Source organism: Acinonyx jubatus, chromosome X (assembly GCF_027475565.1).
Source record: "Acinonyx jubatus isolate Ajub_Pintada_27869175 chromosome X, VMU_Ajub_asm_v1.0, whole genome shotgun sequence".
NCBI classification, from domain to species: domain Eukaryota; kingdom Metazoa; phylum Chordata; class Mammalia; order Carnivora; family Felidae; genus Acinonyx; species Acinonyx jubatus.
This window is the reverse complement of record NC_069389.1, coordinates 60,604,942-60,677,030: the sequence shown is the minus strand read 5'-3', so window position 1 is coordinate 60,677,030 and position 72,089 is coordinate 60,604,942. Positions and strand designations below refer to the sequence as shown.

At 38.6% G+C, this 72,089-nt stretch overlaps 2 pseudogenes; one reads left to right on the top strand and one right to left on the bottom strand.

Annotated features, from left to right (window-relative positions):
• The first annotated feature begins 15,586 nt into the window (after positions 1–15,586).
• LOC106980105 (nascent polypeptide-associated complex subunit alpha-like) lies at positions 15,587–33,416 on the top strand (annotated as a pseudogene).
• Positions 33,417–36,446: 3,030 nt separating this feature from the next.
• LOC106980156 (protein LLP homolog) lies at positions 36,447–37,276 on the bottom strand (annotated as a pseudogene).
• Positions 37,277–72,089: the final 34,813 nt, after the last annotated feature.

The following is a 72,089-nucleotide window of genomic DNA, read 5'->3' as shown; positions in this document are numbered from 1 at the left end:
ATACCTTTATTTCTTTTTGTTGTGTGATTGCTGAGGCTAGTATTTCCAATACTCTGCTAAATAACAATGGTAAGAGTGGACATCCCTGTCTTGTTCCTGGCCATAGAGGAAAAGCTCTCAGTTTTTCCCAATTTAGGATAATACTATATGTGGGTCTTTCACTTATGGCGTTTGTGATATTGAGGTATGTTGCATCTGTTCCTACTTTGTTGAGGGATTTTTTTTTTTATCAAGAATGGATGCTATATTTTGTCTTAAAGACTTTTTCTGAATTCTTGAGAAGATCATGTTTCTTATCCTTTCTTTTGTTAATGTGGTGTATCATGTTGATTGATTTGTCAATATTGAACCACCATTGCAACCCAGAAATAAATCCTGTTTTATTGTGGTTAATAATTGTTTTAGTGTACTATTGGATTTGATTTGGTAGTATTTTGTTGAGAATTTTTGCCTCCATGTTCATCAGGGATATTGTCCTGTAGCTCTCCTTTTTAGTGGGGTCTTTATATGGTTTAGGAATTGTGGTAATGCTGTAAGAAGGCACTACCTTAGTCTAACAATCTTCTATTATCCTCTTTATTGTCAGCCCTTAACATCATATTTAAAGCATCTTCTGTGTTGCTACACAGTGTTCATAATTATCCTTTCTAATGGTTGCATAATAACTCACTGAGCTTTCAGTACTGCTTATATTTTCTTTGTAAGGTTATGGATTAGTATCCATTCTTGCAGTGTAGAGAGCAATAGGTTTTATATCCAGAGCACCTGGCCTTAGACTTGTGGTTCTCAAAGTGTGGTCCCCAGATAAGCAGCATCAGCATCACCTGGGAAATGTTGGCAATGCAGATTCTCAGGCCCACACCAGACATACTGAATCAATAACTCTGGGGAGAAATCTGTGTTTATTAAATATTCATTAAAGTCCTTCACATGATTCTGATGTATACTCAGATTTGGGAATCACTGGGCTTACTAGAGGATTAAACCCACTAATAATGCATTTATACCAGCTCAAAGCATATTATAGAAACAGCTAAAAAGAGTCAGAGGACGTATACTCAAATTACAGCATCTTCTGATCTCAGCTGAGAAACAGTTTACCTTTTGAGTCTCCATTTTTTCATCTGTTAAAAGGGACTAATGGGGAGTGCCTGGGTAGCTCAGTCAGTTAAGCATGCAACTTTGGCTCAGGTCATGATCTCACGGTTTGTGGGTTCGAGCCCTGAGTCGGGTTCTGTTCTGACAGCTCAGAGCCTGGATCCTACTTTGGATTCTGTGTCTCCCTCTCTCTCTGCCCCTCCCCTGCTTGGACTTTGTATCTCTCTCTCAAAAGATAAATAAACGTTTTAAAAAATTTAAAAAAGGACTAATGTTATTACTACCTCATAGGGCTATTGTGATGATTAGATGAGACAATGTATGTGAATGCTGTATGTAGATTACATAGTAGACTATACAAATAGTTTATTTTTCTCAACTTTAGGCCTAGTACCTCTATGAAGTTAATCTCAACCCAGAGTGACCTTGCTTTTATAGAATAAGAGTGGCTCATACCACTTCTTAGAGTCTCTAACACCTCTTCAGAAATCTGGAAAAAATCTAGTTGCTGTGGAAGCAGCAGAAAAAGAAAGACTGGTGTGGGTTGAAAGCAATGATTTGTCCTTTGAAATATCTTTGGTGGTAGCCATCTTGAGCCTAAGCCATTATTCATGAAGGCTGGTCTTCACTGCTGGGCCTCGCCTTCAGAGAATTTATTTTACTTTTGCTGTTTAGAGAAGAATGAGAAGAATGAGAAGAATGAGAAGAAGGATTGGGAAGAAAACCAGATAGCTCTATGGACTCTAATATATATGTAGAAGGGGAAGATTAATCATGGGAGTCTGAGAGGCACTGGGTCACAACGTACAGATGTTTCAGAGAAGAAATACTGTGTGGCAATAAGTAGAGATGTTCTCCCTATACCTGTATGCAATAAAGTGTGATTTTGGTGCCCTAAGAACTCTAGAGAATCCAGAAATGCTTTGGGAAAAAGAAAGTTTACAGCTTTGGAGTACCTGCAAGAAACCTCACCTCCCTACAGTGACAGTGGGGAGGTGCTACTTGCAAATAGCTTTAAGAGCTGTGGGCATTGCTTGTGGGTAGGGACATTTACAAATCTTTAGGGACTCTAGAGTTTGAAGTTTCCACTAATTATCATATCAAACATAATAAAATGCATCCATAGTACACATGAAATACAATTTTTTTGCAATAAAAATTAGAAAATTTTTTTAAATGTTGCTTTTGGAATTATTTGGCTGCAACAAACTCCTTTAATTTACAATTGGCTATGATTTGTAAGTAATCATCATGCATACTTGGGAATTCTTGTGAAGTGAGAAAATAAAACCCACAAATTGTTTTCAAATGTAGTGCAACTTTTTATGAACATTGAAAGTAATGGTGATTGAAGTTTGCATATACATTAAGCATTTATTTCCACATTGCAGGGTTTTTTTTTCCGTATTTTGGAGCCAGAAAGGATAAAATGACTCTAATTATGGAATTTGATACTAAACCTTGTGAGCACTGGTGGTGAACACATGTGAGATACCCCCAAGGACTCCCAGAAATGCTTATGAGAAGTTTTCAAGGGCTTGAAGTCTTCCATTATGCAGGTATGAACCAGAGCTAATGAAACATTGGTTATTAGTTTCAGATGACCCCTGTCAGTGCCTGTAAACAGGTGACACTTAGAGAAAAGTTATAGACCTAAAAATTGTGACAATGGATTGTCCTATGTGTACGCAGTTACTAAGCAGCTCAAAAAGAACCCAGATAGTGAAAAAGCAAAATAAAACAAATAAGAAATATTGTGGGCTCTTATTGAGGACTATGGAGAATGCTTGCTCTTTCTCTTGGTCAGATTTGTTGCTTCAGGGGGTGGGGATTCTGGGCTAAAGTTACCCAAACCAGAAACCTGGGAGTCATCCTTGATCCCTTCCTCTTCCCTTAATCTCTATGTCTAATCCTTCTTTAAGTTTTTTGGATTTTACCTGTAAAATGCTGAACCCATTGACTTTTTTTGGCCTTCACTGCCAGTACTCTGGTCCAAGATACCATAATTTCATCTCCTGAACTATTGCAACAGCTTCATAAACTGTATCCTTGCTTCTACACTTACTTTACTACTTATATTTGCATACAGAAATCCATATACATTGTAGCTACTATCCATTGTATCTACTATCCATCTTATACATAGTATCCACAGTTATCTTTTTAAAATGTAAGCCAGGTCATGTTATTTTTTTCTTAAAAGCCTCCAGTGTCTTCCCATCCTCTTGGAATAAAGTCAAAAGATCCCCTATGTAATCTGGCCCCTGCCTATCTCACTAGCTTCATGCCTTACCACTCTCCTTGGGACCCACTATGCTCCAGCCACATTGGCCTTATCTCAAACCATCAAGCTACTTTCTACCACAAAGCCTTAGCACATGAGTTTCTCTCTGCCTGGACTAGTCAACATTCCACCTTACCCATGCCTGAATCAATCTATCTTTCTTTCTTTCTTTCTTTCTTTCTTTCTTTCTTTCTTTCTTTTTCTCTTCTTTTTTACTTTTTAAAAAATGTTTATTATTGAGAGAGAGACAGAAGCAGAGTGTGAATGGCGGAGGGGCAGAGTGAGAGAGGGAGACACAGCATCCAAAGCAGAGTCCAGGCTCCGAGCTGTCAGCACACAGCCAGACAGAGGGCTTGAACCCACCAACTGTGAGATCATAACCTGAGCTGAAGTCGGACACTTAACCGACTGGGCCACCCAGGAGCCCATGAATCTTCCTTATACTTTGAGTCTCAGTACAATTATCACCTCCCTCAGAGTCTTTCTCTGGTTACACTCTAATGTAGCTCCCATATTATTCTCTTGGTTAGTCACTGAAGCAAACTACACAATGGGAACTATGATTTTCTTGCTCACATTTGATCACATTCTAGGTGCTCATAAATACCTGTTGAATGAGTTAATACAACATATATTGAGCTTGTTTACTAGTTGTTTACATGTGTATGCCTTAGTTCCATCCAATGAACTAGAATTCAATCAGCACAAATTGATCCAGGCAATGTGTGAGATATTAATAAAGGAATGAGACCTCCTGGGAAGCCAATTTCCTTGTAGATGGAGTGTATGCGTAGGGCCCCATCAGCTGGCTCAGTGAATAGCCCACAGAGGGCCTAATTTTCACCTGATTATTCAGCAATATTTGAGAAATTAGGCTGCAGAGATGGGAGAAAAATGGAAAAATTTCAGGTATCAAACAGGGTATCACATCCATGGGAAGATTTGACATCTACTTATACACGCATCTTGGGAAATGGAGGCTCACTCACCCCATTTCATTGTTCACAAACTCATTCTGTTTTGAACTTCCAGCTTGTATTTGACTTTGTCTGGTTTGGAAATAGAAAATTAACATGTGCAACAGTGCAAGAGGGTTTCCTTTTTCCACATCTTCACCAATATCTACTGTTTATTTGTTTCCTGACAGGTGTGAGATATCTCATTGCAGTTTTGATTTGTATTTTGCTAATGATAATTGATGATGAGTATCTTTTCATGTGTCTGTTGACTATCTGTTATTTCTTCTTTGGAGAAATGTCTGTTCATGTTTTCTTCCCAGTTTTAATTGGATTATTTGTTTTTTGGGGGTGTTGTTGAGTTGTATCAGTTTTTTCATATAGTTTTGATGCTAACCTTTTATCAGATATGTCATTTGCAAACATCATCTCTTATTCCATGTGTTGCCTTTTAGTTTTGTTGGCTGTTTCCTTTGCTGCGCAGAAACTTTTTATATTAATTTAGTCCCATTCATTTATTTTTGCTTTTGTTTCCCTTGCCTCAGTGGATGTATCTAGAAATAAGTTGCTGTGCAGTGTCAGAGAAGTCACTGTCTGTGCTCTCTTCAAGGATTTTTATGGTTTTAGTTCTCACATTTAGGTCTTCCATAGATTTTGAATTTATTTTTGTTTATAATGAATTAAAGTGGTCCAGTTTCAGTGTGCTTGGGTGGCTCAGTCGGTTAAACCTCCAACTTGTGATTTCATCTCAGACCATGAACTCACTATTTGTGAGAACTACCCCTGCATCAGGCTTGCACTGAAAGCAGGGAGACTGCTTGGAATGTTTTCTTTCCTTTCTCTCCCAGTCAAAATTGCACCAACATTCTTCTCAAAGCTAAAACAAGCAATCCTAAAATTTGTATGGAACCACAAAAGACCCTGAATAGCCAAAGTAATATTGAAGAAGAAAACCCAAGCAGGAGGCATCACAATCCTAGATTTTAGCCCCTACTACAGAGCTGTAATCATCAAGACACATCATGGCATTGGCACAAAAACAGACACATAGACCAATGGAAGAGAATAGAGACTCCAGAATTGGACCCACAAAGGTATGGCCAAATAATCTTTGACAAAGCAGGAAATAATATCCAATGGAAAAAAGACAATCTCTTTCACAAATGGTGCTGGGAGAACTGGACAGAAACATGCAGAAGGATGAAACTAGACCACTTTCTTACACCATTTACAAAAATAAACTCAAAATGGATGAAGGACCTGAATGTGAGACAGGAAACCATCAAAACCCTAGGGGAGAAAGCAGGAAAAAAACCTCTCTGACCTAAGCCGTAGCAATTTCTTACTTGACACATCCCCAAAGGCAAGGGAATTAAAAGCAAAAATGAACTATTGTGACCTCATGAAGATAAAAAGCTTATGCACTGAAAAGGAAACAATCAAACTAAAAGGCAACCAATGGAATGGGAAAAGATATTTGTAAATGACATATCAGATAAAGGGCTAGTGTCCAAAATCTATAAAGAACTCACCCAACTCCACACCTGAAAAACAAATAATCGAGTGAAGAAATGGGCAGAAAACGTGAATAGACACTTCTCTAAAGAAGACATCCCGATGGCCAACAGGCACATGAAAAGATGCTCAACATCACTCCTCATCAGGAAAATACAAATCAAAACCACAGTTAGATACCACCTCATGCCGGTCTTCCTTAAATGTTTGGTAGAATTTGTGAAGCCATCTGGTCCAGGAATTATCTTGGGAGTGTTTTGATTACTGCTTAAGTTTATTTGCTGCTTATTGGTCTTTTCAAATTTCCTATTTCTTCCTGACTCAGTTTTGTTAGTTTATATGTTTCTAGGAATTTATCCATTTCTTGTAGGTTGTCCCATTTGTTGGCATACAGTTTTTTATTATATTCTCTTATAAATTTGTGTATTTCTGTAGTGTTGGTTGTCATTTCTCCTCTTTGTGATTTTATTTTTTGAGTCATTCTCTCTCTCTCTCTCTCTCTCTCTCTCTCTCTCTCTCTCTCTCTCTTTTGATAAATCTGGCTAGAGGTTTATCAATTTTATTGATTTTTTCAAACAACCCATTCCTGGTTTCCTTGATCTCTTCTATATTTTTTGTTTGTTTTTTTTTTTACTTCAATGTGATTTATATCTGTTCCAGTCTTTATTATTTACTTCATTCTGCTGTTTTTAGGTTTTGTTTGTTGTTCTTTTAACTCTTTTAGATGCAAGGTTAGGTTGTTCATTTCAGATAGTTCTTGCTACTTTGAAGTAGGCCTGTATTACTATAAACTTTCTCTTAAATCCGTTTGTGCTACATCGCAAAGGTTTTGGATCATTTTGTTTTCATTTTCATTTGTTTCCATGTCCTTTTTTATTTCTTCATTTCTTTTCTTTTTTTTTCCAGTATATGAACTTTATTGTCAAAATGGTTTCCATACAACACCCAGTGCTCATCCCAAAAGGTGTCCTCCTCAATACCCATCACCCACCCTCCCCTCCTTCCCACCCCCCATCAACCCTCAGTTTGTTCTCAGTTTTTAAGAGTCTCTTATGCTTTGGCTCTCTCCCACTCTAACCTCCTTTTTTGACCTTACCCTCCCCCATGGGTTTCTGTTAACTTTCTCAGGATCCACATAAGAGTGAAACCATATGGTATCTGTCTTTCTCTGTATGGCTTATTTCACTTAGCATAACACACTCCAGTTCCATCCATGTTGCTACAAAAGGCCATATTTCATTCTTTCTCATTGCCACGTAGTACTCCATTGTGTATATAAACCACAATTTTTTTCATCCATTCATCAGTTGCTGGAAATTTAGGCTGTTTCCATAATTTGGTTATTGTTGAGAGTGCTGCTATAAACATTGGGGTACAAGTGCCCCTATGCATCAGTACTCCTGTATCCCTTGGGTAAATTCCTAGCAGTGCTATTGCTGGGTTATAGGGTAGATCTATTTTTACTTTTTTGAGGAACCTCCACACTGTTTTCCAGAGTGGTTGCACCAATTTGCATTCCCACCAACAGTGCAAGAGGGTTCCCGTTTCTCCACATCCTCTCCAGCATCTATAGTCTCCTGATTTGTTCATTTTGGCCACTCTGACTGGCGTGACGTGATATCTGAGTGTAGTTTTGATTTGTATTTCCCTGATGAGGAGCGAGGTTGAGCATCTCTTCATGTGCCTGTTGGCCATCCGGATGTCTTCTTTAGAGGAGTGTCTATTCATGTTTTCTGCCCATTTCTTCACTGGGTTATTCGTTTTTTGGGTGTGGAGTTTGGTGAGCTCTTTATAGATTTTGGATACTAACCCTTTGTCTGATATATCATTTGCAAATATCTTTTCCTATTCTGTTGGTTGCCTTTTAGTTTTGTTGGTTGTTTCCTTTGCTGTGCAGAAGCTTTTAATCTTCATAAGGTCCCAGTACTTCATTTTTACTTTTAATTCCCTTGCCTTTGGGGATGTGACAAGTAAGAAATTCCTGCGGCTGAGGTCAGAGAGGTCTTTTCCTGCTTTCTCCTCTAGGGTTTTGATGGTTTCCTGTCTCACATTCAGGTCTTTTATCCATTTTGATAAATATCCATTTATTTTTTGTAAATATCCATTTTTTGTAATATCCATTTTATTTTTTGATAAATATCCATTTATTTTTGTCAATGGTGTGAGAAAGTGGTTTAGTTCCAATCTTCTGCATGTTGCTGTCCAGGTCTCCCAGCACCATTTGTTAAAGAGACTGTCTTTTTTCCATTGGATAGTCTTTCTTGCTTTGTCAAAGATTGGTTGGCCATACGTTTGTGGGTCTAGTTCTGGGGTTTCTATTCTATTCCATTGGTCTATGTGTCTGTTTTTTTGCCAATACCATGCTGTCTTGATGATGACAGCTTTGTAGTAGAGGCTAAAGTCAGGGATTGTGATGCCACCTGTTTTGGTCTTCTTCTTCAAAATTACTTTGGCTATTCGGGGACTTTTGTGGTTCCATATGAATTTTGGGAATGCTTGTTCTAGCTATGATAAGAATGCTGGTGCAATTTTGACTGGGATTGCATTGAATGTGTAGATAGCTTTGGGTAGTATTGACATTTTGACAATATTTATTCTTCCAATCCATGAGCACGGCATGTTTTTCCATTTCTTTATATCTTCTTCAATTTCCTTCATAAGCTTTCTATAGTTTTCAGCATACAGATCTTGTACATCTTTAGTTACGTTTATTCCTAGGTATTTTATGCTTCTTGGTGCAATTGTGAATGGGATCAGTTACTTTATTTGTCTTTCTGTTGCTTCATTATTAGTGTATAAGAATGCAACTGATTTCTGTACATTGATTTTGTATCCTGCGACTTTGCTGAATTCATGTATCGGTTCTAGCAGACTTCTGGTGGAGTCTATCTGATTTTTCATGTATAATATCATGTCGTCTGCAAAAAGTGAAAGCTTAACTTAATCTTTGCCAATATTGATGCCTTTAATTTCCTTTTGTTGTCTGATTGCTGATGCTGGAACTTCCAACACTATGTTAAACAACAGCGGTGAGAGTGGGCATCCCTGTCGTGTTCCTGATGTCAGGGGGAAAGCTCTCAATTTTTCCCCATTGAGGATGATATTCGCTGTGGGCTTTTCATAAATGGCTTTTATGATCTTTAAGTATGTTCCTTCTATCCCAACTTTCTCGAGGGTTTTTATTAAGAAACGTTGCTGAATTTTGTCAAAGGCCTTTTATGCATCAATTGACAGGATCATATGGTTCTTATCTTTTCTTTTATTAATGGGATCTGTCACGTTGATTGATTTGCGAATGTTGAACCAGCCCTGCAGCCCAGGAATGAATCCCACTTGATCATGGTGAATAATTCTTTTTATATGCTGTTGAATTCGATTTGTTAGTATCTTATTGAGAATTTTTGCATCCATATTCATCCGGGATATTGGCCTGTAGTTCTCTTTTTTTACTGGGTCTCTGTCTGGTTTAGGAATCAAATGAATACTGGCTTCATAGAATGAGTCTGGAAGTTTTCCTTCCCTTTCTATTTCTTGGAATAGCTTGAGAAGGATAGGTATTATCTCTGCTTTAAATGTCTGGTAGAACTCCCCTGGGAAGCCATCTGGTCCTGGGCTCTTATTTGTTGGGAGATTTTTGATGACTGATTCAATTTCTTCACTGGTTATGGGTCTGTTCAAGCTTTCTATTTCCTCCTGATTGAGTTTTGCAAGCGTGTGCGTGTTTAGGAATTTGTCCATTGCTTTCAGGTTGTCCAGTTTATTGGCATATAATTTTTCATACTATTCCCTGATAATTCCTTGTATCTCTGAGGGATTGGTTGTAATTATTCCATTTTCATTCATGATTTCATCTGTTTGGGTCCTCTCCCTTTTCTTTTTGAGAAGGCTGGCTAGAGGTTTGTCAATTTTGTTTATTTTTCCAAAAAACCAACTCTTGGTTTCGTTGATCTGCTCTACAGTTTTTTTTTTACATTCTATATTGTTTATTTCTGCTCTGATCTTTATTATTTCTCTTCTTCTGCTGGGTTTGGGGTGTCTTTGCTGTTCTGCTTCTAGTTCCTGTAGGTGTGCTGTTAGATTTTCTATTTGGGATTTTTCTTGTTTCTTGAGATAGGCCTGGATTGCAATGCATTTTCCTCTCAGGACTGCCTTCGCTGCATCCCAAAGCGTTTGGATTGTTGTATTTTCATTTTCGTTTGTTTCCATATATTTTTAATTTCTTCTCTAATTGCCTGCTTGACTCATTCATTCTTTAGTAGGATGTTCTTTAACCTCCATGCTTTTGGAGGTTTTCCAGACTTTTTCCTGTGGTTGATTTCAAGTTTCATAGCATTGTGGTCTGAAAGTATGCATGGTATGATTTCAATTCTTGTATACTTATGAAGGGCTGTTTTGTGACCCAGTATGTGATCTATCTTGGAGAATGTTCCATGTGCACTCGAGAAGAAAGTATATTCTGTTGCTTTTGGATGCAGAGTGCTAAATATATCTGTCAAGTCCGTCTGGTCCAATGTATCATCCAGGGCCCTTGTTTCTTCATTGATCCTGTGTCTAGATGATCTATTCTTTGTTGTAATTGGAGTATTAAAGTCCCTTGCAATTACCACATTCTTATCAACAAGGTTGCTTATGTTTGTGATTAATTGTTTTATGTATTTGGGGGCTGCCGTATTCGGTGCATAGGCATTTATAATTGTTAGCTCTTCCTCATGGACAGACCCTGCAATTATTATATAATGCCCTTCTTCATCTCTTGTTACAGCCTTTAATTTAAAGTCTACTTTGATATAAGTATGGCTACTCCAGCTTTCTTTTGACTTCCAGTAGCATGATAGATAGTTCTCCATCCCCTCACTTTCAATCTGAAGGTTTCCTCAGGTCTAAAATGAGTCTCTTGTGGACAGCAAATAGATGGGTCTTGTTTTTTTTATCCATTCTGATACCCTATGTCTTTTGGTTGGCGCATTTAGTCCATTTACATTCAGTGTTAATATAGAAAGATATGGGTTTAGAGTCATTGTGATGTCCGTAGGTTTCATGCTTGTAGCGATATCTCTGGTACTTTGTCTCACAGGATCTCCCTTATTATCTCTTGTAAGGCTGGTTTAGCGGTGACGAATTCCTTCAGTTTTTGTTTGTTTGGGAAGACCTTTATCTCTCCTTCTATTCTAAATGACAGACTTGCTGGATAAAGGATTCTTGGCTGCATTTTTCTTCTGTTCATCACATTGAAGATTTCCTGCCATTCCTTTCTGGCCTGTCAAGGTTCAGTAGAGAGATAGGTCATGAGTCTTACAGGTCTCCCTTTATATGTTAGAGCATGTTTATTTGTAGCTGCTTTCAGAATTTTCTCTTTATCCTTGTATTTTGCCAGTTTCACTCTGCTATGTCGTGCAGAAGATCGATTCAAGTTACGTCTGAAGGGAGTTCTCTGTGTTTCTTGGATTTCAATGCCTTTTTCCTTCCCCAGATCAGGGAAGTTCTCAGCTATGATTTCTTCAGGTACACCTTCAGCACCTTTCTCTCTCTCTTCCTCCTCTGGAATACCAATTATGCGTATATTATTTCTCTTTAGTGCATCACTTAGTTCTCTCATTTTCCCGTCATACTCCTGGATTTTTTTATCTCCCTTTTTCTCAGCTTCTTCTTTTTCCATAATTTTATCTTCTAGTTCACCTATTCTCTCCTTTGCCTCTTCAATCCGAGCCGTGGTTGTCTCCATTTTATTTTGCACTCATTGATAGCATTTTTTAGCTCCTCCTGGCTGTTTCTTAGTCCCTTGATCTCTTTAGCAAGAGATTCTCTGCTGTCCTTTATGCTGTTTTCATGCCCAGCGATTAATTTTATGACTATTATTCTAAATTCATTTTCTGTTATATTGTTTAAATCATTTTTGATGAGTTCGTTAGCTGTTGTTTTTTCCTGGACATTTTTCTGAGGGGAATTCTTCCGTTTGGTCACTTTGGATAGTCCCTGGAGTGGTGTAGGACTGCGGGGCACTTCCCCTGTGCTGTCTTGAATAACTTGCGTTGGTTGGCAGGGCCACAGTCAGACTGGTGTGTGCCTTCTCTTCCCCTCTACTAGGGGAGGGATTCAGTGTGGGGTGGCGTGGCCCATCTGGGCTACTTGCACACTGCCAGGCTTGTGGTGCTGGGGATCTGGTGTATTAGCTGGGGTGGATTGGCAAGATGCACGTGGGCGGGAGGGGCAGGGTCAGCTTGCTTTTCCTTCAGAGATCTGCTTCGGGATGGGCCCTGCAGCAACGGGAGGGAGTCAGACCTGCCGCTGCATTGATGGATCCACAGAAGCACAGCGTTGGGTGTTTGAGGGAGCAAGCAAGTTCCCTGGCAGGAACTGGTTCCCTTTGGGATTTTGGCTGGGGGATGGGCGAGGGAGATGCCGCTGGCAAGGGCCTTTGTTCCCCGCCAAACTGAGCTCTGTCATCCGGGGCTCAGTAATTCTCCCTCCAGTTTCCTCCAGCCCTCCCATTCTCAGAGCAGAACTGTTAGCTTATAACCTTCCAGATGTCAATTCCCGCTTGCTGTCAGAACACAGTCAGTCTGGGCCCTCCACTTTTGCAAACTAGACTCGGGGGCTCTGCTTGGCCGGCGGGCTTCCCCTCTGCCCAGGCTCCCTCCCGACAGTCCGTGGAGCGCACACCGCCTCCCTGCCCTTCCTACCCTCTTCCATGGGCTTCTCATCTGTGCTTGGTTCCGGAGACTCTGTTCTGCTAGTCTTCTGACGGTTTTCTGGGTTATTTAGGCAGGTGTAGGTGCAATCTAAGTGATCAGCAGGACGCGCGGTGAGCCCAGCGTCCTCGTATGCTGCCATCTTCCCAGGATCTCTTCATTTATTTTCTGCTTGACACAGTCATTGTTTAGTAACGTGTTATGTAACGTGTATGCATTTGTGGTCTTTCCAGGTTTTTTTCTGGTTGACTTCTAGTTTAATGGTGTTGTCATCAGAAAAGATGCATACAGGGGCACCTGGGTGGCTCAGTCGGTTAAGCCTCTGACTTTGGTTCAGGTCATGATCTTGCATCCATGGGTTTGAGCCCCACATCAGGCTCTGTGCTGACTGCTCAGATCCTGGAGCCTGCTTCAAATTCTGTGTCTCCCTATCTCTCTGACCCTCCCCACTCACGTTCTATCTCTCTATCTCTCAAAAATGAGTAAACATTAAAAATATTTGAAAAAAGACAAGATGCATACATGGTATGACTTTGATCTTTTTACTTTGTTTAGAATTGTTTTATGGTATAATATGTGATCTATTTTGGAACATGTTCCTTGTGTACTTGAAAAGAATGTGTATTCTGCTTTAGGATGGTGTGTTTGGAATCTGTTAATTCCCTCTGTTCCAGTGTGTCATCAAAGCCATTGTTTCCTTACTGATTTTCTGTTTAGATAATTTGTCCATTAAGTATCATGTTAAAGTCTGCTACAATTAACTCTGAAAAATGAGAACAAACTGAGGGTTGATGGGGGGTGGGAGGGAGGGGAGGGTGGGTGATGGGTATTGAGGAAGGCACCTGTTCAGATGAGCACTGGGTGTTGTATGGAAACCAATTTGACAATAAATTTCATATTTAAAAAAATGTCTGCTGCAATTATTGTATAATTATCAATTACTTTATGTTTGTTATTAACTATGTTATATATATTGGTCTTCTATGATGGGTACATAAATATTGACTATTATTATATCTTCATGTTGGATTATCCCATTTATTGTTGTGTGGTGTCCTTCTTTGTCTCTTGTTACAGTCTTTAACACCTAGTTTGTCTTATAGAAGTTTTGTTACTATGGTTTTCTTTTGACTTTTGTATGATAGATATTTCTCCATCCCTTTACCTTCAATCTGCAGATGTCTTTAGGTCTAAAGTGAGTCTCCTGTAGGCAGCATATAGATGTGTCTTGTTTTTTTTAATGTTTATTTCTTTTGAGAGAAGGAGCACGTGAGCAAGTGGGGTAGGGGCAGAGAGAGAGAGGAAAAGAGAGAATACCAAGCAAGCTCTGTGCTGTCAGCACAGAGCCCTTTGTGGGGCTCGATTTCATGAACAGTGAGATCATGACCTGAGCCAAAATCAAGAGTTTGATGATTAATCAACTGATACACCTAGCTGCCCCTCTTTTTTTGTCTCCTCTTTTTCTTTTGATTGGAGTGTTTAGTCCATTTACATTCAAAGTAATTATTGATATATTTGTATTTATTGTCATTTTAGTATTCATCTTGTGGTTATTTCTGATGATTTTCTCTTATCCTTTCTTGTCTTTCTTTCTTTGGCATGGTTTGTTGATTTTCTTTAGTTGATATATTTGAATTTCTTTCTCCTTTTTTAAATATCTATTAGTGGTTTTTGATTTCTGGTTGCCATTATGTTTGTATATATCATCTTCATATAGCAGTCTATATTAAGTTGATGGTCCCTTAAGTTTGGACCCATTTCATCCTCTTCTTCTCATGTTTTAGGTATATGTTGTCATTCTTTACCTCATTTTATTTTGTGAGTTCCTTTGTTACAGAAATATTTATTTTTACTGCTTTTGTGTTTCATAACTTAATATTGTCAGTTTTGGTCTCTCCTTTCTACTCAAAGAATCTCTTTTAATATTTCTTGTATGGATGGTTTAATTACATGAACTTCTTTAGATTTTGTTTGGAAAATTCTTTATCTCTCCTATTCTGAATAATAACATTGCTGGTTATAATATTCTTGGCTGCAGATGTTTTCCATTCTGCACTTTGATTATGTCCTGCCAGTACCTCTGTCTTGGAAATTTTTGCTGAAGCCTGCTAGCTTTATGGGATTTCCCTTATATGTTACTGTTTTCTTTTGACTTGCTTCTTTAAAACTTTTTTCTTTATCACTATATTTTACCAATTTAATTATAATATATCTTAGTGTAACTCCACTTATGTTTATCTTGTTGGGTGTCTCTGTGCCTCTTATATTTGGATATATGCTTCCTTCCCCAGATTAGGTAAGTTTTTTGCTATTATTTCTTCATATAAATTTTCTTCCCCTTTTTCTCTCTCTTCTTCTTTTGGGACTCCTATATTGCCAATGTTATTACATTTGATAGAGTCACTGAGTTCCTTAAACCTATTCTAATTTTGTATAATTTTTTCTCTCTCTTTTGTTTAGATTGATTACTTTCCATTACTCTGTCTTCTAGGTCATTAATTCATTCCTTTTTCTTACAGCCTTCTGTTCATTCCATCACGTGTTTCCCATTTTGTTTATTGAGCCCTTTATCTCTGCTATGTTATTCCTTATTTCTGTGTTAAAGGACCCACTCATGTCTTTGAGTGTTTTCTTAAATCCATTGAGTACCCTTATGATCAGTGTTTTAAATATTTAATCAGACATGTTACTTATATCTGGCCTTGTCCTGTTCTTTCATTTGAGATAAATTTCTCTGTCTTGTCATTTTGTGTAAGTCTCTGTGCCTGTTACTGTGTGTTAGGAAAATCAGTTACATCTCCTGTTCTTGAGGGTAATGGTCTTATGAAGAAATCCTGTAATGCTCTGCCATGTAGTGTCCCTTGTTCCCCTGGTCCTGGTGGTTCTAAGAGTGTCTCCAATGTTTGCTGCATGTGTTTGTTCCTTTGTTCTGTCCACTCTATCTCTCAGGCCATTTGTCTGCAGAGGCTCTCTTTATTTGTTGTGGGCAGTGTTTAGATCCTGGTCTGCATGCGGTACTAGGTGTGCTCTGGTCTACTTGTGAAATGAGGCTTGTCACCACTGCCACCAGTACTGAGGCCTTGCAAAACTCTCAGGTTTGGAGATATGGTGTTGGCAGTGGTTTGGGCCAGTGTTCTGGGGGAGAAGGCCCACCATACTGGAACTGGGGTAAGAGTGACTGGGAAGGGCAGATGCACTGTAGCATGGGGGGCAGGGATTGGGGTAAGAAAGGTAGGTAGTGAGTGTTGGCACTGTGGTGCTTCCCACAGGTAGCCCTGTGGTTATGCTGAGATATGGGGGAGCAAAATGGTTACAGCCATTTCCTCAGTTCTGGAGGGTTCTCTTTATGACTGCTGCCTCTCCGGGATGCACTCCAAAAACAGCAAGTAACCTACCCACCATGAGCCCCAGTTGCTCTTCATATTGATGTTTCCATACTGTATGTCCATGGGTTGTTTGTCTGCCTCTTTTCCAAAAGTAATGTAATGCTTTCTGGGCTTTATCCCAGTCAAACCCACTGACCTTTAAGACTCCAGGCATTAAACCCCACTCATTTCCAGAAGTCATGTAATTCAGCCCCTCCTATTTTCCAAGCCAATTGCTATGGGGATTCAGTGTTCCTGTGCACTCCCCTGTGTGTTAGTTTGTCTCTCTTCCTTGTACATGACTGCAGCTCCCTTTCCGTGTCAGTGGCCACAATCTGTTTCTCTTCTAAACTGTATCTCTACACTTCCTCCCTTCTTTGATGTGGCCTTTTCTCTGCCTTTAGTTGTAAAGTTTGTTCTGCCACTCTTTAGGTCAATTTCTGGTGTATTTAGAATGATTTGATAGTTATCTAGCTGTGTTCATGGAATGGGCTGGGCCTAGGGTCTTCCTACTCCTCTGCCATCATCCAAGACAAAAGCAACTCTAGTTTTTAAAGGAGGCAAACATTTCTGAATTTTTTAATGTTTATTTATTTTTTAGAGAGAGGGGGGAGTGGCAGAGAGAGAGGGAGACACAGAATCTGAAGTAGGCTCCACGCTCCGAGCTGTCATCACAGAGCCTGATGCGGGGCTCAAGCTCAAAAACTATAAGATCATCATCTGAGCGAAAGTTGGATGCTTAACCAACTGAGCCACCCAGGCACGCCTCTGAATTTTTAGTAAAGGCTAAACATGTTTAGATTAAAAAAGCAATGTTATATTTCCAACCTGAGGATCAGAACCACATGCAACATTGAAATCCTTTCTGTTTTTAATTTTTGGTAAAATAACACTTATTTCTTCCTATGAATCTTGGGTTGCAATGAAGGGGTCTTAATTCTTTACCAAAAAGGACTATATATTTCCCTGATATCTTATGTCTTGTGTTCTTCATGGTAGTATGATTTATGTTTAGAGTTGTGTTGTATTTTTATGGCTTAGGCATTCAGTATCAAGAAGCTATGGACCATATGACATTTAGAGTTCTGGGTCATGTTAGTTAGCCAGAGGTTCTCCACTGTAGGGACAATAGGCAAAATACTGCTTGATATTCTTAGCAGGTAGTTTTTTTCTGAATCCTCCCTGAAGCAATATTTTGTTGTTGTTATTCTTATCTATTCTGACCTCCTCTTCTTTGATTCCATTGCACTGAAAAGTGAAATGGATTGTGTAAGTGTGAGGAAAAGAAGACTGATATTGGATAGTGTGTGATGAAAAATGCCTTTTCTTTCTGGTAAGATGGATTGCTGACAGTCAAAAGGATTGTGTTTTCATTCTCAGATCTCCCTGTTCCTACCTCCAATGCCAATAAGCACACACACACACACACACACACACACACACACACATACACGTAAGGCCTTCTGGGAGGGCTTAAAATAGACCTGTTGGGGGTACATTTTCATCATGCTTTGCCTCTAGGTAGAGTTCCTTATACTCCACTTCTTCCCAGAGTGCGATTTCTCAGGCAAGATTCCAGTTATCCTCCTTAGACACCTATCTGATCTGCTGAATATCTTCATCTGGAAGAAACTAATCTATTGCTTTGTGTGCCAATCAAAAGATGAGGGAAAACATATGCATTTCTTTTTTTACAGCTTTTAATTTTAACTCCAGTAAAGTTAACATACATTGTATTAGTTTCAGGTGTACAATACAGTGATTCTACAATTCTACACATTACTCAGTCTTCATGATGATAAGTGTACATTTTAATTCCCATCACCTATTTCACCTATGTCACCTATGTCCTCACCCACCTTCCTTCTGATAACTATCAGTTTGATCTCTATAATTAAGTCTGTTTCTTGGTTTCTCTCTCTCCATGCTTTCTTTCTTTTACTTTGTTCATTTGTTTCTTAAATTCCACATGAGTGAAATCATATGGTATTTGTCTTTCTCTGACTTATTTATTTGTCATTGTACTCTCTAGTTCCATGTATGTAATAGTAAATGGCAAGATTTCATTCTTTTTCTTAAGTTTACTTATTTATTTTGAGAGAGCGAGAGAGAAAGTAGGGGGAGAGTGGAAGGGGGGAGAAAGAGAATCTTAAGCAGGCTCCATGTTGTCAGTGCGCAGACCCCAAAGTTGGGCTTGATCTCATGAACCATGAGATCATGACCCAAGCCGAAATCGAGTCAGATACCTAAGTGACTGAGCCACCCAGGTATCCTGATTTTGTTCTTTTTTTTTATGGTTGAGTAATACTCCATTGTGTATATATATACACACACACACACACACACACACACACACATATATATTATATACTATATATATGTATACATACATTGTGTATATATACATTACACACACACATATATATACATTATATATTATATTATTATGTATATTATATGTATATATTATATGTATATATACATTACACACACACACATATATATACATTGTGTGTGTGTGTATATATATATACATATATATATATATATATATATATATATAAAACCTCTTCTTTATACATTAATCTATTGATGGACACTTGAGCTACCATAATTTGGCTATTGCAAATGATGTTGCTATAAATATAGGGGTGCATATGTTCCTTAAAATTAGTGTTTTTGTATTCTTTGGGTGAATATCTAGTCGTGTGATTACTGGATCATAAGATAGTTCTATTTTTCACTTTTTGAGGAGGCCTCATACTGTTTTCAAGAGTGGATGCACCAGTTTGCATTCCCATCAACAGTGCAAAGAGTTCCTATTTCTCCACATCTTTGCCAAAACTTCTTGTTTATCCTGTTGTTGATTTTAGCCATTCTGACAGGTGCAAGGTAGTACCACATTGTAGTTTTGATTTGCATTTCCCTGATGAAAAGTGACGTTGAGCATCTTTTCATGTGTCTGTTAGCCATGTGTATGTCTTCTTTGGAGAAATGTCTGCTCATGTGTACTGTCCATTTTTTAATTGGATTGTTTTGTTCTTTGTGTGTTGAGTTGTATCAGTTATTTATATATTTTGGATACTAACACTTTATAGGATATGTCATTTGCAAATGTTTTCTCCCATCCAGTAGGTTGTTTTTTAGTTTTGATGATCGCTTATTTAGCTGTTCAAATCTTCTGTATTTTTATGTAATCCCAATAGTGTATCTTTACTTTTGTTTCCCTTGCCCCAGGAGACAGATCTATAGACTTTTTTTTTTTTTTATTACAGATGTTGCCACAGGGGATATCAGATAAACTACATCCTTGCTCTCTTCTAGGATTTTTACTGTTTCATATCTCACATTTAGGTCCTTAATCCATTTTGAATTTATTTTTGTGAATGGTGTAAGAAGATGTTATAGTTTCATTCTTTTGAATGTAATTGTGCACTTTACCTAACATCATTTATTGAAGAGACTGTGTTTTTCCTATTGGATATTCTTGTCTTCTTTATCAAAGAATAATTGGCTCTAGTATTATGGGTTTAGTTCTGTTTTTTTTTTCTATTATCTTCCATTGATCTATGTGTCTATTTTTGTGTCAGTACCATACTGTTTTGATAACTATAACTGTGTAATCTGGAAATCTGGAATTGTGTTGCCTCCAGTTTTGTTTTCTTTTTCAAGATTGCTTTGGCTATTCAAGGTATTTTATGTTTCCATACACATTTTAGGAGTGTTTGTTTTAGTAATGTGAAAAATACTGTTGGTATTTTGATCGGGATTGCATTACACCTGTAGATTGCTTTGGGTAGTATAGACATTTTAGCAATAGTTGTTCTCCCCATCCGTAAGCATGGAATATTTTTTTTCCATTTGTTTGTTATCTTCAACTTCTTTTATCAGTGTGCTATAGCTTTTAAAGTACAAGTCTTTCACCTCCTTGTTTAAGTTTATTTCTAGGTATTTTATTCTTTTTGGTGCAATTTTAAATGGGATGGCTTTCTTAATTTCTCTTTCTGCTATTTTATCATTAGTGTATAGAAATGCAACATATTTCAGTATATTAATTTGGTATCCTGAGACTTTACTGAGTTCATTTTTCAGTTCTAGTAGTTTTTGGTGGAATTTTTAGTTTTTTTTTTTTTCTATACAGTATCAAGTCATCTGCAGATAGTGACAGTTTTAAAATTTCCTTACCAGTTTGGATGCCTTTTATTTACTGTATTGTATTGTATTGTTTTATTTTATTTTATTTTATTTTATTTTATTTTATTTTATTATACTTTTGTTGTCTGATAGCTGTGGCTAGGGTTTCTAAAATTGGTGAGGGTGGACACCCTTACCTTGTTCCTGATCTTAGAGGAAAATTGAGCATGATGTTAGCTGTGGGTTTTTCATATATGGCTTTTATTATGTTGAGGTATATTCCCTCTAACTCTAGTTTGTTGAGAATTTTTATCATGAATGGATGTTGTAGTTTGTCAAATGCTTTTTCTGCATCTACTGAAATGATTATGTGGCTTTTGTCTTTCTCTTGTTAGTGTCATGTATCACATTGATTTTCTAATACTGATCTACCCTTGCATCCTGGGAATCAACCCCACTTGGTCATGTGAAATGATTTTTTGATGCATTTTTGGATTTGGTTTGGTAATATTTTGTTAAAAATTTTAGCATCTATGTTTATCAGAGATATTGAACTGTAGTTTTCTTTTTTGGGGGTGTCTTTATCTGTTTTTAGTATCAGGGTAATGCTGTCCTTGTAGATTGAATTTGAAATCTGTCCTCCATCTTCCATTTTTTTTTGAATAATTCAAGAAAATAGGTATTAGCTTCTCTTTGAATGTTTGGTAGAATTTACCTGTGAAGCCATCTGGTCCTGGACTTCTATTTGTTGGCAGTTTTTCACTTACTGGTTCAGTTTTATTGCTAGTAATCAGTCTCTTCAATTTTCTATTATTTCCTGATTTGGTTTTGAAAGATTATATCTTTCTAGAATTTATCTATTACTTATAGGTTATTCAATTTGTTGGCATATACTGTTTCATAATATTCTCCTATATTCCCTTGTATATTGGTGGTGTTGGTTTTTATTTTTCCTCCTTCATTTTATTTTTTATTTTATTTCTCCTCCTAATTTTATTTATTTGAGTCCCCCTTTATGTCTTTTTTTCTGTGATGAGTCTGTCTAAAGTTTTATAATTTTTTTGACCTTTCAAAAGTATCAGGTCCTGGTTTCATTGACCTGTTACATTGGGTGTTTTTAGTCTCTATCTTGTTTATTTCTGCTCTAATCTTTATTATTTTCTTCCTTTCACTGGCTTAGGACTTTGCTTGTTCTTTTTTCTTGCTCATTTATGTAGGTATGTATTGCTATACTCTTCCCTCTTAGAACAGTTTTGGCTGCATTCTAAAGATTTTGGTCTGTTGTGTTTCATTTTCACTTGTCTGCATGCGTTTTTTATTTATTTTATTTATTTTTTTATTTTTTAATTTTAACTTGTTTTATTTTCTATTTTTTTTTAATTTACACCCAAAACTAAAAGGCAACTGACAGAATGGGAGAAGATATTTGCAAATGACATATCAGATAAAGGGTTAGTATCCAAAATCTATAAAGAATTTATCAAACTCAACACCCAAAAAATAATCCAGTGAAGAAATGGGCAAAAGACATGAATAAACACTTCTCCAAAGAAGACATCCAGATGGCCAACCAACACATGAAAAAATGCTCAACATCACTCATCATCAGGGAAATACAAGTCAAAACCACAATACATGCATTTTTAAACTTCCTCTTTGATTTATTCATTGACCCATTTATTGTTTAGTCATATGTTATTTAGCTTAGGTAGTTGTGGCCTTTCAGATTTTTTTCTTGTGGTTGATTTCTAGTTTCACAGTGTTGTGGTTTGAAAAGATGCATGTTATTTCAATCTTTTCAAATTTGTTGAGATTTGTTTTGTAACCTAACATGTGATCTATTGTGGAGAATGTTCCATGTGCACTTGAGAACAATGTGTACTCTGCTCTTTTGGATTGGAATGTTCTGAATACATCTGTTAAACCTATCAGTTGCAGTGTGTCATTCAAAGCCAATTGTTTGGTTTCCTTGATGATTTTGTTTAGATGATCTGTCCATTAATGTAAGTGGGATGTTAAAGTCCCCTATTATTGTATTATTATCAGTGAGTTCCTTTATGCTTGTTATTAATTGTTTTATATATTTGGATACTTCCATGTTGGGTTCATAAGTATTTGTAATTGGTATATTTTCTTCTTGGATTGTACCCTTTATGGTTATATGGTGTCCTTTTTTGTCCCTTACTATAGTCTTTGTTTGAAAGTTTGTTTTGTTTAATATAAGTATTGTTATCTTTAGGTTTCTTTTCACTTCCATTTGTATAATAAATGTTTTTCCATCCCTTTAATTTTTTTGTTCTTAAATATGAAATTTATTGTCAAATTGGTTTCCATACAACACCCAGTGCTCATTCCAACAGGTACCCTCCTCAATACCCATCACCCACCCTTCTCTCCCTCCAACCCCCATCAACCCTCAGTTTGTTCTCAGTTTTTAAGAGTCTCTTATGTTTTGGCTCCCTCCCTCTCTAACCTCATTTTTTTTTCCTTCCCTTCCCCATGGTCTTCTGTTAAGTTTCTCAGTATCCACATAAGAGTGAAAACATATGGTATCTGTCTTTCTCTCTATGACTTATTTCACTTAGCATAACACTCTCCAGTTCCATCCATGTTGCTACAAAAGGCCATATTTCATTCTTTCTCATTGCCACGTAGTACTCCATTGTGTATATAAACCACAATTTCTGTATCCATTCATCAGTTGATGGATATTTAGGCTCTTTCTCTAATTTGGCTATTGTTGAAAGTGCTGCTATAAACATTGTGGTACAAGTGCCTCTATGCATCAGCATTCCTGTATCCCTTGGGCAAATTCCTAGCAGTGCTATTGCTGGGTCATAGGGTAGCTCTATTTTTAATTCTTTGAGGAAACTCCACACTGTTTTGCAGAGTGGCTACACCAGTTTGCATTCCAGACTTTTTCCTGTGGTTGATTTCAAGTTTCATAGCATTGTGGTCTGAAAGTATGCATGGTATGATTTCAATTCTTGTATACTTATGAAGGGCTGTTTTGTGACCCAGTATGTGATCTATCTTGGAGAATGTTCCATGTGCACTCGAGAAGAAAGTATATTCTGTTGCTTTTGGATGCAGAGTGCTAAATATATCTGTCAAGTCCGTCTGGTCCAATGTATCATCCAGGGCCCTTGTTTCTTCATTGATCCTGTGTCTAGATGATCTATTCTTTGTTGTAATTGGAGTATTAAAGTCCCTTGCAATTACCACATTCTTATCAACAAGGTTGCTTATGTTTGTGATTAATTGTTTTATGTATTTGGGGGCTGCCGTATTCGGTGCATAGGCATTTATAATTGTTAGCTCTTCCTCATGGACAGACCCTGCAATTATTATATAATGCCCTTCTTCATCTCTTGTTACAGCCTTTAATTTAAAGTCTACTTTGATATAAGTATGGCTACTCCAGCTTTCTTTTGACTTCCAGTAGCATGATAGATAGTTCTCCATCCCCTCACTTTCAATCTGAAGGTTTCCTCAGGTCTAAAATGAGTCTCTTGTGGACAGCAAATAGATGGGTCTTGTTTTTTTTATCCATTCTGATACCCTATGTCTTTTGATTGGAGCATGTAGTCCATTTACATTCAGTGTTATTATAGAAAGATAGGGGTTTAGAGTCATTGTGATATCTGTAGGTTTCATGCTTGTAGTGATGTCTCTGTTACTTTGTGGTCCTTGCAACGTTTCACTCACAGAATCCCCCTTAGGATTTCTTGTAGGGCTGGTTTAGTGGTGATGAATTACTTCAGTTTTTGTTTGTTTGGGAAGACCTTTCTCTCTCATTCTATTCTGAATGACAGACTTGCTGGGTAAAGGATTCTCACCTGCATATTTTTTCTGTTCATCACATTGAAGTTTCCTGCCATTCATTTCTGGCCTGCCAAGTTTCAGTAGATAGATTCGTCACTAGTCTTATGGGTCTCCCTTTATATGTTAGAGCATGTTTATCCCTAGCTGCTTTCAGAATTTTCTCTTTTTCCTTGTATTGTGCCAGTTTCACTATGATATGTCACACAGAAGATCAATTCAAGTTACATCTGAAGGGAGTTCTCTGTGCCTCTTTGATTTCAATGCCTGTTTTCTTCCCCAGATCAGTGAAGTTCTCAACTATGGTTTGTTCAATACACCTTCAGCACCTTTCTCTCTCTTCCTCTACTGGAATCCCTATTATACGGATATTGTTCTGTTTGGGTGTATCACTTAGTTCTCTAATTCTCCCCTCATACTTCTGGATTTTTTTTATCTCTCTTTTTCTCAGCTTCCTCTTTTTGCATAATTTTATCTTCTAATTCCCCTATTCTCTCCTCTGTTTCTTCAATCTGAGCTGTGGTCGCCTCCATTTTATTTTGTACCTCATGTATAGCAATTTTAGCTCCTTATGACTGTTTCTTAGTCCCTTGATCTCTGTAGTAATAGATTCTCTGCTGTCCTCTATGCTTTTTTCAAGCCCAGTGATTAATTTTATTACTATTATTCTAAATTCATGGTTCGTTATACTGTTTAAATAATTTTTGATCAATTTGTTAGCTGTCACTACCTCCTGGAGTTTCTTTTGAGAAGAATTCTGTTATGTCATTTTGGATAGTCCCTGGAGTGGCGAGGAATTGTGGGGCACTTCCCCTGTGCTGTCTGGAGTAACTTGTGTTGGTGGGCGGGGCCGCAGTCAGATCCAATGTGTGTCCCCAGCCCACCGCTGGGGCCACAGTCAGACTGGTGTGTACCTTATCTTCCCCTCTCCCAGGGGCAGGACTCACTGTGGAGTGGTGTGGCCCCTGTCTGGGCTACTTGCACATTGCCAGGCTTGTGGTGCTGCTTCTATGGGATCTGGCATATTAGCTGGGGTGTATCTGCAAGGTGCACAGGGGTGGGAGGGGCAGGCTTAGCTTGCTTTGCCATCAGTGGTCCCCTGCGGGAGGGGTCCTGCAGCACCAGGAGGGAGGCAGAGCCTTCAGAGGGATGCATCCTCAGAAGTACAGCATCGGGTGTTTGTGCGGTGCAAGCAAGTTTGGTGATGGGAACTGGTTCCCTTTGGGATTTCGGCTGGGGAATGGGAGAGGGAGATTGTACTGACCAGCACCTTTATTCCCCGTGGAGCCAAGCTCTGTCTTCCAAGGCTCAACAACTCTTCCCCCTGTTGTCCTCTCGCCCTCCCGCTCTTGGAGCAGAGCTGTTGACTTCTAACATTCCAGATGTTAAGTGCCGCTGGCTGTCAGAACTCATGGGATCTGGCCCCTCCGCTTTTGCAAGTCAGACTTGGGGGCTCTGCCTTGCTGGTTGGGCTGCCCCTCCACCGCCTGGCTCCCTACCACCAGTCCATGTGGTGTGCACAATCTCTGCACCCTTCCTACCCTCTTCCTTGCATCTCTTGTCTACGCTTGCTCCAGACAGTTCATTCTGCTAGTCTTGTGGCTGTTTTCTGGGTTATTTAGGCAGATGTGGGTGGAATCTAAGTCCATCCTTTTACTTTCAATCTGCATGTTTCTTTAGGTGTGAAGTGAGTCTCTTGTAGGCAACATATGATTGTGTCTTATTTATTTATTTATTTATTTATTAAAAACATTTCTATTTAAGTTCCAGTTTGTTAGCATACAGTGTAATATTAGTTTTGGGTGTGCTATATAGTGATTCAACAATTTCATACATCACTGTGTTCGTCACAGCAAGTGAACCTTTTAATCCCTATAACCTATTAACCCATGGTCCCACCCTCCTCCACTCTGGTAACTATCAATTTGTTCTCTTTAGTTAAGAGTCTTTTTCTTGTTTTCTCTCTCTCTCTCTTTTCCCCTATGCTGATTTGTTTTTTTTTCTTAAATTCCACGTATGAATGTAATCATATAGTGTGTGTTCTTTTTGTGCAATCAGTCACCCTGTGTCTTTTTATTGGAGCGTTTAGTCCGTTTTCGTTCAAAGTAATTCTTGTTAGATACGTATTTATTGACATTTTGTTATTTGTTTTCTTTTGTTGTTTTTGTAGTTCTCTGTTTCTTCTCTTGCTCTTTCTGTGTGCTTTGATTATATTCTCTAGTGATATGCTTGGATTCGTTTCTTTTTATTTTTTGCATACATATTATAGGGTTTAGATTTGTGGTTGCCATTAGGTTGACGGACAACATCCTATGCATATAGCAGTCTGTATTAAATTGTTGGTAGCTTAAGTTTGAACCCATTCTGAAAGCATTAAATTTTATTTTCCCCCAACATTTTATGTATATGATGTCATATTTACATCCTTTTATTTCATGAATCCCTTGAGTGAGTTTTATAGATATAATTGCTTTTACTACTTTTGTGCTTTAACCTCCATATTGATTTTATAAGTAATTAATCTACTACTTTTATTGTGTTTCGATTTAACTGAAGTTTTCCCCTTTCTTAATTTTCTTACTTTTGATTTTGGCGTTTTTCCACTCAAAGAATTTCCTTTAACATTTCTTGTAAGGCTGGTTTAGTGGTGATCAACACTTGTAACTTTTATTTGTGTGGGGAACTGTTTATCTATCCTTAAATTCTGAATGACAGTCTTGCTGGATACAGTATTCTTGGTTGCTGTTTTTTTTCTTTCAGCACTTTGAATACATCATGCCACTCCCTTATGGCCTGCAAAGTTTCTGCTAAAAAATCAGTGGATCACCTTATGTGATTTCCCTTGTATGTAACTGTTTTCTTTTCCTGATTTAAAAATTATTTTTTTATCTCTACTGTTTTTCCATTTTAATTATGTTTGTGTGAACCTATTCGGGTTGATCTTTTTGGCAAATCTCTGTACCTCCTGGATCTGGATGTCTGTTTCTTTGTCCATATTAGGGACATTTTCAGCTATTATTTCTTCAAATAAATTTTCTTCACCTTTTTTCTCTCTTCTTCTTTTGGGGTCACTATAATGGCAAGGTTATTATGCTCTATGATGTTGTTGAGTTCCCTTAACCAATTTTTTAAGTTTATTTATTTAATTTGAGAGAGGGAGAGAGAGAAAGAGAGGGGCAGGGACGGACACAGAGAGAGGGAGAGAGAATTCCAAGCAGGCTCTGCACTGCCAACACAGAATATGATGCAGGGATTGAACTCATGAACCACGAGACCATGACCTGAGCCAAAATCAAGAGTTGGACTCTTAACTGACTGAGCTACCTAGGCACCCTTCCCTTAACCTATACTTACTTTTTATTCTTTTTTTGTTTTTGTTTTTCAGCTTGGTTGCTTTTTTAGCACTTTTTCTTCCAGCTCACTGATTTGTTCTTATGCTTCCTCTAATCCACTATTGATTCCCTGCAGAATATTCTTAATTTCATCTATTGAGTTCATCATCTCTGATTGGTTCTTTTTAATATGATGTATCTCTTTGCTGAAGGTCTCACCGAGATTTTCCACTCTTTTCTCAAGTCCAGTAAGTATATTAAGAGCAGTAGGTTGAATTTTCTATTGGTCATATTACTTATCTGTTTCATTTGGCTATTGTGCTGGGATTTCATCCTATTCCCTCATTTATGACATATTCCTCTGTTTCCTCATTTTGTTTAACTCTCTGTGTTTGTTTCTGTGTATTAAGAAAGTGAGCTATATCTCCTGCTTTTGAAAGTGGTAACCTTACCAAGAAAAGTTCCTGAAATTCCCTGTAGAATTATGTCCCCTGTTCACCAGAACCGGGTGCTTCAGGGGTGTCCTATATGTGAATTGTCTGCATTCTACTATTGTGGCTGAACCATATTTCTCTTCATTCAGCTGCAATGGACCACTTTTCTTGCTGTTGGCAGAGTTTGTTCCCTTTGTTGTTAAGGACCAGTCTTGGGCTACATTGGGCCTGTACTTGGGTCAAAGCTGATGCCTGCCTTCAACTCATTTTCTGGGGCTGTGGTGCCACCAAAGTACAGGGTGCTCTCCTGTATTGTTCCCTGAGAGGATGGTCTGCAGTTAGATCAGATGTCTGTCTGTTGGGGTTGCAATGACTGCAACTATAGGTCTTTATCTTTGTGCTTCCCTCTGTTGGTGGGTGGGGTAGCAGTCAGATCAAATGTTTGCCTCCAACCCACTGCTGGGGCTGAAGTTGAATTCATGTGTATGGTTATTTCTCCCTTTCTTGGGCAGGAGTAACTTTGGAGTGGTGCTGGTCATTGTTATGGTTACTTGCAGAATAAGATGTATCAGGAACCACTTTGGATGGACTACTGCCAAATGGGGTGGTTTATATGGGTAGAATCCACAAGAGAATGAAGTGTGCAGAGTACATGGTGTTGGCAAGCTAGGTGGAGAGTGTCATGCTAGTTCCCACAGGTGTCTAGCCATCTAGGCTGGGTGGAGAGAGAAATAGTGCCCACCAGCTCTTTCGTTTGGGAAAAGTCTCCTAAAGATCACTGCCCTTCCTGTGCACACCCTGAATTTAGTAAATAAATCTCCTCATATATTTCAAGCGCTTTTCAAACTACTGATTCCATGCTGTATTTTGGAGGGGTTGTTTATTATACTGTCTCTTTAAGGGTATGTACTCAGTTCCCTATCACCCTCTGGCTGTCCCAGACCTAAGTCTGCTTATTTTTAAAATACTCAGAGTGAAGCCCTGCTGGCTGTTCAAACCTGTAAAGTTAAGCCTCACTGGTTTTTGAAGCCAAGTGTTATGGGGATTCATCTTCTTATTGCAGGTACCCCACGTCTGGGGTGCCTGACGTAGGGTTTGTTCCTCTACCTTCTCAAAGCTTATAGTGTCCCTCCTGTTTGTGGTTAGTCTTACCAGGAGTTTGGTTCCAAACTGTGTCTCTGCCCATTCTACCCTTTTTGTTCTACCCCTCTACAGTTAACTGTGGTGATTGTGTTCTGCCAGTTTTGGGGTCATTTTCTGTGTTAGTTATCCTGATGGGACAAAGTGAACTTAGGGTCCTCTTTTTTTTGTTTTTGGTTTCCTCTCTTATTTTAGTGGGTTTATCTGTTATTAGCTTCTTGAGAAAAGGTACATGAAAAGCATTTATTAATTATTTTCATTCTTTAATATCTGAAAAAGTTTTAAATTCTGCATTCACACTTAATTGGTCCTTTAGGAGATAGAGTTTCACGTTGGAAATAAATGTCCCTTAGAATTTTTAAAGCATTGCTTAACTGTTTTTCAGCCTCAGTGTTGTTATTGATGAGTTCATTACCATACTGATTCTAGATAAAACCTTTTTTTGTCTGCAGAAGTTTGTGGTCTTTTTGTACCCAGTGGTATGCAATTTTATGATTATACACCAATGCGGGTATATTTTTACCCATTGTACCAGGAATTTGTAGACCCTTGCATTCCAGTAACTCATATTGTTCAGTTCTGGAAAAATTTTAAAAATTCATTGATTATTTAATCCCTATTTTTTTCTCTTTTATTTTTCTGTGAGTCATATTATGTAGTTATTGGGCTTCCATGACAGTCCTCTAATTTTCTTGTCTTTTCTGTGTTTTCTTTTTCTTTCTTTCTTTGGCATGTGGAAAATTTCCTTGGTTCTACCCAACCATCAATGGTATTATCTTCCTTAGCATCAAGCATATTCTGAAAGCATTGACATTCCCAGGAAAATCCTAAACTGATTCTTCTGAAATGGTCAATGTTCATCTCCAAGGGTGGTGTTAGGAAATTTTGTGCACCTAAGGTGTAATAGCTGAATGTGAAGGCTAACTAGTATTATAATTAAAATGTGGGACTTATTCTCAAAAAGTGGTCTGTAAGAGTTGTGTGGGTGGGTAAAAATTTTTAGGAAAATGGATGGAAAAGAGAGGTGTTAGAGAGAGACAGGAACCTGTGTCTCTAAACGGAAGAGGATTGATGATTAAAGCAAGGAATGAGTGATATCTACAGGATTACTTTCTCTTTGTATCTTATGAATATTTTCAAGGCTCACACTGTATACAGTATTAAGCCTAAGACAAATAATTGGTCTAAATCAAAACTTGGCTAACCTTAGACTGAGATTAATTGTGCAAATATTTATTTCATTCCCACTATTTATTTACTCAACAAATATCTACTGAGTACTTACTATACATCAGGAAATCTTCCAGGCCATGAAGATATAGTGATAAACATGCCACAATTCTGACTTCATGGAGCTTATTAACTGCCAAACACTGTTCTAGAGGTAGAAAGTATAATGTTGAACATGATAGCAAAGTCCCTATTCTTGTGTAGCTTATATTATGGTTTTATATGGGAGTAGACTGGTAATAAAAAAAGGAAGATAATGTTGGATAATGATTAGTTTTAAGGTAAAAGAAAACAAGGTGATATGATATAGAGTAACTAGGTGACATTGAACTGAAATTTGGATGATTAGAAGAACCCATCCATGTGAAGTCCGGGGAAAAATCTATAGACAGAGGAAGAATTAAGAGTGTTACATGTCAGTGGGACAGAAAGGCTAGTATGGCTGAAGCATAGTGATAAAGAGGTAGTGGTATGACATGAAATGGGGTAGAAGCAAATCAAATAGGATCTAGTTGTTTGTGTTAAAATATTTTGATTTTTAAATGATAGTAATAGATAGCTTTTGGAGGTCTTTAGGGAGGGTAATTAAATAATCTAACTTATATTTGAAAAAGATGACCTTCACTGCTCTTGTAGAATGGACCATACTGAGGTAACAATGTAAGTATGCAGACCTGTCAGGGGCTATTGTGGCAATCTAGGCAAGAGAAATTATTGGATAGGGTATTAGCCATAGATATGGAGGAATGTAGATGGATTTGAGATATTCTTTCAAGGAAAAATTCATAGGAAAGTCTGGCAGATTTGGTTTAGGACTATAGTAAAAGAAGAGAATCAAGGCTTATTCCCTTTTTTGTTTGTTTGTTTGAGTGACCTGATGGATAGTAGTACCATCTCATGCGGTGGGAAAGGCTGGAGGAAGATCAGGTTTTGTGTGTTTGTGACATCAAGATTTCTGCTTGGGTATGTTAAGTTTGAGATGCCTATTGAATATACAAGTGGTAAGATAAATTAAGTAGTTGGATATACAAGTCTGGAGTTCAGGAATATAGTTAAAAGAGTCCCATCCCCGTATAGATGGTTTGTATATGGTTGTGCAGCTGCATAAAATTTTCTAGAGAGAAAGTGTGGATGGGAAAGAGGGGTTTCAAACACTGAGACATACCAACATTTAGAGATTGAACAGAGGAAGAGAAATAAGTAAGGGAAATGAGGAGAGGCCAGTTAGGTAAAAAGAGACCCAGGTGAATATTGTGACAATAAGATAAAATAAAAAAGTATTTCGAGAATAAGAGAGAGTGATTGCTTCCCAGTGCTTGAATAAGGACAAAGAAGTTTCTACCTATTAGGAATATAGATGCCGTTAGTGACCTTGAAAAGAATAATTTCAGTGGAATTTTAATTTTTAATTCCAATCGGAGTGGGTTTGAGTTTAGAAACTTAGGTAAAGTAGTGGATACAGTGACTCTAGGTGATAGTTTAAAGATGTTTTTCTGTCGTAAAGAGCAGAGGATTTGGGCAGTAGCAGAAGGGGAGCATGGAATAATGAGAGGGTTCTTTTTTCCTCATTTGCATGCTGATAAGAATGGTCACTAGACCAGAATAAGATAATAATGTAGAAGAGAGTAAGTCCAGGTTTCAGAAGATCCTGAACTAGAAAAAACTTAAAGACTTAAAGAGAGACCACGGACATATGAAAAACCCACAGGTAACTTCATACACAATGGTGAAAACCTGAGAGATTTTCCTCCAAGATCAGGAATGAGACAAATATGTCCACTCTAACAGCTTTTATTTGACATAGTACTGGAAGACCTAGCCACAGCAATCAGACAAGAGAAAGAAATAAGAGGCATCTATATTGTTTTTTAAAGTAAGCTTCACGCCCAGCATGGAGCTTGAACTCATGACCCTGAGATCAAGACCTGAGCTGAGATCAAGAGTCAGACACTCAACTGACTGAGCCATCCAGGCTCCTCAGAAGTGTCTATATTGTTAAAGAAGAATTTAAACTGTCACTATTTACAGATGACATTATATTATACATAGAAAATCCTGGACTCCACCAGCATTACTAGAAGTAATAAATTAATTCAGTAAAGTTGCAAGATACGAAATAAATACCCATAATCTGTAGTATTACTATACATTAATAACAAAGTAGCAGAAAGGAAAATGAAGAAAACAATTTTATTTACAATTGCCCTCCAAAGAATAAATACCTTGAAATAACAAAAAAATGTGAAACACCTGTACTCTGAAATCTATAAAACATTTGATGAAAGAAATTAAAGTGACACAAAAAAATGGAAAGATATTCCATTTTTATGGATTAGAGGAATTAATATTGTTAAAATGTCCACATTACCCAAAGCAATCTACATATTCAATGAAGTCCTTATTAGCTCACTCTCTGCCACAATCTTGGTTTTGCATTCCCTGCACAAAATGCCTGGTGAAGTCCCTAAAACCTCTCTACAGAGTAGGAGTTTCCACAGCTCCAGGCTGTGAGCCAGGGTCTGGAACAGGATCTGACAGTGATGGGGCACCTGGGTGGCTCAGTCGGTTTGGCGGCCAACTTTGGCTCAAGTCATGATCTCACTGTGAATTCAAGCCCTGCGTCGGGCTCTGTGCTGACAGCTCAGAGCCTGGAGCCTGCTTCCAATTCTGTGTCTCTCTCTCTGCTCCTGCCCTGCTCACATTCTGTCTCTCTCTCAAAAGTAAATAAGATTTATTAAAAATTAAAAAAAAGAATCTGATAGTGATGAATCATTACCATAGCTAGAGGAACAGGATTCCACACTGGCAAATATGCAATAAGCTCAACTGGCAGCATCAGCTGAAATCAATGAAGAACCAGTCAGAAAAAGCACAACAGAGCCAGAATGAAAAGAAGGCATGGAAGGCTATGTCCAAACTGAGTCTTCAACAGGTTACGAGTCACTGTCCAGAAACCTAAGAATATTCTCTTTGTCATCACAAAACCAGATGTCTACAAACACCCAGCTTCTGATATCTACATAGTTTTAGGGGAAGCCAAGTAATTGGATTTATGTCAGGAGGCACAACTAGTAGCTGCTGAGAAATTCAAAGTTCAAGATGAAGCTGACTTCAACATTCAGGAAAACACACAGACTCCAACTGTACAAGAGGAAAGTGAAAAGGATGAGGTTTTTAGAAGAGGTGTAAAGATTAAGGACATAGAATTTGTCATGTCACAAGCAAATGTGTCAAGAGCAAAGCCCTGTGGAACAACAGTAATGACATTGTAAATGCTATTATGGAATTAACAACATAACCATCTGAAAATGAGGATCATTTGTTGGTGTTTCAAAAGAATAACTGAAGCTTGGTTTGAAATTTGTACTGTTTCTATCATTAATAAAGTTATGGCTTCTTGTTGGATAAAAAAAGAAATCCCTATCAAAATACCAACAGCATTTTAAACAAAACTAGAACAAATATTAAAATTTGTTTGGAACCACAAAAGACCTCAAATATCCAGATCAATTTTGAACAACAAAAAAACAAATCTAGAGGTATCACAATCCCAGATTTCAAGATATACTACAAATCTGTAGTCATCAAAACAGTATGGTACTGGCCCAAAAAATAAACATATAGTTCAATGGAACAGAGCAGAAAGCCTAGAAATAAACCCATGATTATATGATTAATTATTAATCTTCCAAAAATAAGGCAAGCATATACAATGGGAAAAAGATGGTCTCTATAACAAATGGTGTTAGAAAACTGGTCAGCTACATGCAAAAGAATGAAACTGGGCTACTTTCTAACACCACACACAAATATGAACTCAAATGGATTAAAGACCTGAAACCATAAAACTCCTAGGAGGAAACATAAGCAGTGATTTCTTTGACATCAGCAGTAGCAAAATTTTTCTAGCTATATCTTCTCTGGCAAGGGAAATGAAGGCAATAATAAACGATTGGGAATATACCAAAATAAAAAGCTTCTGTGCAGCAAAGGAAACCATCAACAAAACAAAAAAGAAACCTATTAAGTGGGTGAAGATTTTTGCAAATGATATATCTAAAAAGAGTTAATATCCAAAATACATAAAGAACTTATACAACTCAGCACCAAAACAAAAAAAAACTGATTAAAAAATTGGCAGAGTACCTGAATAGACACTTTTCTTAAGAAGACATATGGATGGCCAACAGACACATGAAAAGATGCTCAAAATCATTAAACATCAGGGAAATGCAAATCAAAACCACAAGGAGATGTTACCTTACACCTGTTAGAATGGCAAAATAAAAGAGAAGAAATAACAAGTGTTGGTGAGGAAGTGGAGAAAAAGGAACCTTCATATAGTATTGGTGGAAATGTCAATTTGTGCAACCAATGTGAACAATATGGAGGTTCCTCAAAAAATTGAAATACCATTATGATCCAATAATTCCACTATTGGACATTTTCAAGGAAAATGAAAGCACTAATTCAAAAAGATATATGCACCCTTATGTTTATTGCAGCATTATTTATAATAGCCAAGATATGAAGCAACGTAAGTGTCCATCAATAGATGAATGGATAAGAAAGATGTGATATATATATATATATATATATATATGCCATAAAAAAGGTTGAAATCATGCTATTTGACACACATGGATGGTCCTAGAAGGTATTATGCTAAGTGGAGTTAGTCAGACTGAGAAAGACAAATGCATATGATTCTACTCATAAGTGGAATCTAAAAAGAAGAAGCAGGCCTCTGAATATAGAGAACAAACTGATAGTTTCCAGAGGGGATGGCAGTGGAGGGCTGGGAAAAATTGGTGAAGAGAAGAGGGAGATACTGGCTGTCAGATGTGGAATGAATAAGTCACATTCATAAAAGGAATAAAAGGCACAGCATACGGGGAAAAAGAGACCATGGTCAAGCCTGTTAGCACTTTCTTGCATTTAACCTTTGCAAATATTCCTTTTATTCTTCTACTTCCCTTACTTAGACAACTGTAATTTTCATCATAAAGAATAGGGAAGTCCTGATCTGTAAGATGTGCAATGTAATCTGTGTCCCTGACTTGCCTAACCTACTTTTTACTACCTCTAGTTTTACAAACCTGGTTCTTTTGGGGCTAACAGTGTTATCGCTGGACTTGTAGGATGGCATGCTAAATCAGATACAGGCCTCGTGGACATAGATTCATCACATTTGATATCTATAATGTTCTACATTGTGTCTGTGAGTTAAGCTTTATATATTTTGTGACCTAATAAAGAGATAATCATCTAGATGATTATTATAGTTACCATTTATTGGTTGCTTACTATGTTCCAAGCACTTCATGAATTGGGGTGTGTGTGTGAGTGTGTGTGTGTGTGTGTGTGTGTGTATGTACAGGTATATGTGTGTACATGTATATAGTTTTGTTAATTCTTGCCACAATTTTTTTTACATTTTAAAAATATTTATTTATTTTTGAGAGACAGAGACACAGTGCAGGCAGGGGAGGGAAGAGAGGGGGGGAGACACAGAATCTGAAGCAGGCTCCAGATTCCGAGCTGTCAGCACAGAGCCCAATGCGGGGCTCGAACCCACAAACCATGAGGTCATGACCTGAGCCAAAGTCAGATGCTCAACCAACTGAGCTACCCAGGAGCCCAATCCTTGCCACAAATTTATTAAATTGGTACTATCATTATTCTCATAATATAAATTAGGAAACTGGGGTAAAGGGAGGTTGAGTACCTTACACTGTATCATACATCAAGGAAGCTTATGCCTAGGTTTGTGATTATGAAAGTCATGCACTTAATCACTGATATATATTGCTTGAATTATTCTTTATTTAAAAAATATAATTTATTGTCAAATTGGCTAACATACAGTGTGTAAAGTGTGCTCTTGGTTTTTGGGGTAGATTCCTGTGGTTCATTGCTTATATACAACACCCAGTGCTCATCCCAACAAGTGCCCTCCTCAATGCACATCACCCTTTTCACCTCTCCCCCACCCCCATCAATCCTCAGTTTTTTCTCTATATTTAAGAGTCTCTTATTGTTTGCCTCCCTCCCTCTCTGTTTGTAACTATTTTTTCCCCTTCCCTTCCCCCATGGTCTTCTATTAAGTTACTCAATATCCACATATGAATGAAAACATATGACATCTGTCTTTCTTTGACTTATTTCACTTAGCATAATACCTTCCAGTTCCATCCACGTTGCTGCAAATGGCATGATTTCATTCTTTCTCATTGCCAAGTAGTATTCCATTGTGTATATAAACCACAATTTCTTTATCCATTCATCAGTTGATGGACATTTAGGCTGTTTCCATAATTTGGCTATTGTTGAGAGAGCTGCTATAAACATTGGGGTACAAGTGCCCCTCTGCATCAGCACTCCTGTATCCCTTGGGTAAATTCCTAGTAGTGCTATTGCTGGGTCGTAGGGTAGTTCTTTTTAAAATTTTTTTTTAGACAAAATATCTTTTATTCTGAATTAAACAAAATCAAAATTCTAAAGAAGTAGTGCTTATAAGATACCCTGAAATATTTTTAGTTGTGTAAGTTTTCTTTAAACCTGAATTAGCTCAAATGTGTCAGTATAATATCTTTTTTTATCTGTATGGAGACCAAAACAACTACAACCACAGTAACGCTTGACAGAATTTTGATGTCTGAGAACCCCTGGACATTGGACAGCATCCAATTAAAATATCAGTGTCGCTTTCATTTATCAAAGAAAATATCTTATCAAGCTCCCAAAACAAATTTGAGGAGTTAAGTTGGGTTTGAAGAGAAAGACCAAGGTAAATCTGGGAACACAGTTTTCATCTGATGAAAGTTGAAATCCACATATACATTCTAATCGAAGACCTGTCCCATGTAGGATTTTTCAAGTTTTTAAAGAGTCTACCAGGCCAAACCCTTTGCTGCCTTTACTGCTTTTGCTTTGCTTTTCCCCTTCCCTTTTTCTCACTATGCCTTCAGCCTTTTCCTTTGTCTCTGGTTCATCCATATGGGGTATTGTCTATGCTGGTCTAGAGGACTCTTTTTGGTTCTCTTAATATCAGTCTCCATCTTCATGTCATCTTTTTCATCTTGTACCACACATTCAGTTTTCTCTTGACAATGTTTAGGTACCACCACAGTTGCTATGTCTTGAACATCTTTCATTAAAACATCATTATCTATTTTAAGAATACTTTTAAGTCTGCTGAGTTCCTGTGGGGCACCCTTTTATCTCTTTTCAGAATGCATCTTCCTTTTCCACTTACTCCATAAGGTTTTAGCCATATGTTACCTGGAAAGCAGGAAAGTCAGAAACTCGCAGATGGCATGCAGACCACGCTGACTGGAAGTCTTCTCTGTTTTTAATTTTTTGATGAACCTCCACACTGTTTTCCAGAGTGGCTGCACGAGTTTGCATTCCCACCAGCAGTGCAAGAGGGTTCTCGTTTCTCCACATCCTCACCAGCATCTGTTGTTTCCTACGTTGTTAATTTTAGCCACACTGACCCATGTGAGATGGGATTTTGATTTGTATTTCCCTGATGATGATTGATGTTGAACATCTTTTCATGTGTCTGCTGGTAACCTGGATGTCTTCTTTGGAAAAGTGTCTACTCATGTCTTCTTCCCATTTTTTCACTGGGTTGTTTTTCAGGTGTTGGGTTTGGTAAGTTCTTTATAGATTTTGGATACTAACCCTTTATCCGATATGTCATTTGCAAATATCTTTTCCCATTCCGTTAGTTGCCTTTTCCTTTTGTTGTTTCCTTTGCAGTGCAGAAGCTTTTTATCTTCATGAGGTCCCAATAGTTCATTTTTGCTTTTAATTCCCTTGCCTTTGGAGATGTGTCAAGTAAGAAATTGCTGCGGCTGAGGTCAGAGAGGTTGTTGCCTCTTTTCTTCTCTAGGGTTTTGATGGTTTCCTGTCTTACATTCAGGTCCTTCATCCATTTTGAGTTTATTTTTGTGGATAGTGTAAGAAAGTGGCCTAGTTTCATTGTTCTGCATGTTGCTGTCCAGTTCTCTCAGCACCATTTGCTAAAGAGACTGTCTTTTTTCTTTTGGATACTCTTTCCTGCTTTGTCAAAGATTAGTTGGCCATACATTTGTTGGTCCAATTCTGGGTTCCCTATTTTATCCCATTGGTCTATATGTCTGTTTTTGTGCCAGTACCATACTGTCCTGATGATTACAGCTTTGTAGTAGAGGCTGAAGTCTGGGATTGTGATGCCTCCCACTTGGGTTTTCTTTTTCAATATTACTTTGGCTATTTGGGGTCTTTTGTGGTTCCATACAAATATTAGGATTTTTTTTCTAGCTTTGAGAAGAATGCCAGTGCAATTTTGATTGGGATTGCATTGAATGTGTAGCTTGCTTTGGGTAGTATTGACAGTTTAATAATATTTATTCTTCCAATCCATGAGCATGGAATGTTTTTCCATTTCTTTGTGTCTTCTTCAATTTCGTTCAACAGCTTTCTATAGTTTTCAGCATACAGATCTTTTACATCTTTGGTTAGATTTATTCCTAGGTATTTCATGGTTCTTGGTGCAATTGTGAATGGGATCAGTTTCTTTATTTCTCTTTCTGTTGCTTAATTTATTGGTGTATAGAAATACAAACGATTTCTTTACATTGAGTATGTATCCTGCGACTTTGCTGAATTCATGTATCAGTTCCAACAGACTTTTAGTGGAGTCTTTTGGGTTTTCCATGTCGAGTATCATGTCGCTAAAAGTGAAAGTTTGAATTCTCTTGTCAATTTTGATGCCTTTTATTTCATTTTGTTATCTGATTTCTGAAGCTAGGACTTCCAACACTATGTTGAACAACAGTGGTGACAGTGGACATCCCTGTCATGTTCCTGATCTCAGCGGGAAAGTTCTTATTTTTTTCCCCATTGAGGATGATATTAGCTGTTGGATTTTTATAAATGGCTTTTATGATGTTTAGGTATGTTCCTTCTATCCTGACTTTCTCGAGGGTTTATTAAGAAACAATGCTGTATTTTGTCATTTGCTTTTTCTGCATCTACTGACAGAATCATATGGTTCTTATCCTTTCTTTTTATTAATGTGATGTATCACATTGATTGATTTGTGAATATCAAACCAACCCTGCAGCCCAGGAGTGAATCCCACTTGATCATGGTGAATAATTCTTTTTATATGCTGTTGAATTTGATTTGCTAGTATCTTGTTGAGAATTTTTGCATCCATTTGCATCAGAGATATCGGCCTGTAATTCCCCTTTTTTGTGGGTTCTCTGTCTGGTTTTGGAATCAAGGTAATGCTAGCTTCATTGAATGAGTCCAGAAGTTTTCCTTCCATTTCTATTTTTTGGAACAGCCTGAGGAGCATAGGTATTACCTCTGCTTTAAATGTCTGGTAGAATTCCCCCGGGAAGCCATGTGGTCCAGGACTCTTATTTCTTGGGAGTTTTTGATAACTGATTCAATTGTTCTATTTCTTCCCCTTCGAGTTTTGGTAGTGTGTGGGTGTCCAGGAATTTGTCCATTTCTTCCAGGTTGTACAGTTTGTTGGCAAAAACTTTTCATAGTATTCTCTGATAATTGTATTTCCGAGGGGTTGGTTGTGATACGTCCAATTTCATTCGTTATTTTATCTATTTGGGTCCTCTCTTCTTTTTTTTGACCAGTCTGGCTAAGGGTTTATCAACTTTGTTTATTTTTTCAAAAACTAGCTTTTAGTTTCATTGATCTGTTCTACTGTTTTGTTTGTTTGTTTGTTTGTTTTTTATGGTAGGAATGTTTACTTTTTTTTTTCAATATATGAAATTTATTGTCAAATTGGTTTCCATACAACACCCAGTGCTCATCCCAAAAGGTGCCCTCCTCAATACCCATCACCCATCCTCCCCTCCCTCCCACCCCCCATCAACCCGCAGTTTGTTCTCAGTTTTTAAGAGTCTCTTATGCTTTGGCTCTCTCCCACTCTAACCTCTTTGTTTTTTTTTTTCCTTCCCCTCCTCCATGGGTTTCTGTTAAGTTTTGATTCTATATTGTTTATTTCTGCTCTGATATTTATTATTTTTGTTTTTCTGCAGGCCTTAGCATTTCTTTGTTGTTCTGCTTCTAGTTCCTTTAGGTGTGCTGTTAGATTTTGTATTTGGAATTTTTCTTGTTTCTTGAGATAGGCCTGTATTGCAATGTATTTTCCTCTTAGGACTGCCTTTTTTTTTTTTTTTTTTTTTTTTGCATCCCAAAGGGTTTGGACTGTTATGTTTTCATTTTCATTTGTTTCCATATTTTTGTCTTGTTTTCTTTCCATATATTTTTAAATTTCTTCTTTAATTGCCTGGTTGACCCATTCATTCTTTAGTAGGATGTTCTTTAACCTCCATGCATTTGGAAGTTTTCCACACTTTTTCCTGTGGTTGATTTCAAGTTTCACAGCATTGTGATCTGAAAATGTGCATGGTATGATCTCAATTCTTTCATATGTATTGAGGACTGTTTTGTGACCCAGTATGTGATATGTCTTGGAGAATGTTCCATGTGCACTTGAGAAGAATGTTTATTCTGCTGCCTTAGGATGAAAAGTTCTCCATATATCTGTCAAGTCCATCTGGTCCAGTGTATCATTCAGGGCCACTCTTTCTTTATTGATTTTCTGTCTAGATGATCTGTCCATTGTTTTAAGTGGAGTATTAAAGTCCCCTGTGATTACCACATTCTTACCAATAAGATGGTTTATCTTTGTGTTTAATTGTTTTATGCATTTGTGTGCTTTTAACTGGGTGCATAAACATTTATAATTGTTAGCTCTTCTTGATGGGTGGACCCTGTAATTATTATATAATGTCCTTCTTCATCTCTTACTACTGCCTTTAGTTTAAAATCTTGTTTGTCTGATATAAGTATGGCTACTCTCACTTTCTTTTGACTTCCAGTAGCATGATAGATGTTTCTCCATCCCCTCACTTTCAATCTGAAGGTGTCCTCAGGTCTAAAGTGGGTCTCCTCTAGACAGCAAATAGATGGGTCTTGCTTTTTTTATCCATTATAATACCTTATGTCTTTTGATTGGAGCATTTATTCTAAGGGGCTAAGTCCAGAGAACTAATGACAATTCGAACCTTTAACTAAATCTGTAAAATACAAATTGAATCAGGCCATATTTGAGGTTTTTGTACCTGCTATTTCCCTATGGGTTGTTTTGATGGGCTCCAGACAAAGTCAATACATATTAGAGCTGGTATGCTGGCAAGGCCCAAGGACTTCCAACATTTCTTTTGATTCTCATATTATTTTGGAAGGATCTCCTTATGTTAAAGAACATGGATAATATCGTCATCAGAGTTCTGTAAGAAAATATATGGTATTTTAGATTGGCTCTTGAATCTCAGGACTCTGAAAAACTGGCCCCAGCTTAATTTCACCTGTTTTTGACTTTCAATAAATCACTGATATAAACACTTAGCTGGTATTTCTTGGCTCTCTGACTCCTGACTGAAGATACATGTTTTCTGAAGTAAAATTTCACTCCAGACTTATACTACAGAGACTTCTATTTTAGCATCTCTATTGCCACCTCCTGGAGTGAGCAAGCTCTCCCTCAGCTAGATAACTGCTTAAACATAATAGACACAGGGCAAAAGTCTTTTAGCAGCATAGAAGGCTATTTACATAAAGTATGAACCTGTAAGTAGCCCATTCTATTCTAGGTAAATCAGAACCCTCCCTTCCCACCTGAGTAGATAGAAACATTTTTGAACTTTAGTTCTCTTTATAGCCCCAGCTATAAAGCTCACAGTGAAAGCCTGTTGCCTATGATGCAAGTAGACCTGAGCTGTGTAGCTGGGTTCGCTTTTTAAGGCTCTGTCATACTGGGAAAGCTGATGAGGCAAGTGATTGGTGGAGAGGAAACAAAGAGCAGTCCAGGTAGTTATGGAGTAAGTCATACATCATTTCCAAAGTTTAAGTTAATGCTATGGCTCAAGAAGAAAGGTAGATTAAGTAAGGAAATGAGAGTGAGGAAATAGAGGTTATGGGCAAATACTGAACAATGATTATTACTTTTCCCTCATTGTTAGACTTTAGGGTGACCTCTGGGTAAGTCTGAACAAAAGTGGGCCAGTCAGAAAACTGGGCTTCCCTGAAGTTTCTGTACTCCTTCTTTGCCCTGGTCGATTCTATTCTCAGTCACCATGGGCTGGATGACCTCCAGTCCCTTGCCCTTTGGCTTAAGAGTCTTTGGGCAGACCAAATGGAATATTCATGTGCAAAGTTGGTGAAATAAATCAAGTAGGAAAAAAATCCATTTTGGTGTGGTCATTTTGTCAGCTTTTATTATTTCAGTTCAGCATGGCTGCATATATAAATCTCCTTTAAGGAACCAGAAAAAAGATACATGAAATAACATTTTAAAGAGGCATAGTCACCTGCTTCTAATAATAATTACTACTTTCAAAGCCTGGAAGTGTTTATTTAAGATGTTCTTATTTTTTGAACGATTGACTGGTTCTCTTATTTATACATATAAGAAAAAAAGCAAGTAGGGAGAGGAAATTGTTGCTGCAGAAACATGAAAGTCACATTTTTGGCACTGTTCCCTGGTTGATGTCATTTTAGGGAATGTGCTAAAGGCCACTATTTTCCAGAGGAAAACTTTTTCTTTCTCCATAGAAGACTGTTTGTGGGCACTTATTGCCCACTCTGAAGTCAGGCCAAAACCAAACTAAGCCCTTTTCTGTCTTGTTTGGCAGTACCAGGTCAAGCCCACCTGAAGTAGGAGTCCAAAAGTTTTGCTGGTCACTGTGCCCAGCCATTCCATGAACCCTCTTATACTTTCTGAATCTTCTCTTTAGGGGTTTCTCAGCTGCCTGAAATTTTCACAGGTTACTGGGAAGATTGGTTTTCCCTTGTGTGTTAAATCCCTAAGGGTTCCCAGGGGTATGTGTGTATAAGGGCAATCCCTGAGCTGACTCCTGAGGTACCACAGTGCATTGTGGGTAGAGGCTTGGGTCCCGCTATCTCATTCCTTCTTACCTCTTAAGTGGTCCAAAGCAAAATGGGATATTGACCCTACTGCCACCTGATAGTAGTCCTATCCCTGTCCCCAATTCCCTTGCCCAGCCTGTCTTCATGCTCCCATTTGAAGCTGCTTTAGACGCCTTTTAAAAACCACTTGTCATGGTTTAGAGGACTTTACTTGGGTCCATCTAACATAAAATAGATCATGAAATGCCCGTAGTTTAGTGTGGGCCACAAAAAGTCAGGTCTGGGTTCTCACTATTTCCCCCACCCTTTCAGCACACAGGCAGACACTTATACTTCAGGATCATTCTCACTTCCACATCTTTATTCTCCCTTAATGAACACTTTGCACAAAACTGCTCTTATCACTGGCTCACTATTGTACCCTCATCTGGTTAAGGCTTCTGCTTAGCTTTTAAAACTTCTAACACTTTACTCCAGCTTTGATCTCCTATTCCCCAACATTCATTCTTTCCCATATTTATAGCGATTTCATTAATTTCATAATTGAAAGGCAAAGTTAGAAAAAATAGTGCTTTATGGAAGCATTTATACAAAGCATAGTGGCCCAAAAGAAGCTGTGATTATTTCTGCTTTGGGGAGTCAGAGAAGGCCTTGAAGATGAGATGATGCTTCAGTGTGAGTCTCTAGGGCTCAGAATGAGTCCATAAGGAAAACACGTAAGAAGGAGAAGACATATCCAGGTGTCTTATTATCCTCATAGTCTGCTGTAAGTTTCCTTGGGAACAGCCAAATCAGGAACTCAAGCTCAGAGAAAGGAGCTCAGCTCAGAATCCTATCACACAGAGTATGAACAGTAGGGAATAGATCCTTAGAGAATGTTTACTTCAAGTCATTTATTTTACTCATGAAGAATCTGAAATCCTAAAAGGTGAAGGAACCTATCCAAGGCCACACAGCTAATTAGTGGCAGAGGTAAAACTAGAGGTAGAAGGACTGCTCCATTCCCATTCCAGGGCTAATTCCATGTTGTTTTGTGTCCTTATCATGTCCCAGTTGGCCCTTTGATCATTTCCTGTGAAAGCTCCCATCAACCACCCTTCACTCACAGATTGTTCCCTTTCAAGTCTGGGCAGCAATGTTTGTTGCTACCAGTTTCCTATGTGGCAATAGAAAAATTACATTTCTTTTCTGGGCCTTAGTTTCTTGTTTCCCCATCTAAAAATGAGTGAAGGTTAATTAATAAGTTTCTATATCTAAACCTTAATGAGAGGGGCACACATCTACTAGTTTCTACAGGAGCTTCACTTTTTTGTATATTTGCTGGAGTGGAGTACAGAGATCTGAATGGGGCTGACTGAAAGTAGTAAAAACACGTAGTGGGACTGAGACACTGAAGGATTCCTACAGGCTTGGAAGAAGATATATTACTCCAAGTGTAGTCCTTTTATTTATTAAAAATTTTTTTTACAATTATTTATTTTTGAGAGAGACAGAGAACAAGTTGGGGAGGGTAAGAGAGGAGACACAGAATCCGAAGCAGGCTCCAGGCTCTGAGCTGTCAACACAGAGCCCAACACGGGGCTCAAACTCACAAACTGTGAGATCATGACCTGAGCTGAAGTCGGATGCTTAACTGACTGAGCCACCCAGGTGACCCCTCTTATTTTTAATATAATATAAATGAAGCCCAAGATTGGGGTAAGTTCTCATAGATAGAAAGTATCTGGGCCTTGAACCCAGGTCTTCTGATTTGAAGTCCAGTACTTTTTTTTTTTTTTCAAAGTCCAGTACTCTCTAACAACCCATCTTACCTCATTGAACTGGTTATGTCCTGTACAGGGCAGTTCTAAAATGACAAGTCAGGAGTCTGTTACAAATAGAGTTCAGTCACACTGTGGGCCAGACTATTTGTAGCTGACCATTATGAAGGGAAAGAGTTCAGAGCTTTGAGAGCAGGGGAGGGTACAATTGCCTCCTCAGGCCATATTTGGTAATTTTGGGGATTTTCTTGAGCCTGAACTTCAAGATGTAGGGGGATTCAGGGTCTGGTTATCCTTACTTTTTCCTTTCTAATTGCTTCCTGTTCATACTGTCTCTTCTCTTACCTCCCTATGACTAGTCCACCCTCTTCTAGTCATTAAACAAAGATGATCAGTTTTGGGGTTATCTTACCTCCATTTTCCCACTACCCCTCACAGTAACTATCAATGAAACAAAACATCTCACAAACCACTTTTGAATTTGTATTTACTTTTAATTGCATGTTGCCTGAGATTAAATGTTTTTGTGCTCTCCCGGATTGCTCTGGTGGGAAGAAAGGAGACAGTTAAAGTCCAGCTTCCCCTTTGGAAAAGAACCTGGCTTTAACGATATGGGCAGTGTCTTACTCATCACTATACTAACTCCTTTTATTCTTTGGGTTGGTTCATGTGGTCTTTAAGCCATTGGTGCTTATTCTCTGTGGATGGGTGCTTATGCCCTCTTTTTGGAAGATGGAGGAGATTGGTTTGGTTCTGGACATGTTGAGTTTGAGAGGTTTATTCTACGGCTGAACAGAGATGTTGAAGAGGCAACTGGATATCTAAGTCTGGAATTTAAGAAACAGTTTTGGCTACAGATATAATTTTAGTGTTGTCAGCAAACAGATACCATTTTAAGAAATCTGAAATGATGAAATAAATTAGGGACTAAGTGCAGAGGGAAAAGAGGTTCCATGAAAGTTCTCAGGCCACAGTTCATCAATGAGCTAGGAAGCTGTGGAAACTCATCTCCTTGGAGGAAGAAACTTTGTTCTTTTTCCCAGATTGGTATTATTGGATTTCTAAGTGTGGTGCAATAGAAAAAGTGAGGCTTTCATACCTTGGTTCATTTTATACTTTGGGTTCATTTTATACCTTGGGTAAGTCATCCGCATCTTCTGGATCTCAGTTTTTTCACCTGTATAATGAGAGGATTGGATGAGATGATGTAATATTCTATAATGGTTTATCACTTCTATTAATGGAATCAGCAAAGTCCTGCTAATGTGGTTGTTATCTGTTGGGGTGACAAAAATGTAAAGGCACGTTGTAAAGTGACAAAACCTATGTAAATGATAATTGCCATGGTTATGGTTATGTTCTCCTTTATTTGTGGGATGTTAATGTATAAACATTATTGCATAAAGGAGTCAAGCACAGGTAGGTTTTTATTCTGGCTCTGGCTGTAAGTTGCTATGTGAATATGTTCCTTTGAATATTAACCTTTCCTTCTCTGGTTCTTTTTTCAGATCTATAAAATGAGAGGTTTTGGTTTATGTCAGTGATTTTTAATATTTTTAAAAGCTGAGAATTTAATCTTAAACATGAAATCAGTGTGGCTTCTATGGTTGAAAAAGCAAGTTGGATAGGGGCTATAGGCTCTGGTCAACTCAGAGGCATACTTTGAGCCACTTCTAGGACCCCAGGACACCAAGGAATGTAGTTTGATCCTTGACTAACGGAGCTTTCAAAGCTCTTTCAATCCTGACATTCTGTAGTTTGAGGGTTCCCTTGGTATCATATAAAGTTCAGAGGTCAGCAAAGTTTTTCTGTAAAAGACCAGATAGTAAGTATTTTAGGCTTTGTAGTCCACTTCTCCTTCCTTGTCCCTCCTTCTTCTTCCTTCCTCTTCCGTCCTCTTTCCCCTACCTTCCTTCCTTCCTCCTCCTCTTTCTTCAAACCTATTTAAAATGTAAAAAAACATTCTTAGATTGTTGGACACTACAAAAACAGGTCATGGACAAAATTCAACATATGAACCACTGGTTACTGACCCCTGGACAATCTACGGTGTGACCCCAGCAATGCTCCCCTGCACACATGAACAAGTGCACACTGAGAAGAGTATAGATCATCTTCCATCCCCAATAGGACCTATGTACAGCCTGCAATTTCCAAACTGCTCTTGGCTGGGCCTAGGGAGGGTGGGAGAAAGTACAAGTCACAGGTGGAGCCTGAGCCTTAGGCCCATTTGGAACACTGCTTAAAGCAAACCATTTCCCCTCCCCCACAGTCCTCTTGGCTGAGCTGGGCCATTACATGTACACACAGCATCAAAGAAGGCACAGCTAGTAACAGGGGACCAATGTGTCTCTGTACCAAAAAGTGTGGCTATTTGTTGCAAACCCAGTTGGGAGGGGTGGAGGCAAAGGGGATCATCCAACATCAGAGTCCAGGCAGAGAAGAGGAGAGGCCTAATTGGGATAAGATCTGTCTCTGCAGAGCAATAACACTGCCACCGGGTTATGAGCATCTTAGCTTTGCAGAACCCAAAGGGCTTTTCCAGACAGCATTTAATTCATCTTCACTGCACCCTTAGGAAGGAGAATAGAAGGGGAGGAGGTTTAACTGTTGTGGTAAAGAAAGAGCTATGACTTAGGAATCAGGAGCCACAGCTTGGTCCCTGACTTGTGAGGTAAACTTGGACAAGTCTCTTCTGCTCTCATTTGTAAAGTGGTAGCATTGGATCAGATCAGTGGTTATCCCGAGACCAAAACAAGAATATCATCTGGGAATTTTTAAAAAAATTCAATTTTTAAAGCTTCATCTCAGACCTGGTGAATCAAACACTCTGGAATTGGGGCCCAGAATGTTTTAACAAGTCTTCTAGGCAAGGAGAGCCATTAGACTAGAATAATCTAAAACCTTTCCACCTTTGATGTCCTGATTGTATGAGATAATGGATGTAAAAATACATTCTAAACTGTGCTTTACACATTTCAGGGATGATGATAGTGACAATGACAATAATGATGATAACAATGATACTCCTGTTGATATTAAACCATACTTTGGCAGTCAGGTTGGTTCCCTAAGCCAAGAACTGTTTACCCCACCCGCATGGAATTTTTCCCAAGTCTTGTAAGACAAAGATATGCCCGCAGGAGCTTATATCTATGTGAGTAGGTAAATTAGGTAAGACAAGCTGTTCCAGACGGTTGGTTGACAGAGAAAAAATCACAGGACAACTATTTTGAAGATCCAGAGAATAGGCACAGCCAGTATTAAAGATTGGTGTGTGTGTGTGTGTGTGTGTGTGTGTGTGACAGAGAGAGAGAGAGAGAAAGAGAGAGAGAGCACTCAGGTGTGGGCTGGGGGGTTGTGGCATTGGAAAGAACTCTTAGTATTAGTAGTAGTAAGGTCTTGAGGGATGGAGAGAATTTAAACACTTTCCAGGAAGATAGGAGAACATTATAATGTATGAATGTGAAGCAGAGGCACAAAAGAAAAAAAGTTGTATGACTTCAGCTTGTTATAACATTAAGACTAGAAAGATCCTTATATATATCCAGAGTTGTGGGTGATCTCCTGGGTGTTGGCTGTAACACCAGTCATATCCTTCCCATTCTGAAAATATATTAGAAAAAAAATGAATATGGAGGACGTAAACTTTGTTCTAGAATATAAAAATTAAGTCATTCACAAACATTTATACTTTAGTGACAAATGTATTTTAACATGCTTTAAAGTGATCTTAATATCCCATACATTATGGTTGAATAAATGATTTCTACAAGTCACACAGAAAATTAATGGGACTGGAACCCAGTTCTCCTGACTTCTAGTCTGGTGCCTTTCCTTTGTAATCTGTATTTGCTCAGAAGTTTCTGGAATGGAGAAGTTTGACCAAAATAAATTTTAAAAGGCACGTGTTAGAGGTACAGCTGGAAGGAGGCTAGGGTGCAACTGTAGAGAACTTGAAATGCCAGCCTGAAATTTTTGAATTTCTCCTGTAGGTAATGGGACATGGTTAAAGGTTCTGGAGCTATGGTATGGCATCACCTGCGATTTAGGAATGTTACTCAAATGGTTTAGTGCAGCAGTACCTGGTGGATTGGACTGGGAGAGTACTTGGTGGGAGCAAAACAACTAAGGAGTAGCTCCAAATGTAGGCTAGAAATGCCATAGACTTGCCCCCCCCCTTCCATGCCATGAATGCATTTGTATTTTTAACAGAAGAAACAATATAAGTGCAAAAACATGGGTTTTCTCATGGGATTTCAGCCACTAGTTATAGGGATATTTGGGAGCTGGAGTCTTCCTGACCCTGGAAGATCATACTGGAGATCTCTTCCCTGGACTGAATTCTAGACTAGCCCTTGCTAAAGCTCAGTGCTGCTCTCTGGTTTCATTCTGCACCCAGATTATTATGTATTATGAGGCAGGGGCCCAGAGTTTAGGAGATATTATGCTGTTCCTTTCATTCTTTTCACAAAGCCCCAGGCTCAAAGAAGTCACTTATCCATGTTACCATGCCAGTTGCATCACCCAATTCCTTCCAGAGACCCTAGCTACAAGCTTCATAATTTATAGCTTCTGAAGTTCATTCCTTCCAATTATCTCATTTCATTCTCATTAGATCCTTATGAGACAGGCAGGCTTATTACAGTTTAATGACATGAAAGTGAAGACCAGAGTAGGGAAAGTAACTTGTTATTCAGCCAGTGAGTGGTACAGCTTACTTATTCTGCCTTCTAGGCAATATTCCATGATTTCATTTGCATTGCTGGGGTTGTGGTGATCACTTTTATGAGTGTGCTAAGAGCTCTGTCATATCTCAAACAAGGCTGGGGCAGAGAAGGAAACAGAAGATCAGGAAACCAAATTTCTCTTCATTTCTAGCCCAAGGTCCCTCCCTCAATAACATGCTGCCTCCCTTGAATGTACTGACAGACCTCAGTGGGAAAAATCCTTGGATCTGCCTGATCATAACCTTGTACTCTCTGCCTGTCTGATGCCAGTGATACTCTGCATAAGAATATGTCACCTTTGCCTGCAGCCTGTCATGTTTCTTTTTTGCTATTCTCTGTCTTCATCCTGGCAGCTGGAACAAAGATGCAACCTAGGAACTCCCCTTACATGGGCTATCCCAAATGGAGAGGATCACAACTCCAGATCTTCCTTGGACAGTACAAAAAGCCAGTCATTGAGAGACCAGGTCACCACTACACATAGTCAGCCTTTAAAATATAGATGGCACAGAGTCTTTAGCTGAAGCTGCTTTGGCCAGACGTTTCCAGGACTCTGACTAGGTTTTCAGTGTGAGCCAAAGGCAACACCAACCAGAGAAGCATTAGCCTGGCTTTCAGAGTTCATACAATGTCATGCTGTCTAGATTTTAATCATGAATGTTCCCGAGACTCAAACGCAAAGGGAATTGGGTTGATTTCAACTGGAAAATATTCCTGCCATCTCAATGTTCTCTGGAATAACCTGCTTGCAGCTGTCATGGGGCGGCCTCCTCCCTGTAATGCGTGGCTTTTCCAAGGCTCAAGCTCCAGGGATCTGGAGAGGGAGAGAAGGAGGAGACCAGGATTATGTACCCCCCCCCCCAAGCCTGGCTAGTGCTTGCATTTTTCAGGCCTGAAATTGGGTCTCTGGGGTTGGAGCTGGGGATGAGGAAGAGGGGTTCATGGAATAAGCTCCTCCTGGGTGGATCCCTGCTTGCAGCTGGTTGCATTTCTTTGAATGACTTCCAACAGGAAGAATTCATCTCCTGGTGAAGAAGCATATTTCCCTGGATAGAGAATCTAGCTGGCTGGGAGTTAGGAGACCTGGGTTTATGTCCTGGCTTTGTCATCAACTTGTATTGTGGCTTTAAGCAAGTCAGTATCATCTCTATGCCTCAGCTTCTTCCATTTAAAGTGGAGCTACTACTACCTGCTGCTTACATATATGGAGTAAAAACAAGGTGTGGGGGACATTGATGAATATGCTAGGGGAAATGAAAGGATGCTAGGACTTTATTCTTATTTCTTAAGACCTAGGGAACTAAACTAATTGCTCTTATTTCCTTTCTCCTTGTCCTATGATGTTGGTAAAATGGCAGAGTATGGGAAAGTCTCCAAGGATTTAGGTAGTCATAGGGCAAAGGAAAGAATGGTGGTATAAGCAGTAGCATAACCCAACATGCAAGTGGGTATACCCTAAAATCTTCTCAAGGAGATGTTGACAGCAAGCTGGAAGCAAAATCCTGTGATAATGGGAAATAAGATGTTTGTATCGGGGGTGACACATAAGGTATCAGGAAGAAGGAGAGTGCCTTTTACCATTATGTCCTGGATTGGTGCTAATCCCATCTAGAAATTGCCTTCATTGGTTGACTGGATTGTCAGAGCCTTGGTCTAGCTTTGGTATCTCCAAGCCTCTTTTTCCCTTTGTTTCACGGTTTTACTTGGGCTGCATACCTGGAAAGGGATTTCAGAGAGTACAGAGAACAAAGAGATTCTGCCCTTGCATCAGAGGTCACTTTGGTTCTACCTGTGCTCTGGCAGTCCTATTTCTGACTTACTGGCCTCTTGAGATCTAGACATATGCTGTCCAGCATGGTAGCCACTAGCCAGATGAACAGCCCCGCATTGCTCATGAGAGGGCCTGGATAATAATATAGTTGCTTTGGCAGTAGCCCAGCAATACTGTGAGATCTCAGGGCTCATATACTGAGAGTAGAGTAGGATGCTTTCTTCTTCTTCTTCTTCTTCTTCTTCTTCTTCTCATCGTCTTCTTCTTCTTCTTCTTCTTCTTCTTCTTCTCTTCTTCTTCTTCTTCCTCTTCTTCTTTTCTTATTTTTACAGGGGCTCTTGTATGGAGCATTTTAAACCAAACCAAACCAAACAAAAAAAGGTAAAGAAAACCTAGGAAAGTAACTGGACTAGGAATTTTATTACCTGTTGATCATATAATTACATTTTCAGTGAGCTTAAATCCATAAGTTATCTTCAGGCCTCCTGTTTTATAGCCCTTTGTAGGATGGAAAGAGTATTCACAGCCATTATTTCATTTGAGTCTTCCTAATAAGTTGGAGGCAAGTACATCAGGAGTTGTTATATTCATTTGATACACAAAGAAACTAAAGCTTAGTAGAGTGAACTGATGGCCAAGGCCCTCTAGTTATTAAGTGATAGTGCCAGGCTAAGAATGTAAAAACCTTGGGAGCACCCTTGACTCCTTTCTTTCTATTTCTAGTCAACTGCCAAGTCTGGATGATTTTATGATTTTTTTTAATATGAAATTTATTGTCAAATTGGTTTCCATACAATACCCAGTGCTCATCACAATGGGTGCCCTCCTCAGTACCCATCACCCACTCTCCTCTCCCTCCCCCATGGTCTTATGTTAAGTTTCTCAGGATCCACATAAGATGATTTTCTTCTTTACTTCATTTTTGATCAGTCCATTTCTCTTCATTTTCATTGTCACTATAGCCCAAGCCCTTCAGTCAATTTTCCAGATAGCAGTGTGATATTTTGAATGTGTTAAGCTGATCATGATACTTTCTTGTATAAAACCTATCTAATTCCTCTTTATGGTAAAGAACAAACTCTTCAAGCCTAAATGTCCATCAACTGATGAATGGATAAAGAAATTGTGGTTTATATACACAATGGAGTAGTACGTGGCAATGAGAAAGAACGAAATATGGCCCTTTGTAGCAACGTGGATGGAACTGGAGAGTATGATGCTAAGTGAAATAAGCCTTACAGAGAAAGACAGATACAATATGTTTTCACTGTTATGTGGATCCTGAGAAACTTAACAGAAACCCATGGAGGAGGGGAAGGGAAAAAAAAAGAGGTTAGAGTGGGAGAGAGCCAAAGCCTAAGAGACTCTTAAAAACTGAGAACAAACTGAGGGTTGATCGGGGTGGGAGGGAGGGGAGGGTGGGTGATGGGTACTGAGGAGGGAACCTTTTGGGATGAGCACTAGGTGTTGTATGGAAACCATTTTGACAATAAATTTCATATATTGAAAAAAAAAAAGAACAAGCTCTTGAATCTGGCCTACATAGTGCCATATGGTCTGTATGGCTTAGCTGTCCATTAACTCTATTGATTCCCATTCCTTTCTTGCATTCTATTCTTCAATAACTTTGAAATTTTTCAAGACTTTGAAGATTCTGCCTCTAGTCTGTACACATGCTATTTCTTCTGCCTGCCTTACTCAATTACCCCACTCCTCTTCACTTGGTAACTCCCTGCTTATTCTTCAAGCCCTAAGTTCTGATATTGCCTTCTCTAAGAACCTTCCCATCACCTCTCTCCATATTCAGCAATGGGTTAATTGCCTCTTCTCTGAACTCCTATTGCACCCCAGACTACTTGTTAATATAGCTGTTATTATGCTATATTATACTCATCTGTTTACTTGTCTCTCTCTTTTGGTAAATTGTAAGTGTTATAAGATCAAGAACAATGCCAATTTAACTCTTCACCATGTCTCTAGCATGTAGCACAGGGCATGGCATATAAAGGATGCTTACAGATATTATTTGATTAATTGAATGAATAACTGAATAACTGAATGATGGATCCCAGGTAATCAGCCCTGCAATCCAGTGTTTTTTCTACTTGGAAGCAACATATTTTAATACAAAGATGATCACCTAACCTTCAGGCCACCATATTCTTTTATTTTTAAATTTGTTTATTTATTTTGTGAGAGAGAAAGCATGGGAGAGGGGCAGAGAGAAGGAGAGACAGAATCCCAAGCAGGCATTCAGGCTCCACATCATCAGCACAGAGCCAATGTGGGGTTCAAACTCACGAACCATGAAATCATGACCTGAGCCAAGATCAAGGGTAAGATGTTTAACTGACTGAGCCACCCAGGTGCCCCCAGGCCACCATTTTCAGTGAATATTTAAGACATGTTTACTAGTAATAGTACCTTAATATTGGAGTAAAGGGCTTGGCATCTGCTGTGTGCCAAACACACTGCTGAATGATCTGCATTCAATGCATCCATCGATTCATCAGTTGGAAGAAGGGATAGACAAACAATAAAACATATAGTATATTAGAAGGTATTAAATGCTAAAACACGGATGAAGGATGGCTATGTGTGTGAGGGTTATAATTTTAGATAGGGTTTGAGAATCAGAGTGACATGATAAGAGCAGGAAAAACTGAGGGGATAAAGGATAAAGGAGAGGCAGAAAAAACTCCAGGGTTTTGAGTCTGGCAAAATAGTGATTCATATAGAAACATAGAGTAACTTGCTGTCTCAGATGAGGTTTCCCAGCACAAAAACATTCATTAAAAAGTATCCAAATTGAAACATGATAGAAGAGTCCAATGAGGTCTTTGAATTGTGGGTACATCTAGGTCTCCTAGGTGCAAATGATGATCATCTGAGAAAAGTTAACGTGCAAACCTAGATGAAACAAGGCTGCTTGATTATAGTAGAAATGGCATGAGGCAGAGAGTTAGGAAACCGATTTTTAGGCTACCTCTGCTGTGAACTTAATTTGTGACTGGACATTTTCCCTCTCTCTGGGCCCCAATATCATCTATGAATGAGGATACTTGGTTGGATAGATGAGTGGCTTTTAAATTATTCTCTATGGTACACCATAGGTGTGGAGAGCCCTGTCAGGGCCTATTGAAGTGGATATGGATGTGATAAAAACAGCCAGGACTATTGGTCATCCTTCTGCTTTAACAGAGTCAATCACTAGACTAGATGGTATCTGAGGTACCTGCTAGGTCAGGTACTCTGTGACTCTGCTCGCCTGGCAATAGCACTGGAAACCTTTGCTCACCTCTTCTTACAGCTTATTCAAGAATTTGTGGAGGTTTCCTGAGTAATATGGGTATTACAGGGATGAGGAAGGAGCAAAGGGATAGGGTTGTATCCTATGGTATTGGCAGTTTTCTCTTAGTGATTACATAGAACAGTAAAGAAGAATCCTCAGGCTTAGAGGTTGGAGGAGCTTCTGTGGTGCTGGTTATCAAACACTGGGCCTTTCCAACTGGGCCAACCTTGATGTTGATAATATTTTCTGCTAGTGCAGCCTTGGCTCTCAGACTCAAATGTTGTAGAACTGCTGGGCTTTAGTTAATAAGACAGGGCTGCCTTACCCACAGGAATAGGGCAAGTCATAAAGACTACCATATGTGCACGTCTTTTGAGTTGGTGGCCAATTTCTTAGTGGAATTTGAGCATTCGTGGCTGCATGAAATTACACAGTTACCAGTCCCTTTTCTCTGGTTGCTCATGAGAAGGCAAGTTCAAGGAGCAGGGGTAATAATTCCTTACCTCTGTGGGCTACATCTTGTTTTACATAATTGTCTTCAGTCGAGGCTCTCAGTTGAGTTTCACATAAATCTTGTGGGGTTGATAGTGCATGGATTCTTATTCTCATTTGATACATCCCGTCTTTTCATCTTTTAAGACCCAGTTTGAGCTTTACCTCTTCTATAGTAATTCCATTCTCACACTGTCCCTCAACTACTCATCAACCATAGTACTTAAACTATATTCATGTGTAGTCATTTTATTATTCTTGTTTAAGTCTCTGATTGTTTCATGTGTAGATGTTTGTGTTCCCCTAACAAGCCATTATCATTTATAACAAAGCCTTCTGATTTTTCCCTGTTTGAGCTTTTACTACCCTCCCTATAATCTACTCTCAATATACAAGCTAGAGTGTTCCTTTTAAGATACATGTCATATCATAACGCTTCCCATGATCAAAACTTCCCACTTTCACTCAGAGTAAAATCCGAAGTCTTAACAATGGCCTACAAGGTCCTTCCATGCCCTTCATCTGCCTGTCACCTCTGACTTCCTGTCTTTGGAAGGAAGAGATTTGGAAGGAATTCTCCTTTTGCTTGCTCTGCTTCAGTCACATGAATTTCATTGCAGTTCCTTTCATGTATCCAGTGCATTCTTTCTCAGAGATTATGTTTTTTCTGTTCCCTATGCCTGGAATTATCTTCCCCCAGATACAGGTTGGCTCCTTCACGTCTCTAACCAAATGTTACTTTATAAAAGAAGACTTTTTTCATTATCCTATGTGAAGTATTAATGATAAACCTTTGCACTCTCCTTCTTGTTTTGCTTTATTTTTATTGCATTCATTGACATATTATGATTTTGATTACTTGATAATGATCTATCTCTCCTCACTAAGATATTAGTTGCTTGAGAACAAGGATTTTGTTCTGTCCAATGTTATATTTCCAGTTTCTAGAACAGTGCTTGGCACATAGTAGATATTTTTTAAAATTCTGTTGGATGAAGAAATAAATAAAACCATAAAAAGCCTAAGGGCAGACACTTTTCAATTCTCCCATTGATGTTCCTCACTGTAGACATACTTGTCTTAATAGAACAATGGAAGTTAGAGCAGAAAAGGCATTTAGAGGTCTGTTGTCTATCTCCCTCACTTAATAGATGGTAAGACTGAGGAGAAGAATATTGCCCAGAGCCATATAACAAGTTGTTGACAGAGTCAGAAGAGTTCAAGTTATCTAGGCTTAGATTCACAATTTTTGCTACTATACATGCTAGGCACATAAATTGGTTTATCTTCCAACTACAGGGCAAAGGTAAGGCATTGTCAGTCTGTAGAAGTAAGCTCCGGGCAGATTAATGTGGACGTTAGAAGAATTTGGATTTTATATGAACAGGAGTTTCCCCAGATATTTTCCTTTCTGGTTTTGAAGAGCAATAACAACTGGGCCAAGTATGACATAAATACCTGACTTATTAAACCAAAAATAACAGTCATTCAATAAATCAAGTAGCAAGGCTTTTCTGAATGCCTAACACGTGCCTAGACCTGTGCTGGATGCTTAAGAGATATGAAAATGTTCAGCATTGATTTCTACTTTCTAGGAACAGTCTAGCAGTGAAAGCAAGACTCATCTTTCTGAGATAAGCAGATGCCAAATTGCGACATGTGACAATAAGAACTGTTGAGAATAACAGGACATCACTGAGGGCTAAAGTAGTTCAAGAAGGCATTATGGAAGAAAGGAGACATATTTGCACTTATTCAATGTTGCAAAACTGTCAGTGCTTTGTCTTCCTTCATTTAGAAGTGTTCACTTGCATCCATGGATCTGACCTATCTCTGTGGCTCTTTGGGGAAGGATGATGTGTTTGATGGCGTTACCAGGCCTCATGCTTCCTCGTCTTCTCACTCCTCCCAAATAGAATCTGCTTTAGTTCAATACATGTTTACTGAGTGCCCTGTGGATACCAGGTACTGAGCCAGGGGCTTGGAATAAAAATATAAATATGCCATGGTCATTTACCTGTAGTAGGTCAAAGTCTAACAGGTCAGATGGATATACACAGATGTTTATAAAATAATTCAATATTGAAAAAATTAGTTTATTTGTATTCTCAATTTATTATTTTTCATGTTTTAACGTTTATTTATTTATTTTGAGAGAGACAGAGTGTGCGAACAGGGAGAAGCAGTGAGAGAGGGAGAGAGAGAATCCCAAGGAGGCTCAATGCTGTCAACACAGAGCCTGACATGGGGCTCGATCTTACAAACCATGAGATCATGACCTAAGCCAAAATCAAAAGTCAGATGCTTAGCTGAATGAGCCACCCAGGTACCCCTATTTGTATTTTCCTTCATTAAAAAATGGATTTAAGGTGGCAAACATGGTAAGTTCTGCTTATGATCAAATTGTAATGAGATCCCACATGAGAGAAGAAATGATGTAAAAGTGAATTAGTCAAAGTTTTCCAGACTAGGTGATATTTGAATTGAACTCAGACAATGATTAGGAGTTTTCTAGGGAACTGGGAATGGGAGATGTGGGTAGGGGGATACATTCCAGATAAATGGAAAATTACAAAGGTTGGCATTGCCTGACTTTTTTAGGGAATGGCTAGGTGCTCTGTGTGTGTACAGCAGATATGGTAAGTGTCTTGCATGATCATCACTACCAGCTCCTCCCACGTCTGTGGCAGAAATTTTTAATCAGACATAACCTGGGTAGGGTTTAGAATCCTTCTGAGCACAGGATTCCAAATGACCACTTGCAGTCAATTTGAATTGATTTATGAGATGAGACATATTTGCCATCCTTGACTGACTACAATGCTTTTAAAGTTACAGATTTTCAGGAAACAGAATCTCATTGGGATTTTTACAAGCTACTCCCTCATCTCTTCCCCCCTGACATGATTCTGATGTAATGAGTTCATGGATCTGTATTTAGTAGCTACTATGCTATATCATGTTACTGAATTTAGATTTTTCTCCTGCCATAAGAAATTTTAAATCAGAGAAGTGGTCTATTTTTCAGACACCCACCTTTGGAATTAGCATAGAGTATAGACTGAAGGAAGGAAAAACTCATAGCAAGGAGATTTACTATGCAACTGTAATATTTCAGGCAAGGGATAATGAATGCAATGCCTAGGAGGAGAGGATAAATTAGAGAGATACTAAGAGAGATAACAGAAAAGTAGTAAGTGCCAGAAGCCAGGTGTTTTGGGGAATATCATAGAGGGAGAAACAATTTTCAGGTGAAGCAGGGAGGTATTATATGGGGGAAAGATTCATAAAGATATAATTTGAACCAGGCCCTGAAAGATAGTTGGCAATTGACATTGGGAAAGGGTGGAATTAGGCCACTTCATACCTCTGTAGCACAAGAGCAAAGATCCAAAGGTAGAAAAATCACAAGCCATGTATAAGGAGCAGTAAGTAGTTCAATTTGGCAGGCTTTAGTCTGGAATTGAGAGGTGACATTTTCCCCATCATCATCCCTGTTCTTAGATGGCTTCTCTCACCATCCAGCCTGCAGGTGCTCAGGAAACATAAATTGGTGTTAATATTAACTAAAGTTTGGTTGAATGTGGACGGCCTCTCAACTGCAAGAAAATCATTCTACTGCTGATTCTAAGAGCCAGATCTGGGTTGTTCCCACTACCATTTGTCAGCCATGAACACCACTGAGGAAGGATGGCTAAGGAAGGATGAAAGCTGCTTATTATCTAACAGGGAGTGGGGAGAAGAGGCCTACAGCCATAAAAAGTTCTTGCAGGCACATCCAGCACACATACTGGCAATCTCTGAAGCTCTCTGAAGGAACCCCCCCCCCATCTATCCCTAGGCAAAAAGAATTATGAAAAAAAATATTCTCTTTAAATTCAATTAAATTATATAACAACTTGATTTTCACAAGATATCACATTCTCAAAGTGCTGCCTCAGACAATGTATTTTCTCTTTACTATAACCTTGTAATGGATCTTTATGACTGCTCTAATTGTGAGGGTAAAGAAACTAAGGTTCAGAGAGGTTACAGTACTTGAGCAATATAGGGATAAAGGATATAAGGATATAGGGTTAATAACTTCCCATGTCAGGCTCCAATCCATGTCTTCTGCTGCCATCTACAATTCTTAAACTTTTCCACTGCACAAGGAGGTAAGAAAGATCAAAATGGCATCAAACTAACATATTAATCTAACCCATTCTTTTGAGAGAGAGTCAACAATAATTCATTTCAACAAATACTTTCTTAGCATCTATTCTGTTTTAGGCACTGCATTAGGTCCCTAAGATGCAGACTGAGAAAACACAGTTCTTATCCTCAAGGAGCTCACGGTCTAGTGGGGTAGACACATATACAGATAGTCACAAGCTAATAAGCAAAGTGATACTGGAAGAATGTATAAAGCACTCTGGGAGTTCAGCAAAGGGTGAACTACTTTACATAGAGGAATTGGCAGTTGAAAATAGTCAAAGCCCTCAGTTAACACAATTAACTTCCTATGTAGAATTGCAGACTTGGAGATGGGGCAGAGAGGAGAGAATTAAATGAGTATATTTTTTGGACCTTCCTGAAAAATACCTTTGTGCTGCTCTGATTGAAAAGTTGGCTGCACTTGTGGTGGCCATTATTGTGCTGCTACTGTCTGGGTTGGATGCAGTGGGACCATGGCTTGTCCTAGAAACCTCCCTTGATTGACTTTTGCCAGGTCTGGTGCAATGTGTTGGGTGCTGGGATATCAGACTGTGTATTGCCATTTGCAGTTGTTCTGCGTGTGCCTGGAGCTGGAGTCAGTCAGGTCCATGAGCCCTCAGAGTTTACAATAAGAATAGGGCCTGTCAGGCATCATTCTACCTACCAGAGGAAGAATAATTGAACTAACATTGATTGAATACTTAATATTTCATTTCAGTTCAGATCAAACATGCTTATGGTGTGTCTTCTATGTGCTTGGCATTTAATAAGGCACCACAGATTCACCTTACAGTGGGAGAGACAATAGGTAAAGAAGTAACTATAAATATATAATCCAGTGTGATATGTTATACAGTAAAGTTATGTATAGCGAGCTCTGAGTGCACAAAGGATAGAACAATAAATTCTGTTTGGAGATTCAGAACAAGCTTCACTGGGGGAACTGACATTGGGACTGAGCTCTTATGGATGAAATATACCAAGCACTGTGTTAGGTGCTTTAGAAGAGTATTACTCAGGATGATTTTGGTTGCAAAGTACAGAAAACTCAACTTAAACTGGCTGAAACAAACTAGAGACTTATTGACTCATGTAATGGGAAATCTACAGTTAGGGCAGGCTTTAAGCATGGTTTAGTCATGACTGCTCCTTTTCTTTATGATTCTCTTGACTCTGCACTCTTCTGTGTGTTGGCTTTGTCCTCAAGCTGGTTTCCCTTACCATTACAAGAGAGAAAACAGTGGCAACCAGTGCTGATGCTTCTTTTATATCCAGTGAGGTAGTGAGCATTGTTTCTCACACTGTGACACAAAAGTGAAACTTAGTGGTTTAGGACAGGTAAGATTTACAGCAGGATTTAGTAGGCATGGGAAGTCTTCCAAAAATTATTTTAAAAGCACTTAAACAGTTCAAATATCTTGAGGGTAGCCTTAGTTTCAGGTTATGTTTCTTTTTTGTATAATTTTTGCTTTTAAATGATATCCCTTCGCCCATGCCTGTTACAGTGTGTGTGCTGATTTACAGACTAAATTCTAGACTTCAGAATAGTAATACTATTTTTATAGCAGAAAGGTCACTTGTCCTATCAAGGTATTCTTCACACCTTGCATATGCAATGAAAATAGTGGACAAAGTTAATTATACGAAGGAAGTGTTGCAAATGGTTTACGAGCAGTCTCTGAAGTCTGCCATATCTAGGCTCTCAACTCTGCTCTGCCATCACTTAGCTCGGCACCTTGGAAAAATTAACTCATCTCTTGGAGCCTTAGTTTACTTACCTATAAAATGGAAACAATATTAAGACCTACCTCATAAGGCCTGAAGACTATGAGATAATCCACTTAATGTATATAGCACAAGTTCCCAAAGTTTCTTGGTTCATTGTACCCTTCCTGTGTCAGTAATTATTTTCACAGCATCCAAGCCTAAAGAAATATTTAAAACTTCTGTGTATTAAGTAATTAAGTACAAACAACGTAATAATAGTATTTCATGTTGTGCCCAACAGAGGTTGCTGCATTTCCCTCAAAAATGTAAGATATCTTACAGTAAGTACCCTTGTAAGTTGGCACCTGGGGTGCCTTGGTGAATAGTTTGGGAATAGAACACTGCCAGGCACATAGTTGGTGCTAAGTACATGGTTTTTATTATTATTGTAAAATATCTGTGATTATTATTAGAAGGGATCTGGGTACCAAAGAGGATGCTGACCTAGTAGTTTGACTCAGATGTTGAATATCCCTGAGGAGAGACATGTCACTTTTTGGTAGTAATCTATTCTAGTCATAGGTTTTTTCTAAGTCAGCACCAACTCACCCCAGTTTGAGAGGGAAGAGTGATTTCTATGTGCATAGAGAAGAAAGCTTTATTCTCAAAGCAATGCCATTTTCTAGCTTCACTACTGCCAAGATTTTCTCACTCCTCTACTCTTACTCATCAGTCAAAATTCACTCTTTCAGAAAAGACTTCTGTATGTTAGATAAAAAAATATTCCCCTCGGGGCGCCTGGGTGGCGCAGTCGGTTAAGCGTCCGACTTCAGCCAGGTCACGATCTCGCGGTCCGTGAGTTCGAGCCCCGCGTCAGGCTCTGGGCTAATGGCTCAGAGCCTGGAGCCTGTTTCCGATTCTGTGTCTCCCTCTCTCTCTGCCCCTCCCCCGTTCATGCTCTGTCTCTCTCTGTCCCACAAATAAATAAACGTTGAAAAAAAAAATACTTCACTCTGTTTCTGCCTGGCCTCTCCTACATTCCTTTTCCTTCTCCTTCTTCTTCTACTTCTCTCCATGTCCCTCTCAACTAGTGTTTGAGACTTGGCCCCATCCCCATAATGATGAAGGGAAGCTGGAAAGTTAATTCAGGAAAAATGATAGGTTGAACTCTGTTTTGAATCTCAGCTTGACCTGTGAGCCAGTAAGAACAGTGAGTACTGACAATTTATTCCTGTATACCTCTTTCCTTTCCTCTGAGGGAGCATAGGAAGGCAATTCAAACAGAGAGACTCTAGAAGGTCGCCTGTGGGCTTTGGCACCCTTGAGAGGCTGAAGAGAAAAAAGGTAAGGGGTGTGCTGTATTTCCAACTCTTAGCAATTTAGGCCCATGAGGGATCTTTGACATTTTCCTAGAGGCTAGAGCTGACCTTAGTTCTATTTGGTTGTTTAGATTCACTGAAGGGAAATCTGATATCGGAGGTATGAGAAGGAATGAAAGAGGAGACCTATCCATGCACTGTTGACTCTGGGCCTCTTTGGTGCTGGCCAGCAGAGGTCGGGAACGGCTGGCTGGCTTTTAGCCCCGGCCAGCCGGCAGCGTTTGTTTTGGCTGTTGGAGGAAACAGCACTTTGTGGAAAGCCAGCCTTCCCAGCCAAGGGCCTATTTTCATCTTGAATCTGTTGAGTCCAGCCTGAAGTCTGGGTCCAGGATCAACAGAGGCCATGGAAAATGGGACTGGATGCCTGGCAGCCAGAACTGTGGGCTTTGTCTTCCTGAGCATGGCATTTTGCCTTGAGCCTATGAAGGCAGGAATGATGGGGATCTGGGTCTTGTGGAATTAGGGCCAGAAAGAGCTAGCTGCTCTTTGCATGGTCATTGCAGCACGGGATTGGCTGTAATATATCACTATGCCTCATCCTTTCCCAGGTTATCAAGTCTAGGAAGGTGGATGCGTGGCTAGAGCTGACATAGCTCCAAAAGTGCCTGAGCTCTGCTAAATGGGGGTCTCCACACACTGAGGGACCACTAGATCATTGGATCAATATCCTTATCAACCAACCGTGGGAACACAGAAAGGTATCAGTTAGGATCCCTTTTCTTCTGAAATCTCAAGGTCTTTCTGGGGAAACAAACCCATTTCACAAAGAGATACTTTTCATATTAGACAGAGTACAGTGAGGCTCATGTGAGTAGCACAAAGAAGTGCTAAAGGAGTTCAGAGGAGGGCAAGAGTGCTAGGAGAGATATGGGTTTATGTTGGGCCCTGAAAAGTGAGTAAGAATGAGATAAAGATGTGATGAGAGTTTTCTTATGTTCCTAAGGCAGAAATCCTTTGAAACTGACTCAACACATATCTTTGACTTACTGTAGAATCCTGGTTTCCAACAAGATTATGTTCAGATTAGGATACTTGTATCCTGAGTGACCTTAGGATACTGAACCTGAGTGACCAAAATGATTTGAACTTCTCAGACACTATGACTTGTCTACAGCTTGAATAGAACTAGAGTGATGTCTGGAGGTATTAATCATATTTCTCAAGTTCTTCCTGTACCCTGTATCCCAAACTGAAACTCAATACTGGCTCTTCCATTTCTTTCAGGATGTATTTGGCATTCAAGGCCTTTCACACACTGATCTCAATCTTCCCTTTCAGCTGTTCTTTCATTCTTTTTGGAGATTCCCAGCAATTTCATGCCAGCTAAATCTCCTCCTTATCCCCTGAAGCACATGATAATTGGCTTAAAGTTATTTGTAGGCTCACAAAACTTTGGTACCAGTCCCCTCCATCTCTTTGAGAATTTGGGATTCTTTGTGAGGTCTAGGTCTCTTCATTCTCTTTCATATCTAATGTTACCATTAGATTCTTAAGCAGAGTCCTATGAAATGCTAATTCTTTGTTGCTGTATATCAGGAGTCAGAACACGTATTCTGTAAAGGGCAAGATAGTAAATATTTTAGGCTCTGAGAGCCATAGAGTCTTGGATGCAACTACTCAACTCTGCTATGGTAGCAGGAAAGCAGCCACAGATAATATGTAAATAAATGAATGTGGCTATACTCCAATAAAACTTTATTTATGGTGTAAAATTTGAATTTCATATAATTTTTCACATATCACAAAATATTTTTCTTTTGACTTTTTCAACCACTGAAAAATGTAAAAACTATTCTTAGGTCAAACTCTTCACAAAAATAGGTGATAGTTGGATATGGCCGGCAAGCCCTAGTTTGCTAACCTCTGCTTTAGAAGACAGAACTCAGAATCCGGGGTAGAAATTATTTGGCTCAAAATTTTAAAAAATAATCAGAATTATAGAAAAATGGAATCTATTCCCTAGTAAGTTAAAACTACTCATGTTTCAGGGCACCTGGTAGACTCAGTCAGTTAAGTGTACAACTCTTGATTTCAGCTCAGGTAATGATCTCACAGTTGGTGAGATTGAGCCCTGAGCTGGGCTCTGCATTGACAGAATGGAGCCTGCTTGGTATTCTCTCTCCCTCTATGTCTCCCCCCTGCTCTCTCTCTCATTCTCTCTCAGGAAATAAACATTTTTAAAAAAAACTACTCATTTTTCACTGAAGATCTTAAAGCACCACTGGTTAAGGATCTCATAGGAGGACTCAAAGATTTTGTGTGGGCTTAGACTTGATGTTTTCTAGGTCTACAGGACTTTGCTTTTGTGAATTTTTCTTCTTCCACATATCCATCATTTCCAACTACTTGAAGTCTTCCTTTAATTTTTGAAAGTCTGTTACCTTTCTCCTACTTTTCCGCACCTAGCATTTATGATACTGTTTCAATTTGCTCCCCATTTTTTATGTGTGTATATTCTTTCCATTCCAGAAACCCAGGAGTTAATGTCAAAAGGACGAGGTTCATCAGGCAGCAGCTATATTGTTGCCTAGAAACCATCAGGGGCAGCTGGAAATTACTGCAGGGGCCTTTTTGGGAAGATGGTCTGACCCAACCTTCAGGGCAGAGTAAAGAGCAAAAGAGATTAAACATGTAATTGCCCTTTGTTAATAATAAAAACAGGTTTGATTCTGTTTTCAGCATATTATATCCTTTTTTACTTTACTAAAAAAAAATCTAAAATTCTTTAGGAAATTTCATCTTTTTTGCTCCCCTCCCTTCCACAGTGGTTTGATCCTGCTTCTTAGAACAGCATCCCCTTTCTGCCACTTCACAGTAGTCTGCTCCTGTCTCACAGACTACTAGTCCCTTTATGTTCTTACTTTCCCTTCTCCTTCTTTCTATGCTTATCCCAGAGTGGTTTGATGACACCTTATAGAAAAGCATACCTGGTTTGATCTTATCTGGAGAGAATCAGTATCTTTTCTCCTCCTGTCTCACACCAATAATTTGATCCTACGTCATTAAGCATCAGTTTCTTTTAGCTCCTCCCCCGGGGTCTACAGTGGTTTGATCCTACCTCACAGACTATTAGGTCCTCTCTGATTCCCCCCTCTAGCATCACCAGCACAAATGGTATGGTCCTTAGCATCAGGTCCTTTTTGCACCCCACACTAGTCTTCTAAGCAGATTGAAACTGCTTCATCTCATTCCTGATTCAAGTTGATCCCTTCAGTGGCTTGTTCTTGAATTAACAATATAAAACTGGCCAAAATGGGTTTAAAGTGGTCAGAACTTACTCATGACCAATTCAATCTTTCCTCAAAAAGGAAAAATCAGTTCTGACCAGTTAAAATCTATTTTGACCAGTTCAAACTAATTCTGCAGAGCTGGAGCCTGAGGTTGGTAGACTCAGGAAGATGGCTGAAGATGATGCTGATTCGAGCCAGAGCAAGGAATCAGGTACTTACAGAAGTTGAAAATGGGCTGAGAACTAGGAAATAAAAGAGATCAAATGAGAGAGGAAAATACAGGAGCCCGGGTTGGTGGAGGAAGGCTCAAAGGGGATTAGTTGCATCCAAACCTATTTTTTTTTTGAAAGGTGAGAGGCCATTTTGAGGAGGTAATGCAGGATCTTGGGCTCTGCCTTTGTATGTCTGGGAATCAGTATGGAAGCTGATACCATCTAGCAGCCCCATCCAGCCGGAGCTGAGACTGAGTTCTGTGTGGCCCCAGTGATGCCTGGTTCTGCAAACCAGCCCCAGGGGCCATTCTTTGCGTTTGGCCTCATCTCAGTTTGCAATTACTAGAGTCCTAAACCACAAATAACAACCTTCCCACTCCTTTAACTGTGGATGGTCATGATGCTTTTTAGCTATTTAGAGATCCTATTTAGGTTAGAAGAAGGGATTGGTAAACCTTGAAGAAAAAAGCTAATTACAGTAGGTAAATCATGAAATGAATGAATCAGTTAACTAGAATCGAGTTGATTACTATAACTTGCAATTTTTCAGAGAGGTATGTAAGAGAAGGTGGCAGGTTGAGAACAGTATCTAATATTTTGCCTGTGAGACTGGTTATCTATCTCCTTATTGTTGTTGACTGAAGTAAAAATTGGCCTGTGTTGTCTGGATTTCTCCCAGGTGGTTGTCCTTCTGTCCTTTGTGGGGACTGCAGTAGGGATTGAAAACAAATGGAATCTGAAAAATGGAATTTTCATAGATTTTAGCATTTCTAATTTGTGAAGAATTTCTGCAGTGGGACAGTGGCAAGAGGCCAGATGCTTTGATGATGAGTGACAGAATGCTGCAAGATTGAGGGTGGGCTGGAGCTCTGGTTTGGTGTAGTATGTCTCAACATCTTTTCTGCAGATGAATGAGGCTCTATGGCTGTTTACCTATCAGGTAAAAAAAAAGGGAGGATTAGAATGGCATAGGAACTTAGCTGCCTGGGAGGGAATTTGATCCTTTTGTGAAAGAATTTGGCTTAGAATCCTATAATTTGAAAGATGTCTTTTAGGAAGATGGATTCAGTTAACCATTGCCTATTTTTTGACAGGAAGAAAGGTGGCCATTTTAATCAAAGCAGTTGAATGGCACTTCCAAATGTCAAGGTAAAATAAAATATCAGAACATTTGGAGTCAGATAACCCAGCTTTTGAATCCAATTTCTTCTATTTGCTATGTGGACCTTGAACAAATTATTTAACCCCCTAAAGACTTACTTTTTTCATTTGTAAAATAAAGTTAATATTATCTTCCATAAAAAAAGAACCTTAAAGTTTAATGCTTCTTGGAGCAAAGTAGCTGCCATTCAACATTTTTGTATGATTAAATTATGTGGCAGAGGTTATTTTTGTGTATGTGTGGAAAAATAATACATAATTTGTTTTGATAAAGACAGTTTTTTTTAATTGTCAGCAATGATGTATACCCAGATGAAGCTATTGTACTGTTATGAGGAGCTAAGGAGAAATTGTTCATTGAAGTGCTTTATAAACTAGAAAGTGCATATAGATATCAGAAACTGTTATTTTTATAATAATATGTTGATCATTAAAGTGACACTTGGAAAATCCACAGCATAAAATGGCTTTCAGTGTTTCAGAGTCATAGATATCTCTGGTTCCAGATTCACTTCCTACTGAATCTTGTACCTGTGGCCACCAGAAGCCCTGAGATGTGGTATACATGATCATAACCTGTGGTGACACAAGGTGGGGGATAGGAGGTGGAGGAATCATGTCAGAGATATAGGTGATAGATGTGGCCTGGTGGGTTATAACAAACTGTCTTTCAACCACAAACATCTTGAAATTATTTAATTCAAAGCAAACCTGTATTACTTCACCTGGATTCTGTCACCCTCCCTGAAAACAGCAGGATCAGGTAAAGAAGCAACAGGAAGGGCAATAATGTGGACCTTCATGAATATGGAAGCCCTGATTCTGACATTCATAACAGTAGAGCTTGAGTTGGAAAAAACATTAAATTTCAGTGTATTTTTGGCTTCATTAAGGAGCTGTGTCCTGCACTCAGATTTGTGGGTTTGGAAATGTGGCCTTTTTAAATAGGGTCATTTGGTTAATAGATGCGTATGTGATAGTTTCAGTGTACATGTATTACAGCAAGATGCATGACAAAGATTTTTATTTTTATGACATCCTGGTTAACAAGATGGAGAAAACACGAACTGTAACAGTGTTCCTTTAGTTGGAATCTGCAAGTTTTTTTAAGTATTACTATTTACTGAGTACTTACTATATACCAGGCATTGTCCTAAGTACTTTATGCATTAGTCATTTAATCCTGACAACAGCCTTATGATCTATGTGTAATTATCTCCATCATACAGATAAGGAAACCATTTACAAAGGGCACTGATAATTAATTCTATGTTTCTCTGGAGGAGCAGAAGTTCTTTATAAGTGCAAAAGGGAGGATGAGAGCACATTTTCTGAGGGGTTTAACAGAATCACCCGGATGAAAGTTTTTATAAACCACATAGGCCCTTCCCCCATTATAGTACTCCCCTTAGAAGGCCTGCCCCTCCTTGGGTATTTATGATGTTTTGTGAGCTACTGTGATTGATGTAAATGGGTGGTAGGAAGGGCCTTAAGGTGTGTTGAAGGCAGGAAAAAGATTGAGATTCACTATTGCAAAGAGACATCCTTGGTAGTAAGCTGTAGGACTCTGTACCTGGCTGTCTTGGTGTCAACATTTTAATTAATGATTGGATGTATATGTAGAAAAGTATGCTCACCAAATTTTAAGAGAGAACTGGAGTGGGAGGGGAAGTATATATACTGGATACCAGGCCATATGTTTTCATTCTTATGTGGATCCTGAGAAACTTAACAGAAGACCGTGGGGAATGGGAAGGGGGAAAAAAAGAAAGGGAGGGAGCCAAATCATAAGAGTCTCTTAAAAACTGAGAATAAACTGAAGGTTGAGGGGAGGTGGGAGGGAAGGGAAAGTGGGTGATGGGCATTGAGGAGGGCACCTGTTAGGATGAGCACTGGGTGTTGTATGGAAACCAATTTGACAATAAATTTCATTAAAAAATAAAAATAAAAGGATACCAGAACTAAGAACCCAAGAAGAATTTACTAGAATGTAAAGATGGATAAAAAACAAAAAATTTAACCTGAAAAAATGTGACATTATTTATAAATTTAATAAAATTAAAACAATCAGCAATTCTATAGGATGGGTATATGTTTGATAAGGCTTCCAGGGAAGTTAGTGCAAACTCAGGCTACATTAATAGTAGTAGAGAGTCTAGATTGAAGGCGGTAATTATTCCACTCTTTTCTAAGTTTGAATGAACCACACCTCAAGTATTTGTGCCTAGTACAAAGATAAAATAGAGGTTAAAAAGAGAAGCTTGAAGGATGGAGTGGGGCATGATTGCTGTCTTCCAGTATCTACAAGGCTGTCATAAGAAAGAGGATTATATTTGTATGATGTGGTCCCAGGGGACAGAAATAGGATTGTTAGGTGTAAGTTGTTTATGGCAGAGCAGACTGAAGATCAATTGGGCTGTGTTGGAAGGGAATGAGTTCCCTATCATTGGAAACTTTTAAGCAGGAACTAGCTGACTACTTATTAGGAATTTAAGTTTTACTATAAAACCTCAAATGCAGCCTTAATTGCTATAATTCAGTGCATTGAGACAATTGCCATGAGCATTTTTTGAATGTCGTCTGGTTGATGGAGAGGTTGGTGATCAGAAATGAGAGGTATCAGATAACCTTGATAATAACCAGTTAATCTAAGGAAACCTTGGGGTTAGCTGGTGTTGCTCAGCCAAGTATGACACTGAAGGAACAAAGTATTTACTAAGCATCTTGTATATATGCCTTTCCTGGCGCTTTTACACACATTATTTCTTAATTCTTGCAACAATCATGTGAATTGTGTATTATTAGCATTTCTTTTACAGATGAGAAAATGGAAGCTCAGAAAGGTTAAGTGACTTTCCCAAGTTCATGCAGCTAGTGAGTGACATTGGGGGAGCATATCAGAACTCTATGTAGGGAAAGATGTGACAGAATTTCTACTTTTTACCTGATCACTTCTCCAGTTGAGTAAAGACTTGATATTGCCAGAGGCAAGTCAGAACTGTGTGGACAAGTGTGTCATGCTGGGCTGGGTGCCTGGAGTAGATGAGAATATCATAAAGATATATGATCAGTCTCTAGTCCAGCAGGTCCTGGAGGATAGTGTTGGAATGCAACTGAGCTATTACACAGGCTAAATGGCATGACTGTTTATTCATAAGTCTGTACCTTATACGGAACACTGTCCTCCATAGACTCGCATAATGGCACAGCTGTCAAGGGGCATACAGACTTTCAAAGTCCAGAGAAGTATATCTATTTTGAAGAACAGAAAACTGTGGTCTAGAGAGGGGACGGGACTTTTCAAACTTGTTCCACTTAATAATTGTGCCCCTGATATTGCCAGAAACTTATTTTTTTTAAATGTAGATTAGCAAATATAGGATTAGAGCTGCTTAGAGCAGATTTGTTTTTCAGAAATGACCAACTCTCCTATGAAATGTGCTACTCTGTTTCAGAGCTATGAGATAGATATGTAATGTTCTGGTTTCCTCCCCACTAATATTATAGAAATCAGCATTCATAAAAGTGGAAAGAGCATAAGCATAGACAGGTTGGATTTAATTCCTTTAACTGGAACCCATGGGAAATTCTTTAGTTTCTTTGAGCCTCAGATTCATTATTTATGAAAATGTGAATAATAATAGTTTGATTTTAACCATGTGGAGTTTGAGGTGCTTGTGGAGAGTCCAGGTGGAGAGATTAAGGAAGGGCTGAATGAATCTCAGGAGAATGACTGCGTCTGGAGATATAGATTTGAGAATCAACAGCCAAGGAGAAGGTAAATAAAGCCACATGCATGGATGACATTGCCTGGCAGAGGGATTTTTTTCCCACATGATGGCTCTGTAACTATTTGAGGTTGACAATCATGTTATCACAATTATTCAATTCTCTAGGCTTGCCATCCCTAGATCAAAGATAATTCTGAATGTCTTGAATTCCAGCCTCTTCATCAGCCAAATTGTCCTTTTGAGGATATATCATATTTTGGTTTTATACACTATACACTTGATGACTCTGATGCAGGTTGTCCTTGACAGTACCCTGAGAAATACTGTCCTATGGCATAAAGAGAGCTGTATTTGAACCATTCTAGTCCCTGGCATTGACTTCGCTTCTAGCTCCATGCCTGGTCTTGCTTCACTGCAGAATGCAGCCACAAAGTGGTTGTTGGATATCACCAGCCCCATCTCATTTCTGGATATCCAACTCTTGGATTTAGTGCAAAAGGTAAAACTTTTTTCCCTTGCTTTTTCATTTTTTGAAGCTTCTTAGGTACTCTGGAACTGGCTTACCTGTATTTAGAAAGGCACTTCATTGGGAGCTAGAGTGACAGAGGGCTCAAAAGGTAAGGTTCATTGGTAATTGGTGGCTTCTTACCTCCCCCTAAAATTTAATACACCATCCACCAAAATAAATTTCAGGTATAATAAACAGTTTTATGCAAAATATTAAAGACTTAAAAATAGAAGAAAATGTAAAGAAATGAATCATTTCCTCTTTGCATATGCTTAAAATAATATATGATGTTACAAAGGAAAAGGTTATATTTTTCATATATAAAAATAAAAACCTCTTAAATCTAAAACATGAAAAACATTGAAATACAAATAATAAACTGGAAAACTGCAACAAATATGACAAATGCAGTTGATACTCATTTGTGGATTCTATATTTGTGAACTCATCTACTCACTAAAATTTATTTGTCACACCAAAGTCAATACCTGTGGTACTTTTGTGGTCATTTGTTGATATATACAGAGTGGCAACGTTTCAAATGCCTGATATGCATGTTTTCAGCTGAGGTCTTCCAGCTGAGGTCCAACAAGGTAATTCTCTGTCTTCTTATTTTAGCTCTCATATTGTAAATAAGTGTACTTTTCACAGTCTATGTAGTGCCACATTTTTCACATTTTTGTGCTTTTTCTTGGTGATTTTCCTGTTTAAGATGTCCCCCAAGTGGTGCTGAAGTGCTATGTAGTGTTCCTGAGCACAAGAAAGCTGTGATGTGCCTTACAGAGAAAACACATATGTCAGATAAGCTTAGTTCAGGTATGGGTTACAACACAGTTGGCTGTACGTTCAATGTTAATGAATCAACAATGCATATTAAATAAAGTATCTTTAGACAGAAACACATAAACAATGTATGTATTGATTTATTGACAAAAATGTTGTTAATGATTCTCACAGGAACCTAAC